General features: G+C 56.4%; 1 protein-coding gene across 1 annotated transcript; it reads right to left on the bottom strand.

The window, feature by feature from the left end:
- Positions 1–18,182: 18,182 nt before the first annotated feature.
- On the bottom strand, positions 18,183–47,343 carry LOC123353469 (adhesion G protein-coupled receptor E5-like). The gene is made up of 19 exons (XM_044994572.1): positions 47,288–47,343; positions 37,228–37,284; positions 35,806–35,943; positions 34,798–34,953; positions 30,949–31,104; positions 28,118–28,252; positions 26,117–26,166; positions 25,182–25,283; positions 24,617–24,788; positions 24,234–24,350; positions 23,777–24,009; positions 23,354–23,518; positions 22,075–22,266; positions 21,559–21,779; positions 21,103–21,169; positions 20,713–20,804; positions 20,135–20,303; positions 19,250–19,339; positions 18,183–18,827 (listed from the first exon to the last, which is right to left on the bottom strand). Exons 1-19 carry the CDS (start codon positions 47,316–47,318, stop codon positions 18,819–18,821), a joined length of 2,352 nt encoding a protein of 783 aa, XP_044850507.1. The 5' UTR covers positions 47,319–47,343; the 3' UTR covers positions 18,183–18,818.
- Positions 47,344–69,934: the final 22,591 nt, after the last annotated feature.

Here is a 69,934-nt window from a genome sequence, read left to right as displayed (position 1 = left end):
GCAGTCAGGGAGCAGGGGGAGGATTGGATGGTTCGGGGCTGGGGCAGTCAGGGAGCAGGGGGAGGGTTGGATGGTTCAGGGTTGGATGGTTCGGGGCAGTCAGGGAGAGAGGGGGGTTTCAGGCAGGGCCGGCTTTAGGCCAATTCCCCCGAATCAGGTCCCGCGCCTAAGAGGGCCCTGTGCCCAGTGAGAATCTCTTCCCTGGCTAGAGGCACCTTTTTAATTTTTACTCACCTGGCGGCGCTCCGGGTCTTTGGCGGCACTTAGGCGGTGGGTCCTTCAGTGCTGCTGAAGACCTGGAGTGAGTGAAGGACCCACTGCCGAAGTGCTGCCGAAGCCTCGGAGCGCCGCCCGGTGAGTACAAGCCCCACGTATTGTTGGGTTTTTTTGGTCATCCCTGCCGGGGCCCTGTCGAAACTGTTCGAATTGGGCCCCGCACTTCCTAAAGCCGGCCCTGGTTACAGGGGAGGAAGTCTGGGCCTCTTTCCAACAGCAAAACACAAGCACATAAAAGCAGCCGTCAGCGGGAAGTGCTATCAGCTGGCCCGGCAGCCTGCACAGCACCCGCCCACTTGCCTGGGCTGTATTGTTAATGCATTTTATTTGGAAGATGCAGCCTGAGCGATTTAAAGGCCCCAAACACGACTGAAAGAGCCGGGAAAGTTGCAAGCTTTCTCTGCTGGGCTTTTCATCTGGGTCACACAGTGCAAACCTGCCTGAGGCACCGCACAAGAGAGATTTATTGAGGAAGTTTGTGCATCTCACAGCTCCAGCTCTTCTAAGCTTGCAGCCGTGGCACGAAAGGATTTGGGAGCAGTTAACAATTCTGTGCGGTTAAGAGATTTTCATTTCTTGGGCCCTGCTACCCAGTGCCACAGGGCCCAACAGGGGAGACTGAGTGAGTAGCCCCGTTTGTCCTCTGCCCAGACCCAATCCCTTCCCTGCTTCTTTCCCTTGTGTTTGTGAGGGTCTCGTTAACATGCCCCTCCCCCAGGCCTTCCCTCCAGAGACACAGTCCTGGCTTCTCCTTCCTCACTTTCCCTTCCCTCCGTCTCTGTGGTTTTTCTCCATGCCCCGTCCCTTGTCTGTACCCCCACCCCATGCACTGGATTAAGCATGTCTCTGCCTCTCTCGTTTATGGGCTCTGTACTGGATGGCAGAGGCAGCGCTATGGTTGTGTTCTCTGCTGGGTCTGTTTGGATCAGACTCTAAAATCAAGCGTCCCCTTTGCTAGCAGTATCCCTCGGCCTGCTCGCAAGGGCTTCTGGCTAAACACTAAAGCCAGGTGCTAGGGCAGAAGCAGCTGCCCATGTACCCTCAATGGCAGGAGCTGTGTGTGGTCCCTTGTCCCCCCCCCACACACTTTGGATTACGGGGTGTGTCTCGGTGTATATTGGGGGTCCTGTTGGGGCGGGGAGTGGTTGGATAAGTGTGGGAGTCCTGGGGGTCTGTCGGGGTGCAGGGGTGTGGATAGGGGTCGGGGCAGTCAGGGGACAGGTAGGAGGTAGGACCCTAGGGGTGCAGTTAGGGTGGGGGGATCTCAAGAGGGGGCAGTCAGGGGACAAGGAGTGGGGAGTGTTGGGGTCCTGAGGGGGGGGCAGGAAGTGGGAGGGAGTGGATGTAATTAGTCATTTGATATGTCAGGTGGCACCTTTTTTTTATGTGTTCGCTCCCCCTGATGTTAGAACCTGGCTACGCCACTAAGGGGTGTCAGAATCGGGCCCATCCCCCACGGGTCCCAGCTCCACTCCTGCCCCTGGACTCGGAGCGCAGCCCGCGGGGATCCCAGCTCTACCGGGGGCCGGAGCCCACCGGCAGCCATGACGGAGCGACACCGGAGTCGCTCCCCCAGATTTACACCCAGGGAACTGAGCTCAGCAATGTGCCCGGGAAGCAGCAGCCCGGGCCGAGCACATGGTGCAGGCGGGCGACGGGGCCGGGGTCAGGGGCTCACCAAGGGGCAGCAGGCGGCGAGCCGGGTCCATGCTGCAGGGCGAAGGAGTCCAGCGAGCGGTGCGCACCGAGCTGTAGCCAGAGGACAGCGCCCCCAAGCCAGGGCTGGCTCCATGGGGGGCGGGGGGCCCCGCTCAGGAAGGCTGGGGCCAGAACCTGGGGGGAGGAGAGCGGGATCGGGGGAGGGAAGGGCTGTGTGTGGGGAGATGGGAGGCGGAGACCTCAGGGGAGGGAGAGCTGTGGGGGTGTCAGAAAAGGGGCCCAGCTGACAGGCAGGTGCGGGCACTATTTTAACCAGGGGCTCCCACTAAATGACAGACCCCGGTCTGGCTGAGCCCCCATTCTAGGGGGGCTCACGGGGGTGGGGCATGGATTCAGTTGGGATGGCGCAGGGGGCTGGATGGGGGGTGTTTGGATATGGAGGGGTGTGGGGCGAGAGGGGAAGGCGGGGTGGGGTGGGTGAGTGGATGGAGGGGCATGTGGCGGATTAAGGGAGGTTGGCTGGGAGGGAGGGGTCCGGTGTATATGGGGATATCTGCATTGGAGACCAACGTGCTGGGCTCCCATCCACTCTGACCAGGGCCGTAGCAACAAAGAACGTGGCCCCCTCCGAACATATGTCTGGGGCCCCTTACAATGCAGAAACTGGAATGCGGTATTTATTTTATACAATATACAGGGTTCATATTATGTATACATAGGCCTACAGTGTACATGTATTCCATATTTACGCAAAGCACTTCTTTCGAGCCTTGTTCTCTGCAAACTGGTTAATCAATGTGTCATAGTCCAGAGATCTGGCAATCTTGTTTTCGATTGAGATAACTGCAAGCACAGAAAGCCTGTCATCTGTCATGGTTGAGCGCAGGATATTCTTGATCAGTTTCATTCTGCTGAAGCTCCTTTCAGCACCGGCAACAGTAACTGGTGTGGTCAGAAGAATTCTGATGCAAATGCAAAGATTCGGATATATCTCCTGAAGGCTGTTCTTGTATATGTACGTTAAAAAATTGTTTGCCGTGACAAGTCCTCTCTCTTTCTCGATGACATAAATAAAACGATTCAATTCCATTATGAGTTCGTTGGCATCAATGTCTCCCATTTTTCTTTCAAAATTTTTGCTGTGATTCTCCAGTTCATTTTCTCTGTGACACTGCTTCAGGCTGTTAGCGTTGTACAGAAATCCAGACAACTTATACCACTCCACGAGTTGGTCAAATCGCGACGAAACAGAAGATATGGCCTGATTAGTGAGAACAAGAAAGAACTGCGATTTGAATTTTTCTTCGGCAGAAAGACGACTCGAATCATCAGCACATTCGTAATCAAACATTCTCTTCTTATGTCGCACCCTGGTTTCTGGAAGCACCTGCTCAATACCCATATGCTCTGCTATTTCACGTGCATTTGTGACCACAGAGTTATATCCTGTATTTCGATAGGCTTCCAAAAACTTCATTGTAACACCGACTTCTGCCTGCAGTACGTCAATTGACACATCTGGTGACTGAATTAATTTGCTGGTTTTATTGATGTGAAATAGTATTTCGTACCACGTGTACACAGTCAGAACAAAAGGCCACGTAGTAACATGCTCTAAAAGCGCACCGGCTTCTGTTGCTGTATTGCCATCTTTCTTTTCGAGCGCATATTCTCGCAAAGATGACAAAGCATTGCACAATTCTTCAAGGTGATAACGCAATGGCTTCACAGCATCAATTCTCGACTCCCAACGAGTGTCCGATAACCCTTTAACAGATATTGGCATATGTTCTTGAAGTATATCCCAACGTGAAGGTGACGAAGAAAAGATAACGTATATTCTGTTAATCAGACCGAAAAAGTCAACGGCATATTTCGATGACTTTGCCGCGTCTGAGATCACAAGATTCCAAGTGTGAGCTCCACATGGTACATACAAGGCATGGTCATTTATTTCTAGCATGCGGGCTTGAACTCCTTTATTCTTTCCTCTCATATTTGCGCCGTTATCATAAGCTTGGCCTCTCATGTCAGCAATGTCTATTCCTAAGTTGTTTGCCTTTTCAAGAAACGCTTCCAATAAGCCCTCGCCAGTCGTATCATGAACATTAAGAAAACCAACAAATGCTTCACGAATATTGACACCATCTTCACCGTTGCATTCAACAAAGCGTAACACCACAGACATCTGTTCTTCATGTGACACGTCGGGAGTACAGTCCCCAAAAATAACTGAATAATATTTTGCTTTTTTAAGCTGCGCTATGTTGGCCTCTTGAATGTTGCTGGCAACAAGTTGAATTAGCTCGTTTTGGATCTGTGGACTGAGGTACTGAACATGTGTCTCTGCCTTCTTAATCCTCTGTAAAAGTTCGCTGAGGACGGTATCATACTTTGCAAGCAATTCAAACAGTCCCAAAAAGTTGCCATTCGAAGGATCGCCGAGCTTTTCATTACTTCCTCGAAATGCCAAGTTTCTTTCGGACAAGAAAATAACGACATCAACCATGCGTTTGACAACATTTCTCCAGAAAGCTCTTTCTTTCAGAAAAGCCTGCAATTCGAGTTGGTCAATAGATGTACGGTTTACTATGCCTGACCGAAGGTCAAACCATTTCACCATACAGTCTTGATGACCTTTGCCAGTTTCATGCTGCTGAAGTCTTTTTGACAGTGCTTTCCAAGCACATGTTCCACGACGTAGCGGTATGTCGCCAGTGCCAAATAATTTACAACAAAAACAAAAAATGGCATCTTTCTGAACTGAGTACATTAACCATGAACGTCTTATTTTCTCGCCATTTGCCATGGTTCGATAGAAATGAGTACTTGTGAACCGCCGTCTTTCCTCGTTAAATGGAAATTCGTAACTTTCATTCTGCTGCGGTGGGCCACGTGCAACAATGTCACACACTTGCCTGTCTGATATTATAGACGGCCAATCTCCTGGATCATCAGTCAATGGTTCAGATTCAGATACTTCTTTCCTGGCAGCAGCTGGAATATCTGTCACAGTTTGTTTGGTAGAACAACTGGCTTCACCTTCAACCTCACTTGAAGCACTTCTGGATACTTCTGGATACGATTCGTCGCTGCTAGCGCTGTCCGTTTCATGTGCCTGTACCTGTACGTTGGATTGCAGCGCAAAATACGTTGACAACTTTGGAATTTTCTCAAGTTCCTTCTCGGCATCTTTTGCTGCCTTTCGTTTACTAGCTCTGCTCTTATACGTTCTCTTAGACATCACAAAGCACGCTTCTGCGTTGGAAACGATAAAAAACTAAACAACTAAATTAATAACATTTATCCACCGACCGCCATTATGAACGCAAATACACATTCTTTGAATGGGTCCAACTAAAATTCGAAACTGACCGACAGACAACTGATGTAGCCAATAGCATTATGATGTATCATAATGACTTCACGATTTTGTCAGTAAAACCAACATGGATTGTGCAATAGCGTCAATAAATGTCACTTACCTAGTTATACCTTACATTTTTTTTTGCCACTTTTAGGGGCCCCCTCCGGTCAGAGGGTACGGAGGGTGCTCGCTACGCCTCTGACTCTGACACACACAGACACTGCTCTAAACTCCCCAGGTCCAGGCCTCCTTCTTTGGACCAGAGACACCCCGACCCCTGGACGCTTCCTCTGAGATGGCCCCAGGAATGACCCAGCAGGGCCCGTACCAGCCCGGCCCCCAGCCCCAAGCTTATCTCCACCCCATGCCGCCACTGCTCCTGTCTGTGCCCCCCCACACCCCACCCCACCCCTGTTGTCACCCCTCGTGCCTCCTGGAACGCAGCCCCAGCACAGTGCGGAGCCCAGATTAGCAGGGCCGGGCAGCCGGGGGCTGCTTTTCCCCTTGGAGCCCAACAGCTGAAGAGCTGCCGACATTCCAGCCCAGCTGGAGCCAGATCCAAAGCCCATCCAAGTCCTGGAAACGGCCCCCCAGTACTGAGGCCCCAGGGCAGATCTGTGCTTGGCTGGGAGCTCATGACCTGCACTCACCCCCACCGTTACCTGTAAATCCCTTCAGCCTTGTGTTGTTAACCTGGGGAACTCCCTGTCACAGGAGAGTGGGGGAAGGCAAGCGCTTCCCAGGGTTCGGAAAGGGTTGCGATATTGATACAGGGCAATGAGGCCATCCAGTGTGATGCTCTTTGTGAGGAGAGAGAGATGGTAAAGAAGGGACTAGAACCCATGAATCCTGATGCCAAGTCCCCCTGCTCTAACCACTAGACCAGGGGTGGGTGAACTTTTTGGCCTGAGGGCCACATTGGGGTGTGAAACTGTATGGAGGGCCAGGTAGGGAAGGCTGTGCCTCCCCAAACAGCCTGGCCCCCACCCCCTATCCGCCCCCTCCCACTTCCTGCCCCCTGACTGCCCCCCTCAGAACTCCTGACCCATCCAACACCCCCTGCCCCTTGTCCTCTGACTGCCCCCTCCCAGGACCCCCTGCCCCTAACCGCTCCCCTGGGACCCCACCCCCTATCCAACCCTGTCTGTTCCCTGTCCTCTGACTGCCCCAACCTCTATCCACACCCCCATCCCCTGACAGGCCCCCCGGGACTCCACCCCCTATGCACCCCCCACTGTTCCCCATCCCCTGTCTCCTCCACCCTGAACCTCCGCCCCCTGTGCTCTGACTGCCCCCTGGAAGTCCATGCCCCTTATACAACCACCATCCCCGCTTCCCGCCCCCTTACCATGCGCTCAGTGCAGCAGAAACTCACAGCCTGCTGCCCAGCCAGAGCCCCTGCTTGGTGGCGTGGCTGCAGGGGATGGGGGACAGCAGGGAGGGGCCGGGGGCTAGCCTCCCTGGGCGGGAGCTCAGGGGCCGGGCAGGAGGGTCCCACAGGCCGGATGTGGCCCACGGGCCGTTGTTTGCCCACCTCTGCACTAGACCCCACTTCCCTCCTCCAGCTAAGACTAGAACCCAGGAGTCCTGACCCCCAGTCTGCTCTCACCCCACAGGATGCCTCCTGCTTGGCAGGGTCGTGCCCTGTGGGATGGGGGTGTTGGTGTCACTAGGCCTAAGTGAACCAAAGTTGTGACTGTAGGCCTGAGTGAACCAAAGTTCTTCCATGCTGGAAACTTTAACCAGCCTAAAATGCTAATAAACAGCAAGCAAAATGTGTAACTGTCAGCTGTCTTAGCTTGCAGTTGCAGGACAGCTTGAAATAGCAAAAAGCGGCAGTAAGACGAGGGAGAAGGGGGAGGAAAGTCTGCATGCGTCTGTGCTGTGAAGGCCATAGATAAACATGCAAATGAGAACAGTTCTAACAAGCTACATTATAGTGTTAAGTGTAACTGTTGCAAGGGGGGAGGGAGAAAGGGGGAAAACAAGGGGGGGTATAAATGCTGGGACCCCGCCTGCGTGCGGGTGTGCAGGATTTGAGAATGCTTTTCTCCCTGGCACCTTTTTTTGAGTTCAAATAAACTTGGTTTGCTTCTCCACCCTGGTGTGTTAATTAGTGCGACGCACACCAGGCAACGAACCCCCACTGTTGCTGTCCTCGGGCCCTCTGGGCCGGCAACAGTTTTGGCATCTCTGGGTGGGCTCGAGGCAAAATTGTGCCTTGCCCGGACTCCTCCAATGACCAGCGGACGACGGTCACAGCCGACGTCCAGCACGCACCGGTGCCTTTACCGGGGGCCTCAGCAGAGACGCGTCAGGCCGACCTTGGAGGACACAACGGTGCAACGCACTCAGATAGTGGAGAAGCTGTTGCAGGCGACGGTGAGGAACCGGTCCTGTGGATAAGGTAGGAACAGTCCAGTGGTGTGGACTTTTGCCTGTTAGGACCTGGGGACGCCCAGTGTCTCCATATCCCTAGAGTTTGGGGCAGGGATAGAGTACGGGGCAGGCAGGGCAGGGTGTATGCCCTTAGAATGCATTCTAGTTTGTATGGAGAGCTCTTGTAAAAATCCCCCATCATATGCCCCAGAGTTGCACTGGGAGGACTGTCCGCGGGGACATCTGTCTCTGTTGGGCTCATGCCATCTAAACTTATTGACTGTGCAGCAAGATAAGATGCATCGTGGTAATAGGAAATAATTGCCTTGGTGTGTGTGTGTGTGTGTGTGTATACCAGTGTGAGTGACTGTTACCGGAAGACGCCCAGAGTACCCTGTGAAGCGAAAGCTCATGACCAGGACTACTCTAACGCAAGCCCGGTAACTAGTGGATCTTTAGGAGATCCGACCCACGGTGGGCTGACTCAGCCTGGCATCGTCCGGCGAGGAAGCCACCTGGGTCTAGGAGTGTGTGAACCCATCTTCCCTCCCCTTTCCTTTCCGTGTGGGCTACTGACAGTCTGATCATCTCACTGGATGCAATCAGAGTAAGCGGCGCCGTCTCCCAGAGACTAGCCGATGCTCTTTGCTGAAGGGAGGTGTAGGAGAGTCGTGGTCATCCTCGTTAGTCTCTCCTATGTGAGAACCCTGTAGGGAGCGATCCTTAGTTTATGAGCCGCTAGCGCGGACAGGGCACCCTCCCTGTGTGAGTGGAAAACGGGTAAGGGACAGTCTAAACATTCCACCTCACCCCCTAAGGGTACCCCAGCATATTACATGTACATACATTATGGTCCTAAAACCTGCAGGTATTTAGAGAATTGGAATCTTCACACGCGTGAAGATCCATCTAAACAATGCCCATTAGAAGGTACCTTCAATCTAGATAAGATCATACATCTCAGAGGAGCTTTTAATCACCAAAAAAAGGCCTCTGACACAGTGTGAGCAATTTGTCTAGGAACGGGTTAATTTGAAATTCAGCTTGGCCCAGAGATAAAGAGAAAGTTGCTCTGTGTTCAAGGTCAAAATCAGCGCAGACTATGCTAAGTACAAAGAAAAACTGCTTTCAGCCCCAGCTGGCTGTGGAAAAATAGAGACAGGCAAACCAAAGGCAATACACGTTACAGAACTGAGATTGCATTTGCAAAGCTTAACTGTTCAGTGAGATCCAACAGTCTTTGCAACCCTGGAGCCGGTGTGGCTTGGTGACACTGGAGAAGCCACAGGCAGCTGACCTGGACTGGAATCTCTGAAAAAAGACACCGCAGGAGATTCCAGAGTGTAAAAGAACAGCCATCCCAAGAGCGGAAGTATGTTGAAAATTCTGGACAAGCTGTATACAGGATAATCTCCCGTCCACCTATTCCCCTTCTCTGAACGTTATGCACAGACATGGCCAGTCTGGACATGTGTGAGTATTAAAGTGGCTTAAGGCTTAGGGCATTCATATTTTTCCTGAGTGATGTGGGAGCATTCCCAACACTCTCCATTGTTGTTTTATTATTTTCAATGAAGCTTTAAAATTTGGTTATATGGTGTGTTTTCTCTATCCTCCCCCAACGTCCTGCAGTGTCAGCCTGATCACCTGACATAAGGGATAAATTGGCAACAGAAATTTGTCACAGTTTGGTGAGCAATTAAGAATGGGGGAGCCCTGCAGAATTTACACCATCTATCTGTTTTACCCTTATTTTATGTTTGCTTTGTTTGGTACTGTTGGTGTTATATGTTAAGGATTGCATGATTAAAGGTGAGCCCTAATAGGATAAGGAAACACTATCTGGTTCTGGTTCTGTTCTGTTTAACCGGTTACTGTTGTTTTTCTGCTCTGTTTATTTGGGCGTTAGGTGTATGGGCGGAACTGAACTTCTCGTTCGTAATTCCTCAGGGTGGAAGCCATTGTGTGCGATGAAGCTCTGAGGTTGTATTGAGATCCTTCTGTCCCGTCCTCTGTAACGGACAGTGTAATAGAAGTGGAAAAATCTGGCTTAGACTGTAATTCTCTCTGCTCTCTGTGTAATTTTCTTTTCTGTTTAAGTGTCAGCAGACAAATGGGTGGGTCTCTGGGTAACCCCCCTAAAGGGGTTTGGATTATATGTTAAGTAAATGGCCTTTACGCAATGGCCATGTATTTTTGCCCAGGTGGCAAGCCTCACAAGGGAGGACTCAGGTAGTCTTGTGAGTAAAAATGTTTTAGGGAAAAGACCAGAAGGGTGGGGGCTAGTTAAGAAGCCCACCCTCCTAGCTAAACTGGTAGTGGAACAAGTTGGTGCCCATGGAAGGGACGGTTCAGCAAGAAAAGCAGGATCGGGCCCAGGCAGGCAGGCAACAGACAGAGAAATTGGAAAACAGGTTGGAAACTTTTGAGGGTGTAGTGGAAGTGTTAGGCCTGAATAAAGATGTAGCACAAAACCAGTTATGCCAACCTGACTGAAGTCAGGCTAACAGAGGTTTCTGGGTAATCCCAGAGTGGAAAATACTGAGAAGCAGCATTGTCTCACAAAGCCCTGGGAAAGAGTGAGATAAGTGAGGGGCTGGTACCAGCTGTGTTGTGTTGGGAACAGTGTTTGAAGAACTGATAAGAAACACAAGCATCCCACAGTTCTGACTCTAACTCCCTGGTTTAGTTTTCGGTGTGTTTTTAACTCCCTTACATTCCTAACTTTTGGCGCTTGTTAAGATATTAACAATTTAATGCTGTAGAGACTAGGCATGCGTATATATTAAAAGGTGTCTAATTTCTAGTTGTTAGACAAAGGGGGGGTGGGTTGCTCAAGTGAATGATCTATGACGTAATAAAACTGTCTATATAGGCTAATACTAAGCTGTAAGGAGAGAGCTGGTTCTCGCTGGAGACGAGCTGCTCTCTATTGATGCGTGCACTTGTCAATAAAGAGCTTTTGATCGGACCTTGCTGGTGTTGCCTGTCTCTCTGCGGTCAGACAACGAACTTCGCTGTCGGGGTTCTAGTCCCTGACAGAAGGAAGGAGTAAGTAAGTATAAGCATGGGGATTTCAAATACTCAGAAGGATATTTGGAATGGTGATTTAAATTGGTAAGTGGCTGTTGAAAGACAAGCAAGTGATTTAAGGGAGAGTGAAAAGTTAACTCTGTAGTTGCTGGAGGGAACAGCAGTTAAACTTTGTAAAAATGTTAGAGGAAAGTTCTTGGTGTCTTTAAAATGTTTGTAAATAAATTCAGGCAAAGAAATTATTAGATTGCAATCATTTGGCTATGAACAATTTCGTTAAATTAGTTAAAAATGTATACAGTGCTATGTAATTAAAATTTTATTAAGGTCTAAGGGCACTATAAGTGGTGATGTTTTCTTTCAGTGTTTAAAAGCAGGAGTTAAAAGTAAAAAGCAAGCCAGAAAGCATCTGTATTAATGCAAATTATCTAACTGATAAGGTAGAAGCCACTGAAACCTGGGCTGCCTATGAAACACATACAAGAAAATATGGGGTAATTCCCCTGTTTTGCCTAAAATCAACAAGGGTATTTGTATATTTTAAGCAATGATTGACTGCCCAGAAGGGGTAGACATCTGTTTTTGTCTTTCAGATAATCAAAGAAAACTAATGCCAGCTGAACAGCATTCAACGTACCATGATTTACTGGCACAGTAAAAATTATGTTTTGTGTTCTATGTTCTGTCTTGTGGTGTTTGTCTCGTGGCCAGAATTGTTGTGTTTAATATTTTCATGGGATGGTCTGGTTTGAAATCAAGCAGAAGGGTTGGATTGGAATGCAGATACTTGTTTTGTTCAACTTAGAATACAAAGTGTTTGGATACATCAGGAAAAATGTAATATATTAAAGTCTAATACATTTCCTTAAGTAAGAGAAAGAAACTTCATTGGCCAAATCTTTTAATTAAAAATTGTTATTAAAATTTGAAAGCAAGGACATGAAATGTTAACCCACTCCCCATATTGTACAGGGGATCCTTCTGGCTACCTCAAATTTCTAGCCAGAGGGCTGGGGATGGTGGAAAGCTATTAAACTAGAGGTTGTATGGAATGAACTCATCAAAGTGGGTGTGCTTGTCCTGGCTTGTTGTTCTAAAGCTCTGTAATAAGGTTATTTTAGTGGAAGGGTATATGTGGCATACATTGAATAATAAGATTAATGTACTGTATAATGGCAATGTGTATGTGTTCATTGTTAACAAAAGGTGTATAAGTAAAAAGTAAAAGTTTCCTTTGTAGGTTAAAAGAAGGGAAAAATGAAGAAGAAGAAAAAAGAGTTAACTGAGAAAAAAATAGCTAACATGCTCAGTCTAAGGATAAGGCGCTGGCCCCATTCAAGGACACTGCTCACAGCTAAGACTTGGCTAACAACCAAGAAAAGGGGGGCTTGAATGTGCCCAAGCAGCTGTAAAGTCTGCAAATCACTGACAGGCACTAATAAAATGTGTTAGGTTTCTTTTTTTCACAGGTAAAGAAGTGCTACCCAAAGACCTTAGCAGCCCTGCCACTCCTTGGAACCAGGAGACTGGATCAATGTAAAAGTCCACCAACGAAAGACTGCTTTGGCTCCATGCTGGAAAGGCCCTTATTGAGTCCTGCTGACTACCGACACCGCTGTGAAGTCCCAAAGACTGACTGCCTGGACCCAGGATTCTCACTTCAAAAAGACCCCTCCACATCAGGAGAATTCTCCTACTGATAATTAGCCTATTCCTTCTTCTAGTTCCACTGTGCCTTCTGGACAGCAGGAGAAAAGGACAAGGTGACGTGCTAGTTAACCTCTCCCTTGTCCACTGACAGACCAACTGTGCCTTTGAACTTTTCTAGAAGAAGCAAAACCATTACAGGGTGATGTGCTGGTAAACCTCTCCCCTGTAGGATGCTGAACCACGACTGTTTCGGGAAAGGAGATGGAACACTCACTCCACTAAAATTGCCAAAGTCCAGGAATTCCTGACTAAAAAGGACATTGAGAACTGACCCTGGTGAAGAAACAAAGAATTATACACTGGCAGAAAAAATTTGTGGGACCCATGCTTGGGAATGTGGTATTAATTGGATTTTGGGGTTTATTCTACAGGCTGCGCCCTGTGTTTTGGATAAATCCTTCAGCATGTATTGCCCTCCCTAATTGGATTTTAAATGACATTGTCCTTATCCAGTTTTCAGATTACTTTTACATACCCAGATTGCTCACAAGGGGCTGCCATTAGATTAGCACAACAAAAAGCCTGGGTTATTTCCTCTGGAAAAAGGGAGAATTAACCAGATCCCTGTGGGCTGGGGCCAATAGTGCAGCAGCCATTTGGAATATTCTTAAAAGCCAAGAATGTGATAAGAAATTGGGCCAACTAGACAAGGCCACTAGCCTTATTTTTGAAGCTCAGCTATCTTAAGTACAGGCTAAAATTGGTGAGTTATATGTCATTTCCACCATTAGTTCTATGACCCAGAAGCTACTGACAGAGATGGTATTAAATATCACTGAGGCTGGGAAGGCATTGCAGTGGGATCTAGTATGTTTAGAAATTCAGGATTTCCTGAATGACCAGCTGATGGCCATTCCGAGTGATCTTGAGCACCAGACTTGGTCCACTGCCCTTACAGACGCATCAGGAGTACCATCTGATCTGTGGTCATGGAGACATACTTGGACACTTTCTGGATGGAAGTGTGAACATTCACAGTGCTCCTTCCAAGCATATGGACCGGTTAGGGTGGGTGTGGCTCCCACATACCAAATCCTGCCGGGTCCATGGGGAGGATGCATATGGGACGAAATTATTCACCGAGACATCTGGGAAATTAAACCACTGGGTATACCTACCTGATTTATAGTCAGTGCCCCGATCCCTTAGTTGTTAAATGAACACAGTCCCCCACCCTAAAATACTCTGTAGTGCTGGGCACCTCTGGCACAACCCAACCCCGCTTTGGACTCCCCATCAATAGACCCCAACCCCTGGTAGCCCCCCAAGTGTACTCTGACCCCCCACCAACAGCTCAAATACACCCCATCTCCTGCACCCCAACCACCCCAGCCCTCTCCCACTCCAGCAGCACAGCGCCCTCTGGTGCCAGGCTGGGGTGTGTATGGGGACAGGGCACTGCCAGGGCATTGGGGGCAGCACCCCAGCAGCACAGCGCCCCCTGGTGCCAGGCTGGGGTGTGTATGGGGACAGGGCACAGACAGGGCATTGGGGGCAGCACCTCAGCAGCACAGCGCCCCCTGGTGCCAGGCTGGGGTGTGTTTGGGGACAGGGCACAGACAGGACACTGGGGGCAGCACCCCAGCAGCACAGCGCCCCCTGGTGCCAGGCTGGGGTGTGTTTGGGGACGGGGCACAACCAGGGTGAAAGCACCGACAAACTAGGGCCCCTCCTCACTCGTGGGCTCCTGCTGTTTTTCTGGGGGAAATGGTTGCCCTGGGCCGGCTGCAACGCAGGCACTCGGAGACCCTGGCGCTGGCTCTGGGTGATGCCTCTATTGTGCTGGAGCGTGGGCCGGCTCCTTCCTCTGGCATCCATGCTCAGCCCGTGTCTGTGCTGCATGGGCAGCTCCTGCCCAGGAGCTGGGGGGCGGGGAAACAGGGCATCCCACAAACGGGCCGGGGGGACGCAGTCTTGGGAAATCAGAGCCATAGATTGGATCTAACTACCCACGCGGAGCAGGATCTAATGTTGTCCAGCATCTTCTACGTTTCTGGTGCAAATGACAGATCGGAAATAAGACGCAAATTTTTAACAGTGTGGGGGATGAAGCTTTGGAACAACTTACCAAGGGCCATGGTGGATTCTCCCTCGCTGGCTATTTTTAGATCAAGGCTGGATGTTTTTCTAGCAGATCTGCTCCAGTTCCCACAGGAATTAAGCCAGGGACGTCCTAGGGCCTGCGTTAAGCAGGCGGTCGGATGGGATGGTCACACTGGTCCCGTCTGGCTTTAGAACGTATGAACGGTGCTAGGTGCTGTACAAACCCGCACCCAGAAATCCAGCCGCCCATCGGCTGTAGATGAAAGGAAGGTGGAGGTTTGTGTCTCCTCGGTGCTGCATGTGGTCGTCACACCTCAGCCCCTCAGAGAATCACCAGCGCAGCTTGCAAACCAGACAATCCTCTAAAATCAGACCCACTGGGCTCTGTTCATTTGCCATCTGCCTCCCAGTCAGTTTCCAGCCCAAATTAGGTCCTGCACAAAGCATCATGGGGGGGAAGTGCTGCACTTATCCCACTGGTCAGAACCTCTTCCAGGATGTGGGAGACCCAGGTTCTAATCTCCACTCTGCCTGATGCAGCACAGGGCTCCCAAGCAAGCCCCTTATGGGATATTCAGAGCTGGGGTGTTCTCACCCGCTCCTCTTGGAGCTGCTCTGCTCTGTAGAAATACTTAAATCCACATTGGGGGAGGGGGACTGGACCCAAGCTAGCAAGTAATTCTCAATCGCAGCCCAGTTTCCCAGAATGCACTGGGACAAACTCCAGCAGCCAGGATGAGGCAGGTGGGAAAGGATGTTGTGTGGACACCAGCCTGTGTGTTGTTAGTGGGTCAGCTGAGAGAGTCACAGCCAGGGCACAAGGGCTGGACACAGAGTCTCCTGCAGAGCAATGGGGTTAGGCAGCTGCAGTGTATTGTGCTTGCACATCTATAGTTGCACAGCGCCCTTGGAGCCCAGTGTGGTTGCACTGGTAGCATATTGCATTTGCACACTTGTACTTTCAGTGTGGTGTGCTTGCACTGCTGTCATTATACTTGTGAGCTTGTCAGGTTGTTGTACAATTGCACTTTCAGCATAAAGGTGCTTGCAGTTGCACCGTTGCATTTGTAGCGTATGGTGCTCGCATGGTTGCGCTTGTAGTATAGTGCACTTGCATAGCTGTGCAATTTTCCTTGCAGTGTTGTTGTGCACAGTGGTAGTTGCACAGATGCACTTGGAGCATTGCATGCTTGTACGGGTTTAGATGCACCATTGTCCCATTGCACTTCCAGGATTGTGCTAGACCTTGACAGTTGTCCAGTTGTCCTTGCAGCGGATTGTGTTTGCACAGCTGTAGCTACAGCAAGCTTGCATGGTTGTCATCACACAATTGCATTTGTGGCATCGTGTTTATACAGTTGTACTTAACCTAGAAGTACAACCTGTTCCCTCAAACCCACGTACCCCCACAGTGGGCCAGGCCAGTTCCTCTTTCTTATAGAGCCAATGGGTGCCGTGGTGTGGGGAGGTGGGGCAGGCTGCAAATAGCAGCATTGATAAGGCCGGCACCAGCTGAGGAAGTTGCACCCAGAGCGAGAGAACAACACAGAGGGAGCAAGTGAGCAAGAGCCTGACACCATCAGCCTGAACCATGTCGGTGCCTCCGTGGGGCCTGCAACAGCCAGGGCAAATGGGAAATAATCACCAAGGATTGATACTAATCAGATATTATACGTCACCAAGCAAACAGCTCCCCCTAGAGGCCAGGTGGGTCAGGCTCTCTCTGCTCTCGGTGGGAGCTGATCATTAACAGCGCCAGGAGATCAAATGAGACAAATCCCAAAATCAGGAGCTCGGCCCCCAAATTGGGAGATTTTAGTAAAAAAAAAGATGAGATTGTGGAGTGGGGGTTTGTCTGTTGCTATGAATGAAATAACTTGCAGTGGATGTGTGGAGGGGAAGCTCAGGTAGGAGGAGGGAGGTTATTTTACTCTGTATCTGGCACTGGTCTGAGTGCCGCTTAACTAGCGGTCCAGTTTTGGTGTCCCCACTTCCAGACAGATGCTGATAAATTGGAGCGAGGCCAGAAGGCCCGTGAGGATTCGCAAACCTGCCCTGTAGGACAGACTCCAGGAGCTCAATTGGATTAGCAGAGAGACAGGGAAGGAGTGACTTGGTCAGTCTGTGGCAGGGATTCTCAGACCTTTGTACTGGTGACCCCTTTCCCATACCAAGCTTCTGAATGCGACCCCCCCCCCCCTTATAAATTACAAACACGTTTTTATATATTTAACACCATTATAAATGCTGGAGGCAAAGTGGGGTTTTGGGTGGAGGCTGATAGCATGTGACCCCCCCATGTAATAATCTTGTGACCCCCTGAGGGGTCCTGACCCTCAGTTTGAGAATCCCTGGTCTATGGGGACTTTGATAATGGGCTCTCCAGTCTAGCAGCCTGTCATAGGTCTCACCCCTAGTCTGAACTTTAGGGTACAGATGTGGGGACCTGCATGAACACCTCTAAGCTTAACTACCAGCTTAGATCTGGTCTCGCTGCCACCATCCAGATTTCTGAGTTATCTGGAAAACTCTCTTCTCCCCAAAACCTTCCCCTCCCTGGGTAGCCTTGAGAGACTCCTCCACCAATTCCCTGGTGAGTCCAGATCCAATTCCCTTGGATCTAAAAAACAGGGGGAAAAATCAATCAGGTTCTTAAAAAGAAGGCTTTTAATTAAAGAAAAGAAAGGTAAAAGAAAAAAACCTCTGGGAGACAGCATATAGCTGATTTCACAGACAACAGATTTAAAACACATGATGTTCCCCTGGACAAAAACCTTAATACACACAAGAATACCCAGTTTGATAATTCCCCTAATTGCAGAAAGACAAGTTACAAAAGAAAATAAACATAAACCTATTTATTCCTTTCTAAAACCTGATAAGAGGCTGGTTCCTTGATCTTTTCCACAGCTGAAAATGAAACTGCCTCTAAACAAAGGAAACTTTCCTCCTTCCTTTTGAAACATCTTGTCCCCCCATTGGTTCCTCTGGTCAGGTGTCAGCTAGGCTAGGTGAACTTCTTAACCCTTTACAAGTAAAAGAGGCATTAACCCTTAACTATCTGTTTATGACACAGCCAAAGGGCTGGAAGCGAGACCGTCACAATGGAAATCGGCAGGGAGGGTAAATTAACCCCGGAACAGCTTCCCCGGGGGCGTGGTGGATTCTCAGCCCTGGCCCTTTCTAAATGGAGCCGGGATGTTCTGCTCTCAATGGAGCAGGAGTTAATCCAGGGAGGGTGGGGCCTGTTCTGTAGCTGGCTGGACTCAGAGTATCACGGTGGGCCCAGCTGCCCTTAGAACGTGTCATCTAGAGCAGGGCTAGGCAACCTATGGCACGTGTGCCGAAGGCGGCGCGCGAGCTGGTTTTCAGTGGCACTCGCACTGCCTGGGTCCTGGCCACCGGTCCGGGGGGGGGCGGGGGGCGGGGGCGGAGGGGTTCTGCATTTTATTTAATTTTAAATGAAGCTTCTTAAACATTTTAAAAACCTTATTTACTTTACATACAACAATAGTTTAGTTATATATTATAGACTTATAGAAAGAGACCTTCTAAGAATGTTACAATGTATTACTGGCGTGCAAAATCTTAAATTAGAGTGAATAAATGAAGACTCGGCACAGCACTTCTGAAAGGTTGCCGACCCCTGAGCTAGAGGGTTAGAGCAGCGGGGGCTGGGAGTCAGGACTCCTGGGTTCTCTCCAGCCACCTCACACGTGGCTCCTCGAAGCAGCTGTTTTTGTCACAAAACTCAATATTTTAATAACTTTAAAAAGATCATTTTAAAAAACAGTGTCACCAGTGAGACACAGACAGCTGAGCCCTGGGGGCCGCCGCAGACTGGGGCCGCTTGCCTCCTTCAGCTCAGGCCGTGTCGTACCGTCATCGAAGCCAAGGGCAGTGGCTGATGCTGCTGTCCCTGGGGGGAGGGGCGGGGTCCTCTGGGGGGTGGGTTCATCTCCACTGCCCGCGCTCAGCCTGGCCCAGCATCGTACCGCAGGCGGGGCCAGGGACCCGTTCGTACCGAAGGGAAAGGCGCCCCCTGTGGCCAGAGTACGTCGCGTCGGAGCTGAGCGGCTGCCCTGCTGCCCGTCGCTATTGCTTGTGATGCTGGCAGCGCACAGGCCTGGGGCTGGTGAGTGCCCAGCGGGTGGGCGCAGCTGGGCAGCGTAACGGTTCCACTGGGCAGCCGTTGAAGCATCTGCATGCGGCGAGTCCAGGTGCGTGGTGGGTCTCTGCTCACGGGCAGGGCCAGGCCGGGGGCAGGGGGCCGGGTTTTCTCATGTGCAAAGCTGCGGTGTCCAGAAATGGGCTGAGCGCAAGAGAGCTACAACCCTGACTCCTGCGACAGCTAGAGCCCCTGATGGAAGGGGGGGGGGGTGTTAGAGCAGGACTCAACTCCCCATTGTCCCCTCTCCCCAGGCTGCCTCATGGGGAGTCATAATGACAAATGGGGTCCTGGCTCTCAGCCCCACTCAGAGCAGGGGCAGACCCAGGGGTCCTGGCTCCTAGATCCCCCACCCCCTTCCAGAGCTGGGGACAGACCCCAGGGCTCCCAGCCCCTCTCTGGCTTTTAATTCCTTTTCAGCCCAGCTCTGCCTCATTTCTCTTCTTAACCTCCCCACAACACAGGCAGGAGGCAGTGAGCACTTGCTGGGTGGGGTTTGGCCATGGGGGCCGGAGCAGGAGGGGAGGGGAGGGGGACTGGGGGCAGAAGGGCTGCAGGGCAGAAGGCTCCTGCACTGTTGTGGAGCTCGGCCCGGCCCGCCCCCACCCCCTTACCCGCGTGGTGGTCGAGCTGGTGAACTCGGAGGACTTGGCCGGTCCTTTGAGGCCGCTGCAGCTCAGCCACCTGCGGTACTCGTCCCTCACCTGGCAGGAGAGATGAGAGGGCTGGTCACCCCACGGCGCAGGGGAGCTCATGGGGGTGGGGCCTCAGCTGTAGGGAGACAAGGGGCCAGAACTGGCCGGGCAGGGGGAAGCTCTCAGCTATGCCAGCCCCAGCCCCTCCCAGCAGAGGGCACTGGGGGGAGCTCCCAGTGGGGGGCGCTGTGGGGCAGGAGCGCTGGCTGGTGGGGGGTGTGACGAAGTGGGAATGTTCTTAATGTTTTCTCTGAATAGTCTGTGGGTGCCTCAGTTTCCCCTATGCATTTCCCAAGTCTCTAGGTGGTGGGATAAGGTGTGTGATTGGTGCAGAGCCCGAGAGGGCCAGTGTGATGGTGTCTGCACAGAGAATGGCCGACACCCTCTCTCCTGGCAACTGATGGCCTGGGGCCTCCCCTGCAAAGTGCCAACTGAAGGTGTTGGAGAACAGAGATCAGGTGCCCTCCTGGCCCAGAAAGAGACAAAGGCCAGAGGAGGGGCTGGGGAGTTTCAGTTTGGAGCTGGCTGGGAAAACGGGGGGAGCCCCAGGGCTGGGGTCTAGGCTACCTGCCCCCCAAGATGGACTTGACTGAGGGGTCCTGTTCTCTGTACCTACAAGCTCTGTGTTGGCCTGCGAGCCTGTCAGCTAATCAACCGTCTGTTTCACTGGGTGGCTGAGAGTCACGGTGAATCGCAGGAAGTGGGAGGTGCGGGGCCCTGACTCCCCCACACTCTGTGACAGGGGGGAGCCCCCAGTGAGGGGGCTGTGGGCCCAGAGTTGAGCACCAGCTGGGGGGGACTGGCCTGTTTCTTGAGCAGACAGTGCAGCAGGAAGATGAAGAGCCCCTGCAGGCTGTTGAGGATGGTGAAGATGTAGGAGGCGACCAGGCTGCGCTGGTTGAACTGGAACATGCCGAAGATCCAGGTGGTGCCCAGGACGCAGAGCTGGGCGATGGCCGTGATGGTGAGCACCCTGCGGGGGAGGGGAACCAGTCACATGGCCCCGCCCCTCCACCACGGCCCAGCTCCCCTCCCCCCCTTGGGGCCCCTCCCCTCAGCCTCAGGTCCCCTCCCCTCCCTCCTCAGGGCCCCACCCCTTGAGGGTTTGCCCCACCGCCCCGTCTCTCCTAGGGCCCCACCCCTGGTGTCAGAAATCGCCCCCGCATGTGACTGACGTCTCCTGCACACAGCCCCAACGCCCCAGACTCTGCCCCCCAGCCAGTCGGCAGTGGGGGAAAATGTCACTCATCTGTGGCCCCCTCCCCCCACTCATGGGGGGGTGACATCTCACTACTCATATGCCCCCCCAGCTCCCCCTCCCCCGACGGGGGGCAGCAGGGCATTGCCAGGGTCTCTGCTGCCCCGGGGGCCGCGCCCGCTACCTGAGCTTCTTCAGCTGGCTCATGTCGGGGTTGATGTCAGCGAATTTCAGCGACAGCTTCCAGACGGTGACCACGAAGATCACGGCGTTGACCTGCCGGGGGCAGGGGAGAGGCGGGTTGGGAGGGGGGCACCTGTGTCCCGGGGGTGGGGGCTATGGGATCTGCCAGCTGTGCAACCCCTGGGCCAGGGCACCCCACTCCCCATAGTGACACTGCTCTATCCCTGGAGGCTGGGGACTTGGGGTGGGGGGGGGCAGTGAGGGGCCCAGCTGCCCCGGAGCGGGGGCTGGGTGGCTGGGGAAAGAAGCGAGGGCAGCTGCCAGCCAGGCCCTCAGGGGCCGGCCAGGGGGCCAGGCGCTGGCAGGGGGCTGGGCTGGTGGAGGGAGTTACCGCGATGATGATGCAGACGGGCGCCAGGAAGCTCCAAATGAATTGCTTCTCCAGCGAGAGCCAGCAGCTGTGGGGGGAGGGGCAGACACGGGTCAGTCACTCACCTGCCAGCAGGGGGCACTGCAGGGTGGGGTCTGCCCCCCCCCCCCACTGGCAGAGTGGGGGATGGAGACTTGCCAGTCCCCTCCCCCCCTTCATGCCCGGGAGCTTCGCTGTGTTGTACAAGTGTCCCGGGCTGGAGCCTTGGCCCAAGCAGCAGGAAGGTGCCCCCCTCCCTCACGCTGGGCTCACCCCCCCCCCATGGGGTCCCACCCTCCCCTCCCCTGGTGGGCCCGGATGGCAGCGGCCGCCCGGCTGAGCCGCTCCTGCCCCCGTGTGCTGCCTGGGCACGGGGCCCTGTTCCCCTCGAGCCCCTGGCCGCGAGCACTGGGCCTGCCCCCCGGGCCGGTGACTCACTGGCGCGCCGTGCCGTAGCCCTGGCTGTAGGTGGCGGCCGAGACGCCCACGATGAGGGCCGGCACGCCGTAGCCCAGCAGGAACATGTAGCGGCGCCTGAGGCCGTGGGGGGTGAAGACCTGAACCACCAGCAGGTAGAGCTCGGCGCCCTCCAGGCACATCCAGCAGAAGGCGGCCAGGAAGAAATAGTGCAGGAGCCCGGCCACCACGCCGCACACCACCTGCAGCCAACGGGACGTGGGACGTCAGGGCCGGGCTCCCGGCTCCTCCAGCCCCAGCCCCGGGCAGCAGGGGGCGCAGTGGGGAGCGGAGCAGGAGCACTGGCTGGGGGGGAGCTCCCAGGAGGGGGCGCTGTGGGGATCAGCCCCGAGGCTGGCTGGGGGAGGAGCTGCCAGCAGGGGGTGCTGTGTGGAGGGGGGCCCGAGGCTGGTGGGGGGAGTGGGGCCCAAGGCTGGCGGCGGGGGAGCACTGTGAGGAGCAGGGCCCGAGGCTGGCGGGGGCTGGGGGGCCGGGTACCCCGTTGCCGGTGCTGGAGGTGCCGGTGAGTAAGACGGTGTAGGCGATGAAGAGCGCCAGGCAGAGGTGCAGGTGGATGGTGGTGCGGGGGCCCTTGAGGGCGCGGCAGAAGAGGAAGGTGACGATGGCCAGCAGCAGGCACAGCAGCGAGATCACCAGCCCCACCTTGGTGATGACGTCCAGGGTCCAGTCCTGTGCCGGGGGTGGGTGGGGTGAGGGGGTTAGTCAGGGTCCCCCCCCCCAAGGCAGCAGCCAGGCCGGGCGTTAGGGGACAGCCGGACTAGCCTGTCGGCCTCGCTCTGCGCTGCGGCTGGGAGAGCCCCCTAGTGGCGACACCGGGCAGCCTGCGGGAACCAGAGTCTGGCTGGGTCCAGCCGCCCAGATGGATTCGATGCTGCCCAGCCTGCTCCCCCCCCCGCCCCCCGAGGGGCTGACCCACAGCCCCAGGGCCATGGGAAGCCGAGGGGGCTCTAGGGTCACCACCAACCAAGGGGGAGTCCCTGGCACTGATCCCTGCAGGACGGAGGCGCCAGAAAGTGCGAGGGGCCGGGGCTGTTCCCCTGTAGCAGAGAGCAGAGCGCCCCCGCCTGGCGGGAGGAAGCCCCTGCCCAGCAGGGAGCTGCTTTTAGACCAGACGGATGCGCTTGTGGCTACGGTGCGGCAGCCAGGGCTGGGTCTGACTTTTTTGCCGCCCCAAGAAAACAAACAAACAAACAAACAAAAAAACAGGGAGGAGGCAGCCGGGAGGCAAAGCAAATAAAATAAAATAAAATAAAAATAGGGCAGGTGTGGCACCCTAATAGGGTGACCAGACAGCTAATGTGAAAAATCAGGATGGGGGTGGGGGGTAATAGGAGCCTATATAAGGGAAAGACCCAAAACTCGGGACTGTCCCTATAAAATCGGGACAGCTGGTCACCCTGCGCCCTAGGATTGGAGGGAAGCCGCCCCTTAGAATCTGCAGCCCCAAGCACAAGCTTCCTCGGCTGGTGCCTGAGCTGGCCCTGGCTGCAGCTCAGAACTCCTGGGTTCTACCAGCTCTGGGAATGGGGTGAGCAGGCAGGCAGACATGTTGGCTGCTGCTACCTGGGGAGTCTCCCTGTGCTCGGTGGGGATGGGGAAGCTGTTTGTGCCCCTGATCAGATCCAGGGCCCTGCCTGCTGGTGGGGAATGGGTTTACTCCAGGGGGAATCTGGAGTGACTCCTGCTCCTCTGGGGAGGATTGAGGGGAAGAGCAGAACGAGCCCAGCCCAGAGGCCCCAGCGAGGGCCGCGCCTACCTCCAGCTCGTAGAAGGCCATGAGCACGGCGAAGCTGGTCAGGTGGTTGCACTGGCAGCGGGTGATGGTGGCGTTCAACTTCTCCAGGGTGCAGCCGTCGGTGGCCCAGTGCCTGCTGCCAGGCTCCCAGTAGGCGCAGAGGAGACGCAGGTCGGTTTTCTTCTCCTGGGTACAGAGAGACGCTTGGTGCATGGGGGGCAGGAGCAGGGTGGGGGGCTGGCTGGGGCCAAATGGGGGGCAGGACTCCCCAGGCTCCAGGAGGCAGGTGAGGAGGTACGAGGGAATGGGCTGGGGGCACAGAGCATCAGTTTGTCCCTGTGTGGGAGGCGGATTCGCCTGCTGCCGAGTGTGAGGGGGGGTTACTAGAGATGGGCCCAGGCTCTGCCCCCCAGTGCCCCAGGCTCTCCTCCCCCAGGGGCTCACCGGCACCGGGTGGCTGAAGCGGATGCTGACGGAGAGGCCAAGTGCCTGGGGGTTCGGGTCACTGATGAAGGCCGACACCACTGGAGAGAGCACACGGTAGCTGGGCCGCCCTGGCTCCTGCGCCCACTTCCCCGTCCGGCCGATCTTGTCCCACTCGGGCGCCTCCACCCGCCCAGCACCGTCCAGGATGGGGCTCATCCCCTGGTATGTCAGCAGCCCAGCCAACATGAAGCCTGCTAGGGACAGAGGGGACGGATGAAATGGGGGCAGGAGGCATCCTGGGGCAGACTGTTGCCAAGGGGTGCTGTGCTGCTGGGGGTGCTACCCCCAATGCCCTGGCCGTGCCCCATCCCCCTACACACCCCAGCCTGGCACCAGGGGGCGCTGTGCTGCTGCTCCCAGTGCCCTGGCCGTGCCCATCGCTATACACACCCCAGCACAGGTGATGACCACATACCTTCATTTTTCTGCCCTGGGGCTCCAGCCCACTTTAAGTCCATCTGCGTCTTGCTCTGCTGCAGCGTCACGGTCTCCTGGCTCTGGTTCCTAGCCCGCCTGACCACCAGCCCCAGCTCTGCAACCACAATGCCAGCCAGGGCTCACACCAGAGAACATGGAGAGGAAGCTGTAGCTAGGCAAGGTGCTTTCCTGGCTGTGGGGGGAGCTCGCAGCTACTCCAGTCCCAGCCTCTCCCAGCAGGGGTGCTGTGGGGAGCAGGGCGGGAGCACTGGCTGTGGGGGGAGCTCCCATCTCCCAGCAGGGGGCACTGTGGGGAGTGGGGCAGGAGTGAAGGCTGCGGGTGATGAAAGCCCAACTGGGGTCATGTGGCCAGGTGCTGACCTGTGCCGGTGGGGGATGTGATGCTGATCCTATCACGCAGGGCCAGGGCCAGTGTTCTCAGCAGCTTCTCCACTATGGCCATCAGCTCCGTCGCGATCCGGTGTCTCCACTCCACGCTCTTGTTCTGGTGCCCGACTGGATTTATCTGCTTCTCCAGAATCTCCAAGAAGCCCTGGCCAAGCAAACATGGGGGATGTTGGTGTCACAGTGCCTGAGCCCCTGCCGTGCCCCCCATTCCCAGATTGCTAGTCCTCCACTGCCTTCCCACAATCCCCCTGAAAGGAAAGACAAGTTCTCCTGCCATTGACATCGCTGCCTGGGAGGTCAGACTAGATGATCACAATGGTCCTGTCTAGCCTAGGAACCTAGGAGAGTCAGCTTCTTGGGCACAGAGCCCACTGTGGAGGCAGGCATGGGAATTTCTGGGCAGTGCTGCTGTTTATTTATCTCCGGGTCCAGACACTGCATCCCTATAGATCGCCCTGAGACTACATCTGAGTAGGAGCAGCGATTCCTCCCCCTAACGGGAAAAAACCCAGCAAGGCCCCGAACTCTGGCTTGGCACCTGCAGCTTCCCCTCAGTATTCTGTGATTTCATCTGCTTCCGCTCCTCCAGCATCACCTTGCAGAGACGTCCCACCTGTGCCTGGAAGCTGCTCAGGAAGTTCTGCAAAACAACCCCCAGGCCTGGCTCAGGAAAAGAGATCACAGAATCACAGCTCACCTCCCTCCGTCCCTAGAGGATCCTTCGGCTCAGAAGCCAGGCATCAGAGGGAGTATGGGCAATGTCCCGTCTGGCCCTTAGGGGGTGCACGGCATTTGCAAGGTGTCATGGAGTGTGGGGGAGTCAGGGCCCTGCACCCCCCACTGCCTGCAATTCACCGTGACTCTCAGCCAACCAGTACAAGGGAAGGTTTATTAGACGAGAGGAACAGTCCCAAGCAGGGCTTGTAGGTACAACCAGGACCCCTCAGCCAGGTCCCTCTGGGGGGCAAGGAGCTTAGATCCCAGACTCGGGGTTCCCTGCCTCTTCCCAGGCAGCCCAAAACTGGAAACCCCTCCAGCCGACTCACTCCCCCTCCCCCAGCTCCTCCTCTCTCTTTGTTCAGTTTCCTGGGCAAAGGTGTCTCCTGGCCCCACCCTCCTCCTGGCTCAGGGCTCAGGGACCCTCTCACCTAAAGTCACCCCCTGCTCTCCCATCCCCCATGCGGACAGCCCCAGTAACACTAGACAATCCGCCCCTGGGGGACGGCGGTTGCAAGCTGAAGCGTGTTGCCGCAGCCTGATGCTGCTGATCCTGGAGGGTGAGAATCACCCCGGGGGCAAAGGCCTGGGCCGTGGCTGGACTGCAGGGGCTCCAGGGACTGGCCACTGGCTCTTTGCCAAGGGGCGAGTTTGGCCCCAGAATCCTCATTGGGCGAGATCAGTGAAAAGCAACGTGGCACATAAAGGGGAATCGGGGTCTAGTCCCTCCCCCCCCGGGGTCTGTGCCCCCCTCACCTTGGCTCCGGCAGAGCTGTCATCACCCAGCAGTGGGGAGCAGGTGAGCTCTGGGGATGGAAAGGGAGGAGGAGTGAGAGATGGGTGGGGGGAAATGCGGGGTCTGGCTGGGTAGGTGCAGGACTCATTCCCTCCAGCAGCGGGCAGTAGGGACACACCCAGCCCATGTCAGTGATGTGGGTGTAATAGCTCCTCTCCCAGCAGGGGGAGCAGTGACCCCCCCCCCACACACACACACTCAGCCCCACACATGTGTGCAGCCCCTTCTCCCCATCCTCTGCCCACAAGCTGGTCTCTGTGAAAGGATCTCTCCCCCCTCCCCATCCTAGGGGGACTGAACCGCAGTGGGGTGGGGGTGGGGGCTGTGGAATCATCCCAGCCGTATCTCCCCTCAGCCCTCTCCCCCCAGCTGTGGGTGGTTCTGGGGTGTGTTGGAGGTGGGGGGTGAATCCAGCAGGGAGCCCCTAGTGGCCCCTAGGCACAGACTGCGCCCCCTGCTGCCTCTTCCCAGGGCAGAGAATCCAGCCGTGCAGCAGGAATACAGGCACTGCTGGGGGGAGACGCCCGGCCCCTGGCTGCCCTGCTCACCCCTCCCCGGCCTGGCCCTGCTCCGCTCCCAGAGCCAGACCTGGGCTTGCTGGTGCCTGTGGCGCTGAGACAGACAGGCTGGACTGGGGGAGGGGAAGGCCTGGAGGCTGAGTTCCCCTGGCCAGGGCTGAGACCCAGAGGGACCCCGTCCATGGGGGGCAGGGGGCTGGCGCAACATCCCAGACCAGTTCCCAGCTCTCTGCCCCCTCGGGCAAGACCTCTGCCTGTGTAATCCCAGGCCCTGCCCAGCCCCCCAGGTGCCCCCTCCGTGCCTACTGCGGCAAGACCCACCTTGGCACAGGGTCGTGTTCCTGTTGGAGGGGCGAGGTTAAGGGGGGACCCGATCAGCCAGGGGAAAGTGACTCAGGCTGCATGCAAGGCACTAGCTAGAAGGAAGCTCGCCTGGGAGGGGACAGTTGGGGCTTCTCTACAGCCCGAGGGCTGGGCCCAGTGGTGGGGGCCTGAGGCGAGGGGGCTAGGAGCCCCAGAGGAAGGGTTTCGCTAGCAGGCAGAGGAGAGAGGGGTCTGACTTTGAAAGGCTCTCCCTTAGCTCCAGCAGCTGAGCTTTCAGCAGACAGGTCCTGGGTTTGATTCCTGCTAATGACCCAAGCTGGTTCCTTTGTGATGTTGGCTCCTTCCCCAGCCTTAGCCACTGCTGAGGGTTTGGTTAATGGGATTCCAGAAACTAAGGGGCTCTTTTTGAGCCCTAGCTGTATTAAAGGTTGATCCAACACAGAGTCCTCGGCTCCGTCTCAGCCCAGTTTGCTTTGCAAAGACCTGACTTTCCCCCACCTCAGAGCTCTGCTACAAAAGAGCATCTTGGGCTCTGATTGCAGCTGTAGGTTTAGGGGGATGCTGCAGCATCTAATGACATCCCCAGTGCCCTACACTCCTGCCTCAGTGGAATTAGGCAGCCTGGCAAGAGACATGGCGACCTTCAGTCCCCAGGCTCAGTTTCCAATTCGTAAGACAGGCTGGGAGTCAGAACAGACACTTTGCCCGGGTGTGGTGCAGAGAAAGAGCGAGACCTCAGGGCAACCTGGTTAGTTTCCCCATCCAGGCATGCGGGTTAGTGTCAGAGATCCTGGGTCAGCTCAGTGACGGTGCATTAACAGCATCGCCAACACCAAGCAATCACTAAAACATGAGCCAGGCTGCAAAAAGATTGGTTTAAAAATCCATTTTGGCTTCGTTTTGTTTGACTCTGGTTTGGGAGCTGTCGGTCACCCCAGTGTAACGTTTGGCAGTTTTTCCTTTGCCACTTGGGCCAGGCCCTAATTTTGATTTTAGCCCAAAGCAGAATCACGTGACTCCGGGAGGTGGGGCTTTAAGGCAACACCACAGGTCAGCAACACTGCAGAAAAGCCAGAAGCATCACGCCTTTGCCACGACTGTTTCCAGTTCCCATTGTACCTGTGCAGATCTTAGCCGTATCCTTTTGACTCTTCCCAAATCCCCAACTGCATTTACACATGTAACTCCCTGGCATGTTGATGCAGTTCCCGTGGGGCTCACAGATTGTGGCGTTTCGCTGGCACTCGTCAATGTCTGCAAGAACAGAGAAAGCGCTGGGTCAGGCTGATCTAGGAGCTGGACCTTGGGCACTGGGGTGACGCTGTTGGGGGATAATCCAGGCGTCCGACATGCACCGTGCTCTGGGGAGATGGGGCTGGTTAGAGCCAGGAGTTCAGTGACTGGGTCAGCGAACGGGAGCAAGTGGCTATTGTCCAGAATGAGCCGCTCCAGCTGGGAAGGGAAAAGCAGCCCTGCCAGGACACGCACCTGCTGCTTGCTAAAGCTCCCAAGCGGATCTGGCGATGCCCAGTGCCGCAATATCAGTGCAGACGGCAATGTCTGAATGAGCCGTTCGCCCCTGGAGGGGACAAGTGGGGAGCTGCTTTGGAGGAAGGGGATAGAGAATAACATGAGGGCTGGTCTAATGCCTGGATATCACTCAATGAGGTGACCTCCTCTGCACCCCACGAGCTGCCCTGGGCACCCCCTTGTACACAGGACAGTGCAGAACCAGAGGGGTTCAGAGACAGGCAATGGGAATGATCAGGGGCTGGAAAAACCCTCTGCGGAGAGAGATTGAAAAGACTGGGACTGTCACCTTAGAGTGAACGTAAGAGGGGACGTGTTAAGAGTCTATAAATGCCTGACGGGGACAGAGAAGGGAGATGGGGAGCTTCTGTTCTCCCCACCTCATAACACGAGAGCCAGGGCCAGTCAGGGAAGTGAGAAGAGGGGAAATTCGGAACCGAGCCAAGGAAAGGCTGTTTCACGCAATGTGTGATTAGCCGGTGGAACTCCCCACCACAGGAGTCACTGAGGCCAAAATTTAGCAAGATTCCAGGAGCGACTGGACATTCCTATGGATGATGAGAATAGCCAGAGGGACCATAGTTAAAGGGCACAAATGTTTGGGAAGAGAGAGAAAACCCCCTGCTGTGGGTCTTCAATCCAGCTGAGTATTAGAGACCAGGACGTGAGGGCAGATTATCCCCCGGCTGCCAGTGCAGGGCTCTTCCACTGTCCTCTGCAGCATCTGGCTTTGGCCCGTTGGAGCCTGGATACCAGGCTAGATGGGCCTCAGCTCTGATCCCGTCTGTACTGTGCAAGTGCCAGCGTTACTTGTGTCTCAGCCTGGCCAGTGCTACGGTTTTCCCTCTTCAGAGGCTGAGCTGCTCCCGGGGCAGACTGAACCTGTCAGAACCTACCGGCTGCATCCTGCCCAGTGCTGCCTCCTCCGCCCCACGACCCTGCGACACTCGCGGGTTCTCCTGACAGCACCAAGGCAGCTCCGCGTTTCCAGAACCTGCTTTATTCCGGAACCGACATACAATCGGGTTCTGCCCCCGAAGGCTTCCAAGAGTCCATGGGGGATGGGAACGGAGCTTTCAGTGTCCTTATCCATCCCGTCCTGGTCAGGGGCGGCTCTAGAAATTACACCGCCCCAAGCAGGGCGGCGCAGGTCCCGCGGCCGAGGCAGAAGTGTCTGCGGCGGGTGTGCTGGTCCCACGGCTCCGGTGGAGCATCCGCAGGCATGCCTGCGGGAGCTCAAGCGGAGCCGCGGGAAGAGGGGACCCTCCGCAGTCATGCCTGCGGCAGGTCCGCTCCTCCCGGGGCTCCGGTGTACCTCCTGCAGACATGACTGCGGAAGGTCCGCCGGAGCCAAATGCCGCCCTGCCAGGACAATGCCGCCCCACGCGCCTGCTTGGCGCACTGGGGTCTGGAGCCGGCCCTGGTCCTGGTGCGATTGGGATGTTTATAGTGGGTAGCGCCGCAGCCAGGGCCCCGTGGTGCCAGGCGCTGTACACACATCCAGCCACAGCACAGCCGCTGCTCCAAAGCGCTTTCCCCAGCTCCGATGCTCTGTCTGCTGGAGAAGGGGGGCCATGTGCTGCATAAGGGGTTTGCTCCATGGGTCTGTTTATTCCCCATCCAAGTGCCGGGCAAAGGGGTGAGCCCGGCCCCATGCTCTGTGGGAGCAGGCATGGGCAGGGCCAATCAGAGGGGGGCCAGGAGGCCATTTGGCCTGGGCTGCAATTTCAAAGGGGGCCTCAAATTTAGACACTTGTTAATTTTTTGTCTTTTGATAAGTTTTGCAAATTGTTTTTATGCACGTCCCTATTGGACCTCAATGTGACCCACACTCTCAGCTTAGAGCTGCAAATTTAAGCGAATAAGAAGTGTGATTTTGGTAAGAAATATTTTTTTGTTAACTGATATAGATTTTGTCATATTAAAGAGTTAAAAGTATTGTCAGCTGGCCTGCATCAGTGGCTTCAGGTGAAGGCACCTTCAACGTGTTGAAGCAGGGAAAGAACTCTGTTTAACTATGGGACAAGAGTGTTTGAATGGGCTCCCCATGCTTAATGTCAGCTGTGACACTGCACGACAGTGAGATTTTTCCTCAATAATTAGTACGTTTGCACAGAAAAAGGCTAGAAAAGCATTTGTTAAATAAAACAATATTCAAATTATGTCTCACTCTTTTTTTGGTGCTTTGTTTTCATGTGTCGTCATTTTGTATGTTTATTATGGCTGGGAGCCTCAACAGCTGGAAGTGGCCTGCGCCTCTCTGGACCTCTGAGAGGGCCTGGGCGAGGGTCACGTCTCATCACAGCCTGGCTGAGGCCTCAGGCCACTGCCAAAGCCGGCAGCAGCCCGGGTGCAGCCCCTTGCTGGGAATGAGCACGTGGGGTGAGGGTCTCAGGTGGTGGGGGCAGGGGAGAGCTCACCCTGGCAGCTCTTCTCACTCGCATTTATGAACTTGGCTTTCCCAGCGCTGGGCTCGTAGCCATCGATGCAGCTGCAGGAGTAACTCCCAGGCACATTGGTGCAGTTTGCGTGGGGTCCGCAATCTGGCGGGTTCAGGCCCTGACACTCGTCAATATCTGCAACACAAGAGGGGATGTTCTGTACAGTCCTGCCAGGGAGACATTCCTGTATCACCCACCTGTACTGAGCTGGGTGACAGGACCCAGGCAACAGGGCTCCTGGGAGCTTAACAATCACAGGCCTGATTCTCTGCTACGCTCAGGCCACACTAGGCTGCTCTGGCACAGGGCCGGCTCCAGGGACCAGCTAAAGAAGCAGGTGCTTGGGGTGGCCAATACCAAGGGGCGGCCCTTCGGCCACTATTGGGACGGCACGTCGGGGTCTTCGGCGGCAATTCTGCAGCAAGTCCCTCTCTGCAGCTTTTTTTTTTTTGGTGCCGCTTGGGGCAGCAGAAAACCTGGAGCCAGCCCTGCTCTGGCAGTGGAACGACCACTCGATAATATGGTGTTAGCATCACAAGCTCTCACTTTACATCTGCAAGGGGCTTTCCTGGACCTGCTTGCTGGCTAGGGGGTTTGGGTGACAAGCATGTGTGACGTTATTGATATAAATTGGGACCATATAGAACATGGGTTGCGACCAAGGTACTGTAGTGGCACCAAATCTTAGGTAAAGGGGGTCATATAAGGTGTCTAAGACCAGATTATGGGGTGCTGGTTATAATTATGCTGTCTGTATGTCTGTATCATTTTTAGTTGAAGTTATGAATGTTGGCTCTGTGCTGTCTGTATTTCAAGTTGGTGATGTGCTTCTGGGGGAAGCATCCCAGACAAGCTGGTGTTAGCTCTGCTTAGCCTGCTTGATGGCCCATTAAGGATCATCAGCTACACAATTGACCCATGGAGAGAAGGCAGACACGCCTTGTGACTCAGCAAGGTATGTAGAGACTTGTCCATGTGACTGCAGACTCCATTTTGCTGGGATTTTCCACAGTAAGAACAAAGAGATTCTTACACCTGGAAAAGCCTATATAAGGCTGATGCATCATCTCCATCTTGTCTTCAATCCTGCTTCTTACCTCTGGAGAGACTTTGCTACAAACTGAAGCTCTACACAAGGGACTGAGGACCCATCCCAGCGGGGGATGTTCCAGAGACTTGATTTGAACCTGCAGTTTATGCCATCGCTGCTGCAAGCCTGAACTAAGAACTTTGCCATTACTGTATGTAATCGATTCCATTTAACCAATTCTACCTCTCATCTCTACCTATTTCCCTTTGTAAATAAACCTTTAGATTTTAGATTCTAAAGGATTGGCAACAGCGTGATTTGTGGGTAAGATCTGATGTGTATATTGACCTGGGTCTGGGGCTTGGTCCTTTGGGATCGAGAGAACCTTTTCCTTTTATTGGTGTGTTGGTTTTCATAACCATTTATCCCCAGGACGAGTGCACTGGTGGTGATACTGGGAGACTGGAGTGTCTAAGGAAATTGCTTGTGTGACTTGTGGTTAGTCAGTGGGGTGAGACCAAAGTCCTTTTTGTCTGTCGGGTTTGGTTTGCCTTAGAGATGGAAAAACCCCAGCCTAGGGCTGTGACTGCCCTGTTTAAGCAATTGGTCCTGATTTGGCACTCTCAGTTGGGTCCCGCCAGAACCGCATTGTCACAGCGTGTGATCTGGGGGTTTCAGCAGTGTGTCTGCCAAAGAGCCAGCCTAGAGCAAAGTGGGGTTAGTTGTGCCCGTCTGCCTTCAGGAGCAGCCTGCTTTGTCTCTCTCTGTTTGGGTCCTCGTGTGCTAGGGTTCTGGATTCTAAGAAATAACCCTGTGCTGAGCTGCAGCCTGCCAGCGAGAGGATGTGACGCTTTGTTTCTAACTGTGTGCGTGTGCTGTGAACATAACAGAGGGAAGGGGACCTTCAGACCCCAGAACAGCCACTGTGGCCTCTATGGGCCAAGCCCCAATGGGGCCAAGATTTGGGGAGATTTAGGAGTCCATGGTTGAAGCTGAGTTGCCCAAGGGGTGGGAACACTGGGACTTGGCAGAAATCCCCCTCAGGTTCCAATCACAGAGGAACACACAGGCATTGCCAGCCTGGGTCAGCCCCGAGGCCCATCTACCCCGGTATCCCGTCTGCGACAGGTGCTACAGAGGAAGGTGTCAGAGTCCCGCAGCAGCAGCTGGGGGATAATCTGCCCCCATGCAGGGCTCCTCCTGATCTCTAATAGTCAGAGGTTGGCTTAAGCCCTGAAGTGGGAGCTTTTCCCTCCCTCCCAGAATTATTGTCCATTAACTAGCACAGCTCCAGGCATTGTCATTCCCCATAGAACCAGCCAGTCCCTCTTTAAACCTCGCCACATTCACAGCCCCCTGGCCGCGGTAGCAGTGAGTTCCAGAGGCTACTGCTGCCCCGGGTGGAGGAGTATTTCCTTGTATCTGCTTTGAATTTGCCCCTTTTCAATTCAATTCTCTCCACACACTGCCCCTTGCTCATTGGTCTTTCTAAAGCTCGTGATTTTCTAAGCTAAGCTGATTTTTGTTTAATGCCTGGGATTGTCGTCATGAGCTCAGCCATGCACTTAAGACCCACTGGAGCCGAGTTAAGTGCGTCGCTGGGCAGGGCTGGAGCTAAGCATGTGCTTTGCTGGCTCAGGGAGCACAGACAGGGACCACGCAAAGCAATTTAGCAGCTGGCAGCTTCCAGCACCCCCCGGTGGAGACACCAGCATGTGGGTATCCCCTGCCAGGGGACTGGCATTGGGGCATGCGCCAGCTTCACCAGCGCAAAGGGGTCTCTGAATCCACTGCACTGCGAGCCCAGAGAGACCTCTCGGTCTGTGCCCTGGGCAAACTCCCTGCCCTGGGGGAGCGACGCGGAGCTGCCCAGCCCGTGTGTCCCTGGGCCAAGCTGCTGGGAGCCAGGGGGTCTGAGGGAAGCCTGGGGCTGGGCTGGCAATGCCAGTCCCAGCACATCCCCCTCACAGTGCTGCCCACGCAGGTGTGGGAATTTGGCAGATGGGTATGTTAGAAGCTGAGTTGTTTAGGCTTCAAGGATGCTGACCTTGGGCTGGTTCTCATCTGCCAAGTAGGCAGTAAACAGGATAATAAATCAGAAAGTTGTACAGGATGATAATTACCCTATGAAGTTATAGCTGTGCCTGTGTGTATTTTATTAACCAATTAGCAATTGCTTGATTGCTTGCCATAATTGTATATAAGAGCATGCTGGAGAGAAATAAGTGACTTTGCTACCAATCACATTGATTGCTGGGTTCTGTCCGTGCCCGCCTGAGAGGCACTGCAACGCAACACGCAGGGACCCTGGGGCAGTGGGAGGGTCCCTCGAACTAGCAGCTGCGCCCCCTAGAGGCCAGAGCGGAGCATGGCTGCCTGCCCCCAGCGAAGCTCAAGCAATAGGGGCGAATTCAAGAACGCTTTAGCCCAATTCCCAGAGCCGTTCCCGGGGCCCCTTCCCAGGCTCAGTGGGGCACTAGCAGCCCAGATGCTGCGTGCTGGGGCCAGCGAGGGTCCCCTCCCTCCTCCCCAGCGCATCTCTGCAGCACAAGGAGTTTGCTCCATGGGTCTGTTTCTAACCCCGAGAGTTTATTCCCCATCCAAGCGCCGGGCACAGGGGTGAGCCCAGCCCCATGTGCTGTAGGACCAGGTGAGGGTCACGTCTCATCACAGCCTCGCTGTCAGCCTCAGGCCACTGCCAAAGCCGGCTGCAGCCCCGGTGCAGCGCCAGGCCTGGAAGGAGCATTTGTGTGTGTGTGAGGGGGGGTCTCAGCAGGTGGGGCCAGGGGAGAGCTCACCCCGGCAGCTGTTCTCACTCGCGTGCGTGAAGTTGGCTTTCCCAGAGCTGGGCTCGTAGCCATCGATGCAGTGGCAGTAGTAACTCCCAGGCGTGTTGTTGCAGTTTGCGTTGCATCCACAGTCTGGCGGGCTCGGCCCCAGACACTCGTTAATATCTGTAATGCAAGAGGGGACGCTCTGTACAGTCCTGGCAGGGTAGGGTGACCAGACAGCAGGTGTGAAAAATCAGGACAGGGGGTGGGGGGGTAATAGGACCCTATATAAGAAAAAGAGCCAAAAATCAAGACTGTCCCTATAAAAATCGGAATATCTGCCCCCCCTATGGCAGGGAGACGTTCCCTGTATCCCACTCCCTCCCGACCCCCTGCACTGAGCCGGGTGATGGACCCAGGCAACCTGGGCCCTGAGCGGTTAGTGATTAAGGCCTTGATCCTCAGTTACCCATTTCTGCTGCTGGAATGTCAGAAACAACCCCCCCCCCCCAAGCCTCCTGTCCCAGGTACCGGGGGTTCGGCCCCACAAACACCCAGATCCCCCACGTGAGGGGAGGGTGGGGACACTCCCTCTGGGGCTCCAGGCTCCCTGTGTGTTTGACGGGGGGGGGGGGGTGACCAGCTGCCCCACCTCTGTCTCCTCCCTCCTTGGATTCCTGCGGGGGGGGCGGGGGATAGGCAGGGCTGACCGATTCTGCTGTTGTGGGGCCCCTCTGCCCCTGCAAACCCAGGGGCTGGTTAGGGCCCAGGCTGGGATTCAGACGGGTCAGTGTGATGGGCCCCCCCACCCTGTGCCCATTCACAGAGCCCAACACTCCTGGCTCCAGCTGCTCACTCTGGAGGCCCCGGTTTGATCCCCAGGAGGGCGGCCCTCACCCGAGCTGCTGGCCCCCCTCATTCCCCAGCTGGGCTGAGCACCCCCAACAGGCCCGGGAGTCAGTGGAGTCGGCTGCTCCGGCCCTTAATGCCCTGCTCTGTCCCAGCCCCCCCAGGACAACGTGGGAGCCCCGTTACCGTCACAGGTCTCCGTTGGGTCGGTGAAGAAGCGATTCCCCCTTGGCTGGTATCCATCCAGGCAGGTGCAGTGGGTGCTGTTCACACACTTGGTGTTTGCTGGGCACAGCATATGGCTGTTGCAGTCCCCAGTGGTACCTGCAGGGGCGGGAACAGCTGGGCAGGGTCAGCCAGTGCAGAGCAGCTCCCCGCCACCCCACCACCACACACAGAGGGATCGACTCCTTTCACACGCCCCATTCGCTGATTTTCATCCCTGGGCGTCTGGCAAACAGCTCCGACGCCATCCACCGCCTGGCCACAAGCTGCCCTCGGCTGCACAGGAGGCCTTGGCTCCCCGGGGTGCCCCAGGCCAGGGCGGCCCAGAGGATTCGGGGGCCTGGGGCAATGCAATTTTGGGGGCCCCTTCCATAAAAAAATTGCAGTATTGTAGAATACTGTATTCTCGTGGGGCCTGGGGCAAATTGCCCCACTTGCCCCCCGCTGGGCGGACCTGCCTCAGGCAGACAGGCAGAGCCGCCAGAGCTGGGCATCGGTTCAAGTGAAACGTTGCGATCTCACCCAATTTTTCTCCTTTTTATTGCTGTCGTCGTTACTCTCATTAGTGTCAATTTCAAACCGAAACCTCGTTTCAAACCAGAAAACGGGAATTGTTCATTTTGAAAATTGTCCCCCCCGCCCCGCGAATCAGCATTTTCTGGCAAAAAATGGTTCCTTGGGAAATTCCTGCCCGGCTCTGCTCTGGATTGACTGAGAGCGGAATCGGGCGCAAGGCTAGTTTGGATCCTGAGCTGCCTCCCATGACCCAGATTGTGACCTGCCTACGGGGGCTCCTGGATCCTTGAGCTGCCCGGTGTTTGGGCTCCGCTGGGATCCGTCCCTCTGACCAGCGTGAGGGGGAGGATCCCAGCGCAGCTCAGCCGGCTACAGGGCTTGGGGTTTGCAGCAGAGCTGGTCTTGGGGTGCGGAGTCCGGATCCCAAACACCCCCCAGCTGGGCACATGAGTCCCAGGTTTCAGTTCAGCCTGATTTTAGAGGGGGGGGGCACCAACAAATGCCACTTCTAACGTCTGAGCCATCAGGGGTTTGATTCAGGCTGGTCAATAACCCGGCCCTTGGCTACAAAGGGGACCTGCCCCTCACTCCAGCCCCCAGCGTAGAGCCCTGGGCCCCAGGGTCTATTCTCTGCTGGCCACGGGGCTGGGAAGGGAAGGGGAGGGCTACACAGGGGCCTTCTCCTCTCCCCTGCACGCACCCACCGTGCTCTGTAAACCCACCCCAAGACGCCCACACCAAGGGGCTGCTCCCGGCTCCCCAGACCCCTGACTCTGCTCTCCTCCCACCAGGGAAAGGGACCGGAGCGGGCGGAGGCCAGGCAGCCGGGAGCGATGGGCAAGGTTAGCCAGGAGGAGTCGGCCTTACCTTGTACGCCAGGAGTCTGGGCCACGGTGCCCCACAGGCACAGGGCAATGCAGAGCCCTGGAAGGCAGAGACAGGGTGAGGCCCCATGGGCAGATGGTAACCTCCACTCAGCTGCACACACCCCCAGCCGCCCCAGTCCTGCCAATCCTGGGCCAATGGCCAGTCAGGGCCCTGCCAATGGTGGAATTAAAAATGCAGAAACCTGGTGCACTGGGAAATCAGCCCCAGCTGGGATCCCTGGTCATATTTTTAACTGGTTTCAGTTGGGAACTGGGCTTTTGGCCACGGCAACTGAGTCTTCTATTGTGTGTATTAGCAACAAAGACCAGGAGCCCCCATTGTCAGGGAGGATGGGGAAACTGAGGCACAGTGAGGGGTAATGACTTACCCAAGGTCACCCAGTGCGTCCATGCAATAGCCAAACCCACTTGGAAAGGGGAAGCACCGAGGGGGGGATGGGGCACAACACGGGCTGCTGTTGATCTGCTTTTCACTCAGGTGTCGCCCCAGATCCGCCCCCTCCTGCTGGTGTTTATTTGTAGCCTGTTGCTCTGAGTCATTAACCACACGTGGGTGCGAAGAACCGGATGCTAAAGGACCCGGGGCCGAGTGCCCGAGGTGCTGTGCAAAGGGGAAGCCCAGCGGGCTGGGGAACCCCATTGTGCTTTCCTAGGACGGGAGCTAGAAAGCGGGCGCGGCTTTGAAATGCAGCTCCGGCCGATCTCCCCCGGGGAGACTCCATGGAGGACGAGGGAGCTGGGGAGGTGACGGCATCACAGGTCCCCTGGGAGCGAAGGCCGAGCCATTAATTCAGAGAGTCTAAGGCCAGGACGTGAGCAGGCTGATCCGGCCTCTCGCACTGCACGGGCCAGAGAATGACCCAGGGATTCCTGCATCCAGCCCGTAGCTGGGGATGGAGCTAGCGCAGAGCTTGAGAGGGGACAGCCCGTCTGTGCGACTCCACGTGGTGGAGAAGCTGCCGCGTCCCAGGGCAGTTGGCCCTGAGGGTGACGTCCCCTCCCTGTTAAAACACGAGCCGTCGTCCTGCCCGGAGAGGGGACGTGTTGGCTATTTGGGCTCTTTATAACAGGGGCGGCAGCAGCAGGGCCTGTTCCCAGGCAGCCCCAGCCTTGCTGGGACACCCCCCACCCCACCCAGGGCGAAGGGCTTTGCCCCTTGGAGGCCTTTCCTCTGAGATGGGCCATTGGTGCGGGGGCAGAGCTAGGAATAGAACCCAGGAGTCCTGATGCCTACCCCAGCTCTAACCACTAGACCCCACTCCCCTCTCCTCTGAGCTGGGGATAGAACCCAGGAGTCCTGACTTCAAGTCCCCGCTGTAACCTCTAGCCCCCACTCCCCTCATCCCAGAGCTGGGACAGAACCCAGGAGTCCTGATGCGCAGCTTGGAAGCAGGGCCAAACTCATTTCATACGATGCCTGTCAGCAATTTTTAGTCTCCACCATCGTGGGCTAGACTGGAGCAGAGGGGACCTGATCCCCAAGGCCAGTCCAGCCCCCCAACACCTTCCCCTGCCCCCATCGAACCTTTGTGTCCACAGAGCGGCACTGAACAGCCTCAGCCACTAGGGGGCGCCACAGCCCCACATCAACGCCACAACCCCAGGGTCCATGCTGGGCTGGGTCTGGTCCCTCAACTGTCCCCCGAGTCCCCATAGTGCCTGAGCAGGATAATTACCACACGCCAGGCACACGCATCGCACACGCTAGTGCTCACGTGCACACACACTCCGGCATGCACACAAACGTGCAGATGTGTGCTCACGTCTGTGAACAAGTACCGATGTACATACCGGTGCGCCCACACCCACGCACGGGCACACACGTGTGCCGCACACATGCACGGGCACAGAGGTACAGACATGTACGTTCACACACACCAGCAGTCTGCTGCAGCATCAGATACAGGGACAAGGAGCCCCCAGGACCCTCCCTGCTGCTCAAACACCAGCCAGGCCGGAATGGAGGGAGAATCCTTCAAACCTTCCCGACGGCGATGAGCTGCCGTGGCTCTGCCCAGAGAGGAGTGATCGTGGGGCCCTGCCCCCTCTACCCCCCCTGCCCCACGACATGGCCAGAATCCCCCATGCAAACCCCCCCCCCCCCAGCCCCAGTGCAACCCTCTTAGCAGGGAATCAATCCTCTCTCCCGCCCCACTCCCCACAGTGCCCCCTGCTGGCAGAGACTGGATCTGGAGCAGTCGGGAGCTCCCCCCACAGCTGGCGCTCCAGCCCTGCTCCCCACAGCGCCCCCTGCTGGGTCAGCCCAGGACTGCAATAATAACACTCCAGCCCTTCAACCAGGGCTTGCTGCTGCTGCCCCTGGGGTCCCGTGTTGCCGGCAGGAGCCGGGGTATCACGCGCCCCCCCAGGCTGCCCCCTCAGACGGCAACGGCCGGGCGGTGACCACTACCAGTGAGCGCCGTCCCCTCCCACCACGCCGGGAAACCGTGAATCATGGAACAACCTCGGCCAAGAGCTGACGCAGGCACTCGAGAGACCCGAACTCCCTCACCCCCTGGATTCCAACATGACCCCCCTCGACCCCTGCATCCAACCTGCCTCCCCTTGACTCTGGATTCCCACCTGAACCCCCAAACTAGCCCCCCTTCTCTCTGGGTCCCACATGGCCCCCCAGACCTCCGGATTCCCACCTACCCCCTGGGCATGCGCCCCCCCCGACCCAATGGGGACTCATCCCATCTCCTGTGCTCCCAGGTACAATCCAGCGCCCCCCTTCCAGGTCTGCCACCACCACAGACACACCCCAGCTCCCCTGACGTTTTAAGGCCCCATTGCGGGGAGGCGGGTGATGAGCCATGTGCCCCTCCCCCGGAACGTCTCAGGCTCATGTCTCAGCCGGAGGCGGGCGCACAGAATAACTGTCCCTGTGTCCCATCCGGCCCCTCCAGGCCTTGGCCAGCAGCTGCCTCCCAATGGCCAAGAACATTTTCCCGGGGGGCAGAAGGGATGAAAAGGAACATTAAGGGGGGCAGGGTGTCAGGAGGCCTTAAAGAGACAGTGCGCAGCTAGCCAGGGCCCCTCCCTCCGCACCCCCCCAATAGCCCCAATCCTTCCCCTCGGCAGCCACAGCAGAGACACCCCTGGCTGTTCGGGGTGGGGGGATCTGAGCATGGAAAGTTTGGGAGTGGGCTGGGGATCAGGATTGGGCCCTTGCTGAGTAGAGGGGGCGAGGCAGGTGAACGACAGAGGAGCTGGGTGAGGGGCAGAGACCCAGAGGCCAGGAGACGCACCCAGATCTGGCTGCAGGTCTGCACGGAGTCACCCCAGGGCGGGATCTGACCCACAGCTTAGGTACAGGAGAGGCCACACTAACTCCTGGGGTGCCTGGGAGGACAGGGGGGGAGCAGCACCCAGACCAGACCTTTCACCCCCAAGGGAACCATGGCACTTGGCATCATCAGCCTGGGGGGTGCAGGGTGGGGGGCACAGTCTCCTCTCACTGCCCCCAGGAGTCACCCCATTGTAAACCAGGACCAGTTACCGCCACCTGAACAGACACTCTTAGTTCTCCTATCCCAGGTGGGGGTGTAAATTTGGAGTAACCCTGCTGTGAAACGGTGTAAGGAAGGGATGTACCCTCCCCGCAACCTGCACGGACTGTCAGACACCCCCCGACACAGCCTCATTGGTACCATCCCAGCCCCGAGGACGTCCCGCCCCTGAGGTCAGTCTGGGGGGGTGGAATCAGAGCTGCCCCCCACCTCTGGGGCGCTGGAGGAACAGAGGCTGGCGCTGAGAAATGGTCCCGGGACAAACGGGTGATTCTCCCCCTGACGCAATGGAAAGGGCCCGACTCCCGCAGCCGCAGCCCCAGACAAAGTGCAGACAGTCCCCGTCTCTGCCCTCCCCCACGCCGGACAGACGTGCGCTCGCCCTGGGGCGCTGGATCAGAGCCACCGCAACCCAAAAATTACCCAGAAGTCCAACAACCCAAAAGTCTCTGTCCCTGGACAGTGCAGTTCAAAAGTTTATCTGCAGAGTGTTACCTCCCAGCCTGGGGCAGGGGTGTGGTGCAGTGGTGTTAAGAGGCACCTTACGTGGTCCGAGGCCGACTGCCCCAGTTTGTGCAGCACCCGGCGCATGGGGCCCCGCATCTCAGTCGGGGTCTGTAGCTGCTACCATAATACACCTAATGCACGAGAGGAAGTGACCTGACCCAGTCTCAGTAAAAAGGCCAAAGATGGGCTGCACCTAGAGACCCAACAACCAGGGCTGAAGCAGAGGGGTGGGGGTGACAGGAGGAGATGGGAAGGGGCAGTAGTTTGCTAGGCCAATGGAGCGAGGCTGTCACCCCAGCTGGGGGGCTGCCCCACGGAGCGAGACCGTGGGATCTGGGGGAAGTGCCAAGGCCGGCTCTGTTGTGAAAACATCCGGGGGGTAACTAGGGGTTTTATCGGTTCCCTTTTCACAAGGCCACTTATCTCCTGGCTACTTCCCCCCACTTCTCTAAAGGGCAGGACTCAAGCGGTGTCGAAAGCCCTGAGCCGTTAGGGGCGGCAGTGGGGCCAGTTGCTAACAGGGCTCGCTGAGGTCATCCCAGCTACAAGTGCTGAGCACAGAGCCTGTCCCACTAGGGAGCCTGGCCCTGCGGCAGCTGTTGTGAGGGACCCGGGTGCTAGTGCCCGGGTGTGCAAGGACACCCAGGGGCTGGGGATTGGTGCAAGGGACCTGGGTGCTAGTGTCCAGGTGTGCGAGGACACCCAGAGTCCTGGCTCTCCCCCACCCAACACCTCTCAAAGCAGACATTTTTCTTGGAATCAACCCCTGACGTTCCGGGCAAGGCCCCAGCGGGTGTAAACCGGCCCAGCCCTAGCGACCTCAATGGAAGGAGGCCAATTCACACCAGCCGGGCTCTGGCCCCACTGTGCTTTCCTCTGCCCTGGGGAGTTTCCAGGAATCGCTGTCACCTCAGCATCTCGCTGCTACTGAGTAACCCTGCGGGGACCCAGAGAACTGCCCCCCCCCCCAATGACACTGTATCTGCATTTCTGCCCAGCCCCCGCATCTCACAACTGTACCAGAACGACGGCCCCTGGCAAAGAGGAGACAGGCCAAGGAGGAATCTGCCGACAGATCCCGGCAGCTCAGTTCCCACCCAGGCCCGTAGCTCAGGACGCTGGTGAGACTAGACACGTTCGCTCCGTCAGTTCTCGCGTTACAGCCCTGCCAGCCAAGGGGTGATGGGGAGAGATGCTGCCAGGCCAAGGCCGACACCCGGACACGAGCGCTGCCGGCCCCTCCCTGACGGCGCGTTGGCGGCACTTCGGCCCCATCCAGCCCTAACGCGCCTCATGGGCATTCACAGCCTGCACGGCCCCACTGCTGAGAAAGAGCTGCCACCAGCCCCATTTTACAGCTGGGGAAACTGAGGCACTGAGCGACAAATCACCCACTGTCTCAGAGCAAATGGCAGCTGGGAAGAGAACCCAGGAGTCCTGGCTCCCAGCTCCCTGCTGCTTTATGAAACCAGGAAATCAAATACAAAAAACAAAGCCACTGATCAAACAAATGGCTGACACCAATCCTACTGTCACAGACACAAGCCACAGATTGTATTTCTTAGCCAGACTGCTCCGACACCAAGGCCCCATTGTACCAAGCTTGGCACCTACAAGCCTTGGCACTGAGAGCCAATGGCCCAAACAGACAAGGCAAGTGAAGGACCATTTGCCCCATTTCATTTCTGTGGAAACTGAGGCACGGAGCAATTCAGTGCCAGAGCTGAGAATTGAAGCTGGATTTTCTCTCTGCCATTGTAGCCCCTGAACCACTCGGGCACCTGTGCCACAGAGATGCTGCCAGCTGGGCTGTGCCACACAGATCTAAGGCAGCATCAAAGATAACAGCAGCTACAGGAGCTCAAACTACCCCTGGATCCAATCCTGAGCCCATCGCACCAGCAGGACAGCACCTGCCTCCAACGGGAGCTGAGTTGGAACACGCAGTGCAGGATCCAGCCCCCAGCTGGGGACCCATGTGCTAAACTTGGGCACCTAAAATCTGGCAACTAAATCCACATCAAGGCCCCTAAAATAGCTGGCCTGGCTGGCTGGTTATGCCCAGATTCTGCAAGGTCTGAGAATGCTCGTTATTAAGTGAATTACGGTAGCAACTATCAGGCCTGACCAAAATTGAGGCCCTATTGTGCCAGAGGCTGCACAGACCCACAGCGAGAGACAGCCCCTGTCCCAAAGGGCTCCCAGTCTCAACTGACAAAATGCAAGTGGGGAAACTGAGGCACGGAGCAGGGAAGCGAGTTGCCAAATCAGTGGAAAGAACCCAGGTGTTCTGACTCCCACCCTGACACTCTGTCGACTAGACAGCGCTGCCTGCCTACAAATCGCAGCCCCTTTGTAAGTCAGGCTTCCCATTTCAGGAGCCTAAATCTGGATTGAAAAGCAGATTCCTCAAAGCTCTGGGAAGGTGGGTGGGCACAGACCCAGGGCAGCACTGATGTCTCCCTCTCCCTCCCTCCTTCCCCAGAGGGCAGCTGGACTGGCAGGGCCAAGCAGGGCAAGGAATGCTCCATTTTATTAATCACTTGGCACAACATGGACAGAAATATTTCTGAAAACAAGGCTTCTATGCTGGCATCACAGGCATGGCACCTTCCCCACCCCCCCAGGGCATAGAATGCACGGAGGGGTGGGGCACTGAGCACCCAACAGGATCCAGCCCTTTGTTCAGCCAACCACTTAGACTAGAACTCACAACCAACACCCCTCCCCCAGCTGTGGGGATAGAACCCAAGAGTCCGGGCCCTCCAGGCTCCATTGCTCTAGCCACTAGACCCCACTCCCCTCCCACTGCTGGGATAGAACCCAGGAGTCCTAGGTTTGCTTCTAGCCCTGAAGGCATCTAAAGCCAGGCAAATGCTCCTTTAAGTGAAAGGCATAAGAACGGCCCTACTGGGTCAGACCAAAGGACCATCCAGCCCAGTATCCTGTCTGCCGACAGTGGCCAATGCCAGGTGCCCCAGAGGGAATGAACAGAACAGGGAATCACCAAGTGATCCATCCCCTGTCGCCCATTCCCAGCTTCTGGCAAACAGAGACTAGGGACACAATCCCTGTCCATCCTGGCTAACAGCCATTGATGGACCTGTCCTCCATGAATGTATCTAGTTCTCTTTTGAAGCCTGTTATGGTCTTGGCCTTCCCCACATCCTCTGGCAAGGAGTTCCACTGTGCGTTGTGTGAAGTAATACTTCCTTTTGTTCGATTGAAACCTGGTGCCTATTTATTTAATTTGGTGACCCCTAGTTCTTGTGTTATGAGAAGTAGTAAACACATCCATATCTACTTTCTCTACACCCGTCATGATTTTATAGACCTCAATCATATCTCCCCTTAGCAGGGCCGGCTCCAGACCCCAGCGCGCCAAGCATGCGCGTGAGGCGGCATTTTCCCGGGAGGGCGGCCGGCAGGTCTGGCGGACCTTTCGCAGTCATGCCTGCGGGAGGTCCACTGGAGCCCCGGGAGCAGCGGACCTCCTGCAGGCATGACTGCAGAGGGTGCACTCCTCCCGTGGCTCCAGTGGGCCTCCCGCAGGCATGACTGCGGACGGTTCACTAGTCCCGCGGCTTGGGTGGGCCTCCCGCAGGCATGACTGCGGGTGCTCCACCAGAGCCGCAGGACCAGCGAACCCTCCGCAGCTGCAGGAGGTCCACTGGACCAGCGAACCCTCCGCAGTCATGCCTGCGGGAGGTCCGCTGCACCTCCTACAGGCATGACTGCTTGGGGCGGCCAAATTCCTAGAGCCGCCCCTGCCCCTTAGCCATCTCTTTTCCAGGCTGAAAAGTCCCAGTCTTATTAATCTCTCCTCATACGGAAGCTGAAGACTTCAAAGATCCCTAGGCAAAGGACCCTGATCCACATTCCAACCTGCCCCCTCCCCATCCAGCCTCCTCTGAATCCTGGGACACCAGGCACCCAGCTCCTGATGCTGCAGCTCCCAGCTCCGGGGTGGATCCCATGCTCCGGCACCACCCACAGCCCAAAGGGGATGTGACTGTGGATGCATCAGTGGCCAGTGGGGGTGGGGAAGGTGACCCTGGAACTTCCCCTGCCCCCAAAGATCAGATCAAGTTTGAATGAAGCTTGGAGGGGGAGTTGACTGGACCTAGGATGACCCATGACCAGAATGGCTGGGAAGGGGCAGAGCCAGGACACATGCAGATAATTGCATCCAGCCTTCTACACTGTCATTAACCACTGTGGTAAAGTACCTGCTTCTCCTCAGCTGGCTCAGTCCCTTTTTGCCTTGGAGACACAGGCTTGGGCAAAGTAAAATCCTTCCCAGTCACACAGGGTCTGGCTGATCCTCCTCTCAGTCAGTCCCTTGCTGTTTTTCTCCCCTTCTGAGGACAGAGTGCAGTCTTCCTTGCTAGAAGAGGGCAGAGCCTTGCTGCACCTATGTTTTGTAGTTGTAGCTGCTACCACCCTTACTCTCCCCACCCCCTCCCCTTTCCCTGCCAGGGAGGGTTTAAAAAGGTCACCAGCAATTGGGGCCAGCTGAACCAAATTAGTTCCCTGGTAACCCCTGTTCCAGCTGAACCTAATTTCTCATGGCTCTCTCTCCTCAATGGATAGGGAGAAGCCTTTTAACCCCCCTGGGACTAATTCCTATCCCTCCCTTTGTAGCCATTTGGCCTGGGTTTGCCACACCACCCAAGACTCGTCTGAGGGTTCGGAGGGGTAGCCCACAGACATCACCAGCACCAGGGCCGGCTCCAGACCCCAGCGCGCCAAGCGCGCGCGTGGGGCGGCATTTTGCTGGCAGGGTGGCAGGCGGCTCCGGCGGACCTTCCGCAGTCATGACTGCAGAGGCACATCTGCAAGAGGACACCAGGAGCCACAGGACCAGCGCCCTGCAGCGGCATGCCGCCCTGCTTGGGGCGGTCAAATTCTTAGAGCTGCCCCTGACCAGCACCCCCTTCCCCCCCGCTCTGATAGTGCCTCATACCCAACGATTCCCCGCTGGGGGAAATGCAAAGCCCGATCACCCTAAAAGGGTCCCCAAAAGGCTTTCAAACCTGGTCCCTGGGCCTCTCCATCCCTGGTGTAAAGTCCACCCTGGACAGCACAGTTTACAAACCCCGGGGAATCAGTTTATAAACACTGCTTCTGCAGCCTGAGGGAACAGGGTCTAGTAGTTAGAGCAGAGTGGGGGGGCAAGGCTGGTTGTCAGGACACCTGGGTTCTGTTCCCAGCAGGGAGAGGGGAGTGGGGTCTGGTGGGTTAGAGCAGAGGGGGTTGGGAGCCAGGACTCCTGGGTTCACTTCCCAGCACCAGAACCATCTTGTCAGGAGCCTGGAGAAATTACCTGGCCTCTCTGTCAAAGAAGGATCATCTCTCTCTGGAGTACAAGCCAGGATGGGACAAACCTGTGACCCGCCCCCCATAACCCGCTGCTCCCCAGAGTGTCAGAGAGGAGCCCAGCCCAGCCGGACAAATAGCACAATCCTCTAGTGCCCGGGACAGCCCAGCAGATCCCTGCCCCGCCAGAGACAAGGGTCCTGGTCCCATTCACACCAGCACGGGAGCCAGGAGTCACTCCCCTGGAGTCACACAAGGGGAAAGTTGTGGGAGCAGAATCGGGCCCAGTTGCCCCAGATTTCCGGGGGGGGGGGAATCAGCCCCCGGCGGCGCTGGCTGGGCCCGATCCTGCCCTCACTCGGTCACAACGCTGTAAAGGCAGCGGGTCTAAATGAGCGTCACTCCCCGGGAGTCCGGGCAGCAAAACACACCAGCCGGGGACCCGCCCTGGGGATTCACACCACAGTAAGTGGCGCCAGAATCGGGCCCATCCCCCATGGGCCCCAGCTCCGCTCCTGCCCCTGGACTCGGATCGCAGCCCGTGGGGATCCCAGCTCGACCGGGGGCTGGAGCCCGCCGGCAGCCACGGCGGAGCGACACCGGAGTCGCTCCCCCAGATTTACACCCGGGGAACCGAGCTCCGCAACGCGCGCGGGGAGCAGCTGGTGCAGCCGGGCGGCGGGGCCGGGGTCGGGGGCTCACCGAGGGGCAGCAGGCGGCGAGCCGGGTTCATGCTGCGGGGCGAGGGAGTCCAGCGAGCGGCGCGCACCGAGCTGCAGCCAGAGGGCAGCGCCCCCGAGCCAGGGCCGGCTCCATGGTGGGGGGCGGGAGCCCCCGCCCAGGAAGGGTGGGACCAGGGCAGGAGGGAGGAGAGCAGGATCGGGGGAGGGGAGGGGAGGGCCGTGTGTGGGGAGATGGGAGGGGGGACCTCAGGGGAGCCATCGGGGTGTCAGAAAAGGGGCCCAGCTGACAGGCAGGCGCGGGCACTATTTTAACCAGGGGCTCCCACAAAGTGACAGACCCCGGTCTGGGCTGAGCCCCCATCCCAGGGGGGCTCGCGGGGGCGGGGCATGGATTCGGTTCCCGTTTACACAGCTGCCCCCGACCAGGCAGCCACATGGGGCAATTGGGGCGTCCCGGGGGCTGCTACAGCGGGTGTCTGCCCAAGTCCCGAGGTGCAGAGTGGGGGACAGAAGGAGCCCCCCTTCCTGGGGTTAGCGATGGGGGAGACCAGGGGGAGAGGTGCCTGGGGAACACCTGAAGACGGGATGGCACAGGGGGCTGGATGGGGGGGGGTCTGGATAGATTGATGGAGGGGGAAGGTGTGGGGCTGGAGGGAGGTGGGGAAGGTGGGGCGGGGTGGGTGTGTGGCGGATTGAGGGAGGTTGGCTGGGAGGGAGGGGTCCGGTGTATATGGGGATATCTGCCTTGGAGACCAACGTGCTGGGCTCCCATCCACTCTGACACACACAGACACTGCTCTAAACTCCCCAGGCCCAGGCCTCCTTCTTTGGACCAGAGACACCCCTGCCCCTGGACGCTTCCCCTGAGATGGCCCCAGGAATGACCCAGCAGGGCCAGTACCAGCCCGGCCCCCAGCCCCAAGCTTATCTCCACCCCATGCTGCCACTGCTCCTGTCTGTGCCCCCCCTACACCCCTGTTGTCCCCCCTCGTGCCTCCTGGAACACAGCCCCAGCACGGTGCGGAGCCCAGATTAGCAGGGCCGGGCAGCCGGGGGCTGCTTTTCCCCTTGGAGCCCAACAGCTGAGGAGCTGCCGACATTCCAGCCCAGCTGGGGCCAGATCCAAGTCCTGGGGCAGATCTGTGTTTGGCTGGGAGCTCACGACCTGCACTCACCCCCACCATTACCTGTAAATCCCTTCAGCCTTGTGTTGTTAACCGGGGGAACTCCCTGCCACAGGAGAGTGGGGGACGGCAAGAGCTTCCCAGGGTTCGGAAAGGGCTGCGATATTGATACAGGACAATGAGGCCATCCAGTGTGATGCTCTTCGTGAGGAGAGAGAGATGGTAAAGAAGGGACCAGAACCCACGAGTCCTGATGCCAAGTCCCCCTGCTCTAAGCACTAGACCAGGGGTGGGCAAACTTTTTGGCCCGAGGGCAACATCATGGTGTGAAATTGTATGGAGGGCCGGGTAGGGAAGGCCGTGCCTCCCCAAACAGCCTGGCCCCCACTCCCTATCCGCCCCCTCCCACTTCCCGCCCCCTGACTGCCCCCCTCAGAACTCCAGACCCATCCAACACCCCCTGCCCCTTGTCCCCTGACTGCCCCCTCCCAGCACTCCCCGCCTCTAACCACCATCCCCAGGACCATACCCCCATCCAACCCTGCCTGTTCCCTTACCGCCCCCCAAACCTCCGTCCCATCCATCCATCCATCCATCCATCCGCCCCCTGTCCTCTGACTGTCTCCGTAACCCCCTGCCCCTTATCCAACCTCCCTCCCCACACCCTGCCCCCTTACCATGCTGCTCAGAGCAGCAGGAGCTTGTACCCCCCACCCGGCCAGAGCCAGCGGAGCTGCCTGCTTGGCAGCATCACTGTGGGGGAAGGGGGACAGCAGGTGAGGGGCTGGGGACTAGCCTCCCCGGGCGGGAGCTCAGGGGCCGGGCAGGAGGGTCCCGCAGGCCGGATGTGGTTGTTTGCCCACTTCTGCACTAGACCCCACTTCCCTCCTCCAGCTGAAACTAGAACCCAGGAGCAGGGCCGCCCAGAGGATTCAGGGGGCCTGGGGTCTTTGGCAGCGGGCGGGGGGAGCCCTGCTTCAGCGGTAATTCAGCAGTGGGGGGGTACTTCCGCTCCAGGACCTGCTGCCGAAGTTCCCCGAAGACCCGCGGTGGGGGACCCCCACCACCGAATTACCGCTGAAGACCTGGCACTTCGGCGGAAGGACCTCCGCCACCAAAGACCCGGAGCGGAAGAAGCTCCGGGGGCCCAGTCCCCGTGAGAATTTTCCAGGGCCCCCGGAGCGAGTGAAGGACCCCACTCCAGAGGCCCCAAAAAACTCTCGTGGGGGCCCCTGCTGGGCCCGGGGCCTGGGGCAAATTGCCCCACTTGCCCCCCCTCTGGGCGGCCCTGCCGAGGAGTACTGTCCCCCAGCCTGTTCCCACCCCACAGGCTGCCTCTTGCTTGGCAGGGTCGTGCCCTGTGGGATGTGGGGGGCAGTTCAGGTCAGACCACAGGGGACCCATGGCTGGAGCCCGGGGGATTGTGTCACTGCCGGGATATCCTGGCCACCCCTTGAGCAGGCACCGGAGACCTCATGGAAACATTGCCCCAGCAGAAACAGGAACCAGCGTGAGATCAGCTGGCGGGATGGGGGTGGGGGGAATGTCCCGCTGTGGGCAGGGCCGACTTTAGGTTTTTTGCTGCCCCAAGCAAAAAAAATTTTGGCTGCCCTCCCACCCCAGCCCTGGGCTCCCCCCACACCCCCGTGCTGCCCCAGCACTGGGCTCTGCCCCCTCCCCCACCCGCACCCCCTGCCATCCCAACCCTGGGCTCTGCCCCCCACCTGCACCCCCTGCCGCCCAAACTCTGGGCTCTCCCCCCCACCCCACCCGCACTCCCTGCTGCTCCAGCCCTGGGCTTCCCCCCCCCAGTGCTGACTCGACCCACTTCCCCCCTCGCCTCCAGCCAGTCCAGCGCTGGCAGGGTCGGGGAGAGCAGCGGGGCTCCCAGGCCGCGCCTCAGCCCAGGGTCCCTCCAGCCGGGGTTCCCGCCTCCAGGACTGGCCGGGACCCGGGACGGCAGAGCTGGGGAACCGCCCGGCAGAGGGTTGAGGAGCCGGGGCAGGGCAGCCCCAGAGGGAGCAGAGCCCGGAGAGCGGGACGCAGGCCCTGCACGGCAGCACCCTGGGCACTGGTCCCCACTAGGACCCCGCTGCTGCTGCTGCTTTTCGCCGCCCTGCCGCAGTCCCTGGGTGGCTCGGGCTGCTTCGCCCAGCCCCGACTGCGGTGCTGGGGGGCGGCCGCCATGCAGCACCTGCAGGCAGCTCTGTGCACCCTGGGGGGCGGCCCCTAGCCTGAGTTTCCCACGCTCGGAGCCCGCCCGGCCGTAAGGTGCAGGTGCTGCTCCTCGACGCAAACTGCAGCGGCCCCAGGGGAAACCCCCATGCAGGACGCGCTGCTGCTGCCAGGGGCAGCTCTAGGCTTTTGCCGCCACAAGCGCAAAAAAAAAAAGGCTGGTTGGACGTGCTGCCCCTGAAAATGTGCCGCCCCAAGCACCTGCTTGGTTTGCTGGTGCCTGGAGCCGGCCCTGGCTGTGGGGCGCCGGGCTGGGATAGCAGGGGCCTGTGAGACAGGACTGAGGGACATCAGCAAAGTTGGGGGACAGGGCTGGAATAGCGGGGGCTGCGGGTCACAGTCCCCTGCCCTAAAATACTCTGTAGTGCTGGGCAGCTCTGGCACAACCCAACCCTCCTTTGGACCCCCCATCAATAGACCCCAACCCCTTGTACCCCCCAAGTGTACTCTGACCCCCCCACCAACAGCTCAAATACACCCCATCTCGTGTGCCCCCCCAGCCCTCTCCCCACAGTATTGGGGGTCAGGCCCCAGCAGCAGGGCTCTCCCCAGCGTGAGGTTAGAGGCCGGGTGCCCGGAGCCCTGTACAGTCGGGGGCAGGTTTCCCCAGCTGGTTTCCCCGGCTGGCCTGGATTCCGGGGGGGTGGGGGTGGGAATTGGCCCTGACCCTGCTGCTCCGGAACCAGGCAATTGAACCACAAACCAGCCCGGCCCCAGGGGTTCATGCTTCACTGGAGCGAGAGAGGCTGAGAGCAATGAGAGACGAGCGCCAAACGCTGAGATGGGCCCCAGTGACTAGAGAGGAGTGGGATTGTGACCAGGACATTGGGGGCAGCACCCCAGCAGCACAGCGCCCCCTGGTGCCAGGCTGGGGTGTGTATGAGGGCAGGGCACAGCCAGCGCAGTGGGGGCAACACCCCAGCAGCACAGCGCCCCCTGGTGCCAGGCTGGGGTGTGTATGGGGGCAGGGCACAGTCAGGACCCTGGGGGCAGCACCCCCAGCAGCACAGCGCCCCCTAGTGCCAGGCTGGGGTGTGTATGGGGACAGGGCACAGCCAGGACATTGGGGGCAGCACCCCAGCAGCACAGCGCCCCCTGGTGCCAGGCTGGGGTGTGTATGGGGGCAGGGCACAGCCAGGGCATTGGCGCCAGGCTGAGGATGCAGCTGGACATGTGCCCTGGCTCTCCTGGGATATCAGCTGCGTCGGCGACGGCTCCCGAGCTGAGCAATGGGCAGGAAAATCAGGAGCAGGAGAAGTGAAAGCGCCAACAAACCAGGGCCCCTCCTCACTCGTGGGCTCCTGCTGTTGTTCTGGGGGAAGTGGCTGCCCTGGGCCGGCCGCGGTGCAGGTACTCGGACACCCTGGCGCTGGCTCTGGGCGATGGCACTGTTGTGCTGGCGCGTGGGCCTCTGACGTTATGAGTCTAATATAATATTTAATTGGAAGGTGGCAGGGCCAGAAAGAGTTAATTAACTCACAGACTGACCTGACCCATGGCCAAACTTTAAAGACAGGTTAGGACGATATATAAATGAATAGAGCTTTGAAATGCAGCCTGTATTGTTAGAGGTAGAAGGGGAGATGTTTGCTCAGGTCTTGTGATGTAAGCAAACAAGTCTTGTCTATTGCTATAGCTTTGAGTCAAAGGTCAAAAAAGGAGTATTAACATTTAGGAATTGTCACGGAGTCCCCGGGCGATGCTCTGGAACTGCTCCCCACAAAGCCAGTCAGGACTTTGGGGAGCCTTCACCTTCCTGGGTCTCTCCTTGGAGCATTCAGCATCCTCTGCCCCTCCGTGCACTTCCCACAGTGAGTCCACTCTGGCGGGGTCCTGGGGAAGCCAGAGGGTCCTGCACCCCCACTTCGCAGGCCGACCTGACTCTCAGCCAGCCAGTAAAACAGAGGTTTATTAGATGACAGGAACACGGTCTAAAACAGAGCTTGTAGGTACAGAGAACGGGACCCCTCAGCTGGGTCCATCCTGGGGGGCAGCGAGCCAAACAACCCCGTCTGCCCTCACTTCCTGTCCCCAGCCAGCCCCAAAATGAAACCCCCTCCAGCCCCTCCTCTTTGGCGAGATGCAGGGATCGCTCCAGCCCTGTCTGCTCCTTGGTGCGGATGGAAGGGAAGAGTTTGTTTTATTAAATAAACTGGGCGCCTAGTCCCCACCCTGCACTTCCATAGCGTGTGAACAATAACACAGCACAGCCCAGGCCGAGAGGCCAAAAGTAGCCAGTGCTGCACATTTAGTGTTTGCTTTATCTGGGGGAAGATCTGTACTACATGGGCTGGGGGTTAGTCATGATTTCTCTGTTTTTTGAGTCCTTATCACTACAGGCAGCTGTGACAGTTTCAACGTACAGGGCACCAGAGTGCATCCCTGACAGACTCAAATGGGGCCAGTTCAGATCCAGGTAACTTCACGGATTATTTATCTTTAATACCGTACATGTAGAAACGCCAATCATGGACCAGCTCTGGGGGAGGAGTGGGGTCTAGTTGTTCTGCCTCACAGCCCCCTCCTGCCCTAACCACTAGACCGCACTCCCCTCCCAGCACTGGGAATGGAACCCAGGAGTCCTGATTCCCAGCTCCCCCTGCTCTAACTACTAGACCCCACTCCCCTCCCAGCACTGGGAATGGAACCCAGGAGTCCTGATTCCCAGCTCCCCCTGCTCTAACTACTAGACCCCACTCCCCTCCCAGCACTGGGAATGGAACCCAGGAGTCCTGATTCCCAGCTCCCTCCTGGTCTAACCACTGGACCCTGCTCCCTTCCCTGAGCCCCACAAAGAGGTTAAGGGAAAACTCAATCGCAGTGTAGAAGTACCTCCATGAGGAACAAAATATTGACCATGTGCTCGTCACTCTAGCAAAGCTGGAAGTTGAAGCTGGACACACTCAGACTGGAAATAAGGGGCACGTTTTTCACAGTGCGGGGAACGAAGCCTTGGAACAACGTACCAAGGGCCATGGTGGATTCTCCCTCGCTGGCTATTTTAAAATCAAGGCTGGATGTTTTTCTAGCAGATCTGCTCCAGTTCCCACAGAAATTAAGCCGGGGACGTCTTAGGGCCTGCGTTATGCAGGCGGTCAGATGGGATGCGATGGTTACACTGGACCTGTCTGGACCTTGGGGGAGGGGGAGCCGTACAAACGGTGCTAGGTGCTGTACAAACCCACACCCAGAAATCCAGCCACCCATCGGCTGTAGATGAAAGGAAGGTGGAGGTTTGTGTCTCCTTGGTGCTGCATGTGGTCGTCACACCTCAGCCCCTCAGAGAATCACCAGCACAGCTTGCAAACCAGGCAATCTTCTCAAATCCGAACCACTGGGCTCTGTTCATTTGCCATCTGCCTCCCAGTCAGTTTCCAGCCCAAATTGGGTCCTGCTCAAAGCATCATGGGTGGTGCCCCACTTATCCCAGTGGTCAGAGCCTCTTTCAGGATGTGGGAGACCCAGGCTCTAATCTCCACTGTGCATGGGCACCAACTTATATGGGCTCTTGGAGCTAAAGCCCCGGGAATATTCATATTCAGGGGCTCTGCTCCACCAATATTTGGAGCTAGATTTTTCCCCCTCCCCGGAGCTTCCCTGCCTGAATGTAAAGAGAGCGCACAGCGCGTCTCTCTCTCCTTTGCTGCTGCTGCCGTAGCCTAAGGGTTGCAGCATTAGCATAAGAGGAATGCTAACTGCTGCTGAAGCACTCAGGAAGGGGAGGGGAGTGGAGGGGGCCTCCCCTTCCCTCCCCTCCCCTCTCCTGCCCCTACCTGGAGGAGACACAAACGGGCCAGGAGACAGACATCACTCACCTTAGCAGCTCCTGGGGCTTCCGTGAGTGTTTGACCCTATGATTTTTTATTATGTTTGAGTGTTTGACCCTATGATCCCCCCCTGCCCCAGCCCCAGTCCCAGCCCCTACTCCTACCCCCAGTGAGACACAGTAGGCTGCACAGGGGAGGCAGGAAGCCACATGTGAAGGCAATTCCCCCTCCCCCAGCACCCACCAACCCACCCGCCACAGGAGGGATGGGAGAGGGAGGCTTCCTAGACCTGAGCAGCAGGGGCTTTGGTGAATTTTATGACACCCTGCTCCCCCGTCCCATAGCCAGCCACCACCCTGCCTACCCCACTTCTGCCCCATGCTGGGCAAGGGGCAGCCCCATCCACAGTGAAGTTATGGTGAGGGGCAGCAACATGGAAGGCCACCTGTGCCCCCCCCAGTACCCATCATAGGGGAGGGGAGTGAGCTTTCTGGACCTGAGAGGGGCTCTAGGAGCATGTGCAGAGTGTGTGTGCCGTGGGGGGCAGGAGGGGTCCCTCCCCTGGAGCTTGCTGCTGCCAGTGGTGGTGATGGGGAGTCCTCTCTGGACCTAGCCCTGGGGCAGCCTGTCTGCACCCCAAGTTCCTCATCCTCAGCCCTGCCTCACCCCAAAGCCTGCACCCCCAGCACCGAGCACGCTCCTGCACTGTGAACCCCTCATCCCCAGCCCCACCCCAGAATCCTCACCTGAGGGGAAAAACATGCAACTTAAATTTGGTGGTCAGTTTGGAGTATCATTGTATTTAGCACAATATTTGATTATTTTACACCCTTCAAAGTATGTAACTGGTCGTATACAGGTGTTTTCTCTGAATACTGTCTGTGTGCCTCAGTTTCCCCAATGCATTTCTTAAGGCTCTAGATGGTGGGATAAGGGGGTGTGATTGTTGTAAAGCCCTAGAGGGCCAGTGTGATGCCGTCTGCACAGAGAATGGCTGCAACCCTGCCTCCAGGCAACTGATGGCCTGGGCCACTCTCCTGCAAGGTGCCAACTGAAGGTGTTGGAGAACAAAGAGATCAGGTGGCCTCCTAATGCCTGGAAAAGAGACAAAGGCCAGAGGAGGGAGTGTCAGTGCCTGTGCAGACTTCCGGGAAGCGCATGGTGTGGAAGGGGATGCTGGGATGCTTTGGAACAACTCCATACAAAGCCAGTCAGGACTCTGGGGGAGCCTCCTCTCTGAGCATACTGTCTCCAGGGCAAGAAGCTTACACTTTCCTGGGTCTGACCTCAGAGCATTCAGCAAGCCCTTCCACACCATGCACTTTCCGCAGCGAGTCTGCCCAGGCAGGTCCTGGGGCAACCAGAGGTCCCTGCACCCCAACTCCGCAGTCAGATGTGACTCTCAGCCAGACAGTAAAACAGAAGGTTTATTAGATGACAGGGATACAGTCTAAAACAGAGCTTGTAGGTACAGAAAACAGGACCCCTCAGTCAGGTCCATCTTGGGGGGTGGGGAGCCCAGACCCAAGTTCTGGGCCTCTCCCGATTTCCCCAGCCAGCTCCAAACTGACACTCCCTCATCTGGCCTTTGTGTCTCTTCCGGACAAGGAGGCCACCTGATCTCTTTGTCCCCAACACCGTCAGTTGGCACTTTGCAGGGGAAACTGAGGCACCCACACAGTATTCAGAGAAAACATTAAGAACATTCCCACTTTGTCACAACAGGTGCAACAAAATTTAATACCGTATATTAGGTATTAATAGGCAAGTGCTGCTTCTGACTTTCCACTTTTAATTGACCCTTGTAATCTTGTGGTGCTGACGCGTTGTAGCTTCATTTTATATCAGCTTACAGGGTGAGAGCGGGGGGGAGGGACCACCATTTTGGGCCCCACCAAAAATTATACGAACCTGCCGCCTATGCCACTGTGCCTGATGCAGCACAGGGCTCCCAAGCAAGCCCCTTATGGGATATTCAGAGCTGGGCTGTTCTCACTCGCTCCTCTTGGAGCTGATCTGCTCTGTAGAAATACTTAAATCTGCATTGGGGGAGGGGGACTGGACCCAAGCGAGCAAGTAATTCTCAATTGCAGCCCAGCGTTTCCCAGAATGCACTGGGACAAACTCCAGCAGCCAGGACGAGGCAGGTGGGAAAGGATGTTGTGTGGACACCAGCCTGCGTGTTGTTAGTGGGTCAGCTGAGAGAGTCACAGTCGGGGCACAAGGGCTGGACACAAACGAGTCTCCTGCAGAGCAATGGGCTTAGGCAGCTGCAGTGTATTGTGCTTGCACATCTATAGTTGCACAGTGCCCTTGGAGCCTAGTGTGGTTGCACTGGTAGCATATTGTGTTTGCACACTTGTACTTACCGTGTGGTGTGCTTGCACCGCTGTCATTATGCTTGTGGCACCTTAGAGACTAACAAATTTATTTGAGCATAAGCTTTCGTGGGCTACAGCCAGTGATGAGCTGACAAAATATTAACAACCGGTTCCCTCCTCCTCACCTCACGAGGGGGTCGTGCCCCCCCAGGGGGTCGTGCCCCATCCAACCCCCCATGTTTTTGGACACCCCCCCGGACCCCTGACCCACCCACCCCCTTCCCTGTCCCCTGACTGCCCTTTGCAGCCCCATCCAACCCCTCCTCTCATTCTTGATGGCCCCCTGGGACCCCTGCCCCGTCCAACCACCCCTTCTCTCTGTCCCTGACTGCCCCCACCACCTCATCCAACCCCTGCTCTTACTGATTGCCCCCCGGGACCCTTGCCCCCATTCAATCCCCCTGTTCCCTTCCCTCTGACCGCCCTGACCCCTATCCACCCCTCCACAACCCACCGAACACCCGCCCCCTGTCCCCTTACCACACTGCCCAGGGCCGGAGCCGGGGCCGCTCTGCCCGGCCGGGCCGTCACCAGGGCCGGAGCCGCAGTCACACCCGCGGGAGCCGACTCCCCGGGCCGGGCCGGGCCAGCACCGGGGCCGGAGCCAGAGCCGCAGCCGCAGGGCCCGACTCCCCGGGCCGGGCCGACACTGGGGCCGGAGCCGGAGGCGCAGCCGCGGGGCCCCTCTCCCCAGGCCGGGCCGACACCGGGGCCGGAGCCGCAGCCGCGGGGCCCGACTCCCCAGGCTGGGCTGACACCGGGGCCGGCGCCGGAGCCGCAGCCGCGGGGCCCAACTCCCCGGGCCGGGCCGGCACCGGGGCCAGAGCCGCAGCCGCGGGGCCCGACTGCCCGGGCCGGGCCGGCACCAGGGCCAGAGCCGCAGCCGCGGGGCCCGACTCCCCGGGCCGGGCCGGCACCGGGACCGGAGCCGCAGCCACAGGGCCCGACTCCCCGGGCCGGGCCGGCACCGGGACCGGAGCCGGAGCCGCAGCTGCGGGGCCCGACTCCCTGGGCCGGGCCGGTGCCGGAGCCGCAGCCGCGGGGCCCGAGCTGGGCCGGGTCCGAGCCGCGCAGGTGGGACCAGCCCAAGCCGGGGGTGCTTGGCTGGGACAGGGCTGGGGCGCTCGGCCAGGGCCAGGAGGAGCCGTCCCGCCCCCTCCCCCACACGCCCGGCTTACCTGCCTGCTCCTTTTTTCAGGCTTCCCGCAAACATTTGATTCACGGGAAGCAGGAGAAGGGGAGGAGAAGGAGGGCGGAGCGTTCAGGGGAGAGGGTGAGGTGAGCTGGGGCCGGGGCCGGGCAGACAGCTGCCCGAGCCTTTGTTAAATTTAAAAGCTTTTTAGAATCGGTTGTCCTGGAACAACCGGTTCTAAAAAGGCTTCTAAATTTAACAACCGGTTCGCGCGAACCGCTGCGAACCGGCTGGAGCTCACCACTGGCTACAGCCCACTTCTTTGGATGCATGGAATGGAACATGGATTGAGGAGATATATATACACATACAGAGAGCATGAAAAGGTGGGAGTTGTCTTACCAACTCTGAGAGGCCAATTAAGTAAGGAAAAAAACTTTTGAAGTGATAATCAAGATAGCCCAGTACAGACAGTTTGATAAGAGGTGTGAGAATACTTACAAGGGGAGATAGATTCAATGTTTGTAATGGCTCAGCCATTCCCAGCTCTCTAACACCACATTCTACAGGCCATTATCCTCTGATCCCACGGAGGATTACCAAAAGAAACTATACCATCTGCTAAAAAAACTCCCTGACAAAGGACAGGAACAGATCTGTACAGGCACATGCCTAGAACCTCGACCAGGGGTATTCTATTTGCTACCCAAGATCCATAAACCTGGAAATCCTGGACGCCCCATCATCTCAAGCATTGGCACCCTAACATCAGGATTGTCTGGCTATGTGGACTCTTTCCTCAGGCCCTATGCTACCAGCACTCCCAGCTATCTTCGAGACACCACTGACTTCCTGAGGAAACTACAACCCATTGGCGATCTTCCAGAAAACACCATCCTGGCCACTATGGATGTAGAAGCCCTCTTCACCAATATTCCACACAAAGATGGACTACAAGCCATCAGGAACACTATCCCTGATAATGTCACAGCTAACCTGGTGGCTGAACTTTTGACTTTGTCCTCACCCACAACTATTTCACATTTGGGGACAATATATACCTTCAAGTCAGCGGCACTGCTATGGGTACCCACATGGCCCCACAGTATGCCAACATTTTTATGGCTGACTTAGAACAACGCTTCCTTAGTTCTCGTCCCCTAACACCCCTCCTCTATTTGTGCTACACTGATGACATCTTCATCATCTGGACCCAAGGAAAAGAAGCCCTTGAGGAATTCCACCATGATTTCAATAATTTCCATCCCACCATTAACCTCAGCCTAGATCAATCCACACAAGCGGTCCATTTCCTGGACACTACTGTGCTAATAAGCGATGGTCACATAAATACCACCCTATACCGGAAACCTACTGACCGCTATACTTACCTACATGCCTCCAGCTTCCATCCAGGACACACCACACGATCCATTGTCTACAGCCAAGATCTAAGATACAACCGCATTTGCTCCAACCCCTCAGACAGAGACAAACACCTACAAGATCTTTATCAAACATTCTTAAAACTACAATACCCACCTGCTGAAGTGAAAAAACAGATTGACAGAGCCAGATGAGTACCCAGAAGTCACCTCCTACAAGACAGGCCCAACAAAGAAAATAACAGAACACCATTAGCTGTCACCTTCAGCCCCCAACTAAAACCTCTCCAGCGCATCATCAAAGATCTACAACCTAACCTGAAAGATGATCCCTCACTCTCACAGATCTTGGGGAACAGACCTGTCCTCACTTACAGACAACCCCCCAACCTGAAGCAAATACTCACCAGCAACCACACATCACTGAACAAAAACACTAACCCAGGAATCTACCCTTGCAACAAAACCCGATGCCAACTCTGTCCACATTCAAGTGACATCATTGTCTGTTACAGCTGTCTCCCTGCTGCTTTCCTTTTTTGTTTTCCTCTCTGTGTGTCCGCCCCTCCCGGCCATGGGCTAACAAAAGTCATAGCCTGGCCCTGCTCATTGGAATGGCCTTTGCAGACTAACCGGAGCCATTGCTCTGCTCAGGGGGGTGGGCTTTTGGCTCCTTTGTTCAGACCTGGGCTCGGTGTAGAGGTGCACTGCCCAGGTGTGCAAGACCTTATATGGCCACATAGCTGAGCATGTGAGTCATGCCTGTGGCTTAGAGCTTGCCCGGACACGTCTGTGCTCACCTGAAGTCTTCTCTCCTCCCCTGTAAGAAGGGGAACCTATCAAAGTTACTGGCGGGAAACTGCCTAAGTTTGCCTTTATAACCAGACATTTTCTAATCAGACCTCAGAGAAAGATTCCTGCATTGCTGCCTGGTCTGATCAGCCAGGGGTTCTGGGGGTTCCTTTCTCCGCTCTCGTTTATTTTTGAGCGTACCCCCATTTTTAAACTCCCCTCCCACGAACAACGAATTTTGCCTGGAGATCTCCTGATTATTGTGAACGAATTGAGTCCTCTCTGCATCCTCTGATGCTGCTGCTGTGCCTGCTTCTGCCTTTGCTGCTGTCCTGGGGATTGGTAAGAACTCCCTCTTGCAACCCCCCCGTCCTAGCTGCTGGCTTTCTTTCCCCGGCAGACAGACCCAAGTTAACTCCTTGGTCTGTATCTGTAATCTGCTTCTAGCTTGCAGCCGCCCCACTGCTGCAGCCACCACTGGGCACACACCACTCTGCCCTCTGAAACTACCCTTAGCATAAGGTGCACCCATTAGGTTAGGTTTAGCCTTTAGTGTAAATAAATTGTAATTTCATTTTGCATAGCTGTGGTTAAATTAGGTTTAGCATTGTACTCTGTAAATTAGGCTTAGAGAATTGTTGCATTGTGTTTTGTTACTTGCTAATTTGTGTAGTCTTGGTTAAGTTAGATCATAGATAAGATTTTGCTGTGTTCTGTATAATTGTGATTAAGTCTGTCTTCCCACTGTTAGCCCCCCCCCCCCCCGGCTGTCCCAGCCACGTACAGTCTGTTTGTTCTTTGTGTCTCCCTGAGTTTAAATCTCCCTCTGCAGCGCCTCTGTCTTTGCTCTCTGCTCCACCACGTGCTTCTCTTCCCTCATCCCAATCTAGCATAAAACCCCATTGGTTACTTTTTCCTCTCTGATACACCTCACATTCTACATTTACACCACCGTGACACATTTTTACCTAAAATTGTTTGTTATTTAATATATTTTTCCATAACTGTTAGTTGGTTGTATGCTGCTGTGACACACCCTTTACATAGAAATTGTTAACTACCTGTTATATCATATATTTCTGTGTTAATTGGGTACCCACTGTATTGTGTCCTACTGTATTGTACCCCACCATTGAAACCCCCTTACTGTTCACCAAAAGAAACCCCTCCCCAATTGTCTACCTTAACAAACCCCATACCCCCCACTATTGAATTTTCTCTGTTTTTGCATTTGCTTAATAAAGTTTATTTTGCACCCCACCAGTGCAGTAATTGTCCCCCAAGATCCCCTACCTGCTGGCAGGGACAATCATCATAGGACCTAATCACATCAGCCATACCATCAGGAGCTCATTCACCTGAACATCTACCAATGTGATATATGCCATTGTTGGTGTCATTAGGCATGACTCTAGGTAACTCAGGAGGGTGGAAAACCAGTGTCAATGAAGCTCTTCTGTAGTAGGCCTGAATGAACTAAAGTCACTCCATGTCTGACCAAAGCACTTCCATGTTTATGTTTGAACTTTAATCGACCTAACAGGCCAGCAACAGAGAATGGTTATTAGTTGCAACACCTGCACCAGAAGGTAATAATGAGGCCTGCTATAATGAGGCCTGCTTGCTCCTGGCTAAGGGGCAAAATAACAGATCAAAGAGAGCAGGACAAGATAACAATTCACAGAAGAGTTACTAACAAGCTAAATTGTTTTTTGCCAAGTATGACTTAACTGCTTAATGTAATTGCTATTGCAAAGTGTATCTGCTGCATGGGAATGAAAGGTGGGGGGAGAGAGGGGGAGTGGGGGGGGGAATAGAAGAGGCTTAGTTAAAGTTATGTATAAAAAAGAGAAAAGGGGCTTGTAGCTGTGTGCTTGATCTGAGACGTGTCTGTGTCTCCGAGCACCGCTTTGAGATCTCAGATAAACTTTGTCTGCTTCTCCACCTTGGTGTGTTTATTGGAGCGAAGCACACCGGGCAACGAACCACTGTTGCTGCCTCGGGCACTCTGTGCCGGCAACACCATCATGTCCCAGCAATGCCCCTCTGCCATGTACATTGGCCAAACTGGACAGTCTCTATGCAAAAGAATGAATGGACACAGGTCTGACATCAGGAATCATAACACTCAAAAACCAGTAGGAGAACACTTTAACCTTTCTGGTCATTCAATGACAGACCTGCGGGTGGCAATTTTGCAACAGAAAAGCTTCAAAAACAGACTCCAATGAGAAACTGCTGAGCTGGAATTGATATGCAAACTAGATACAATCACCTTCCGTTTAAATAGAGACTAGGAATGGCTGAGCCATTACAAACATTGAATCTATCTCCCCTTGTAAGTATTCTCACACCTCTTATCAAACTGTCTGTACTGGGCTATCTTGATTATCACTTCAAAAGTTTTTTTCCTTACTTAATTGGCCTCTCAGAGTTGGTAAGACAACTCCGACCTTTTCACGCTCTCTGTATGTGTATATATATATCTCCTCAATTCATGTTCCATTCCATGCATCCGAAGAAGTGGGCTGTAGCCCACGAAAGCTTATGCTCAAATAAATTTGTTATTCTCTAAGGTGCCACAAGTACTCCTCGTTCTTTTTGCAGATACAGACTAACACAGCTGCTACACTGAAACCTGTCATTATGCTTGTGAGTTTGTCAGGTTGTTGTACAATTGCACTTTCAGCAGAAAGGTGCTTGCATGCTTGCAGTTGCACCATTGCATTTGCAGCATACGGTGCTTGCATTGTTGCACTTATAGTATACAGCTGTGCAACTTTCCTTGCAGTGTCATGTTGCACAGTGGTAGTTACAGTTACACTGGGAGCATTGCATGCTCGTACGGTTTTAGCTGCACAATTGTCCCATTGCACTTGCAGCATTGTGCTTTTGTACAGTTGTAGTGGAGCTGTTGCATCTATAGTGTAGCATTTGTACAGCTGCACCATTGTACTTGCTGCATTGTGTGCTTGCCTGGCGGCTCCGGTGGACCTCCTGCAGGCATGCCTGCGGAGGGTCCGCTGGTCCCGCGGCTTTGGTGGAGCATCCACAGGCGTGCCTGCGGGAGGTCCACTGGAGCCGCAGGACCAGCGGACCCTCTGCAGGCACGTCTGCAGGAGGTCCACCGGAGACGCAGGACCGGCAACCGCCAGAGTGCCCCCTGCGGCGTGCCGCCCTACTTGGGGCGGCGCAATTCCTAGAGCCGCCCCGGTTGTAGTTGTGGTGTAGTGTACTTCCCTGGTTCTAGTTGCCCTTGCAGCCGCTTGTGCCTGCAAGGTTGTAGTTACGTGGTGGTTGCACTAGACCTTGACAGTTGTCCAGTTGTACCTGCAGCAGATTGTGTTTGCACAGCTGTAGCTACAGCAGCTTACACGGTTGTTGTCACACAATTGCATTTGTGGCATCGTGTGTTTATACAGTTGTACTTAACCTAGAAGTACAACCTGTTCCCTCAAACCCACGTACCCCCACAGTGGCCCAGGCCAGTTCCTCTTTCTCATGGCGCCAATGGGTGCCACGGTGGGGGGAGGTGGGGCACAAGCGGGGCAGGCTGGAAATAGCAGCATTGAGAAGGCCGGCACTGGCTGAGGAAGTTGCATCCAGAGCGAGAGAACAAGACAGAGGGAGCGAGTGAGCGAGAGCCTGACACCATCAGCCTGAACCACGTCGGTGCCTCCGTGGGGCCTGCAACAGCCAGGGCTAATGGAAAATAATCGCCAAGGCTTGATACTAATCAGATATTATATGTCACCAAGCAAACAGCTCCCCCTAGAGGCCAGGTGGGTCAGGCTCTCTCTGCTCTCGGTGGGAGCTGATCATTAACAGCGCCAGGAGATCAAGTGAGACAAACCCCAAAATCAGGAGCTCGGCCCCCAAATTGGGAGATTTTAGTAAAAAAACCGATGAGATTGTGGTGTGGGGGTTTGTCTGTTGCTATGAATGAAATAACTTGCAGTGGATGCGTGAAGAAGGGAAGCTCAGGTAGGAGTAGGGAGATTATTTTACTCTGTATCTGGCACTGGTCTGAGTGCCGCTTAACTAGTGTCCAGTTCTGCTGTCCCCACTTCCAGACAGATGCTGATAAATTGGAGAGAGGCCAGACGGCCCGTGAGGATTCACAAACCTGCCCTGCAGTGACAGACTCCAGGAGCTCAGTGGGCAGGGCCGGCTCCAGGTTTTCTCCCGCCCCAAGCGGAAAAAAAAAAAAAAGCTGTGGCAGCGCGATCACGCTGCTCCACTCTTCAGCGGCAATTCGGCAGCGGGTCCTTCGTTCTGACAGGGACTGAGGGACCCGCCGCTGAAGACCTGGACGTGCCGCCCCAATAGCAGCCGGAGAGCTGCCCCTTGGTATTGGCCGCCCCAAGCACCTGCTTCTTTAGCTAGAGGCTTCTTTTGCCTAGAGCCGCCCCTGTCAATGAGATTAACAAAGAGACAGGGTGTGACGAAGTGAGGGATTTTCTTTTTTTTTCATGGTTTTCCATTGGTTTGCATGCAGAGGGAGTGGGCCGCAGCGTCCCTGGGTGTTACTGGTTTAACAAGGGGAGGGGAGAAGGAGTTTGTTGTTACAGAGGACCAGAGAGGGAACTTGGGACCCCTGCCAATGGCCTGAAGGAGGGACACCCTAACGACTGGTGACCTGATGACCCGGAGACCCAGCTCAGGAGTCACAGCCAGTGGGAGGACAATGGGCTGCGAAGAGAGGACCCCATGACCAAACCAGCTGGTTCCAGCCAGAGGAGGTCGGAGAAGAGAGGAGGCCCAGGCGACTCTGTTTACCTGGAAAGAAGACAATGGACAGAGGTTGGGCCAGTAGCGTAGCTAGCGGGGTGCAGGGGAAGCAGCCGCTTCCCCTCAGCACATTTTCAAAAAGCAGCGCCTGCCAGGCCAATGCTGGCGGCGGCATGGCCGGAGAAGCCATGGTGGGGGCAGGCCCGGCAGGACGAGCAAGGGGGCCAGCTCCTTGGCCATCGTGCCCCACACTCAGCGTGGCCCCAACATTGCCGCACCCACCTCCTGCGGTGGCTCAGGGCTTGGCGGCCAAATGCTCCCCGCCCCTTGCTAATGCGGTGGGCCGGGAGAGGCGGGGGCGGGCGAAAAGGCCTCTGTGCCTTTAAGGCCACCTGGCTGGCGAGCCCTGTGTGGAGCGCACTGAACGCCAGGAGCAGGCCAGGGACAGGCAGCGGCACAGGACAGAAAGTGAGCGGTGGGGGTCCGGTGCCTTGCACTGGGGGGGGTGGTCCGGGCGAGGGGCTCCCCAGGGCTGGGCCCGCAGGGCAGGGACGCAGGCCGTGCTGTCTGGACGGGGGGCCCTGGCGCAGCGCAGGAGCCTGGATCCCGGGGTGGGGGGGACGGGACCCCATGGATGGGGCCAGGCGGTGCAGCCCGGCGGGTGACACCTGCAGAGCGCACTGGGCAGGAGATACTCTCCCGGGACCGTGGGGGGACGGGGGTATCCGCATCCCCAGGAAGCCTGCAGGAGTCCTGAGCCAGGCCCCGGGGTTAATCTATTTAAAGGACCTGGGGCTCCCGCTGCTTCTACCGCCCCGGCCTTTAAATAGCCGCCAGAGCCCTGGAGTAGTGGCAGTGGGGCTCCGGGGGCTATTTAAAGGGCCAGGATGGTAGAAGCAGCGGGAGTCCTGGATTTTTAAAATAGCCCTCAGAGCCCCGCAGCCCTACCCCAGGACTCCAGCAGTGGGGCTCTGGTGGCAATTTAATGGGCCTGGGGCCGGGCCACCCCAGTACAGCAAACTGGTTCTTGTGCTACGCTGCACCAGGGCGTACTGGCTTACTTTCACCTTGGAGGGAGGGTAAATTAACCCTGGAACAGCTTCCCCGGGGGCGTGGTGGATTCTCAGCCCTGGCCCTTTCCAAATGGAGCCGGGACGTTCTGCTCTCAATGGAGCAGGAGTGAATCCAGGGAGGGCGGGGGCCTGTTCTGCAGCTGGTTGGTGTGACATTATTGATATAATCTGGGACCATATAAAACATGGTTGCACCAAGGTCCTGTAGTGGCAACACATCTTATGTAAAAGCAGCAAAGAGTCCTGTGGCACCTTATAGACTAACAGACGTTTTGGAGCGTGAGCTTTCGTGGGTGAATACCCACTTCGTCGGATGCAGGGGGTCATATAAGGTATCTAAGACCAGGTTATGGGTTGCTGGTTATGATTATGCTGTCTGTGTGCATGTGTCATTTTTTAGTTAAAGTTATGAATATTGGCTCTGTACTGTCTGTATTTCAAAGTTATGCTGTGCTTCTGGGGGACATCCCAGACAAGTTGGTGTTAGCTCTGCCTAGCCTGCTTGATGGCCCATTAGCTAGACAGTTGACCCATGGAGAGAAGGCAAACACGCCTTGTAACTCAGCAAAGTGCAGGGACTTGTCCATGTGACTCCAGACTCCATTTTACTGTAATTTTCCACAGTAAGAACAAAGAGGTTCTTACACCTGGAAAAAACTATAAAAGGCTGATGCCTCATCTCCATCGTGTCTTCAAACCTGCTTCTTACCTCTGGAGGGACTCTGCTACAAATGGAAGCTCTACACAAAGGACTGAAGACCCATCCCAGCGGGGGATGTACTCCAGAGACTTGATTGAACCTGCAGTTATTCTATCACAGCTACAAGCCTGAACTAAGAACTTTGCCATTACTATATGTAATTGATTCCATTTAACCAATTCTAGCTCTCATCTCTATCTTTTTCCTTTTATGAATAAACCTTTAGATTTTAGATTCTAAAGGACTGTCAATGGCGTGATTTGTGGGTAAGATCTGATTTGTATATTGACCTGGGTCTGGGGCTTGATTCTTTGGGATCAGGAGAGCCTTTTTCCTTTATTGGGGTGTTGGTTTTCATAACCATTCATCCCCAGAACAAGCGGCACTGGTGGTGATACTGGGAGACTGGAGTGTCTAAGGGAATTGCTTGTGTGACTTGTGGTTAGCCAGTGGGGACATAGGCGGCAGGTTTGTATAATTTTTGGTGGGGCCCAAAATGGTGGTGCCCCCCCGCTCCCGCCCTGTAAGCCGATATAAAATGAAGCTACAACGCGTCAGCGCCACAAGATTACAAGGGTCAATTAAAAGTGGAAAGTCAGAAGCAGCACTTGCCTACTTCAATATACGGTATTATATTTTGTTGCATCTGTTGTGATGAAGTGGGAATGTTCTTAATATTTTCTCTGAATACTGTGTGGGTGCCTCAGTTTCCCCTGCAAGATGCCAACTGAAGGTGTTGGGGACAAAGAGATCAGGTGGCCTCCTTGTCCAGAAGAGACACAGAGGCCAGAGGAGGGAGTGTCAGTTTGGAGCTGGCTGGGGAAATTGGGAGAGACCCAGAACTTGGTTCTGGGCTCCCCACCCCCCAAGATGGACCTGACAGAGGGTTCTGTTTTCTGTACCAACAAGCTCTGTTTAAACTGTGTTCCCGTCATCTAATAAACCTTCTGTTTTACTGTCTGGCTGAGAGTCACATCTGACTGCAGAGTTGGGGTGCAGCGACCTCTGGTTGCCCCAGGACCAGCCTGGGCAGACTCACTTTGGAAAGTGCATGACGTGGAAGGGCATGCTGAATGCTCCGAGGTCAGACCCAGGAAGGTGTAAGCTTCTTGCCCTGGAGACAGTATGCTCCGAGAGAGGAGGCTCCCCCAGAGTCCTGACTGGCTTTGTATGGAGATGTTCCAAAGCATCACAGCATCCCCTTCCACACCGTGCACTTCCCAGAAGTCTGCACAGGCACTGACACTCCCTCCTCCGGCCTTTGTCTCTTTTCCAGGCATTAGGAGGCCACCTGATCTCTCTGTTCTCCAACACCTTCAGTTGGCACCTTGCAGGGGAAACTGATTTGGGAGAAATGAAGTAAAAGCTGCCCAAACCGAGCTTGAGCACTCCTGAATTTTGAGGTGTTCAAATCTGGAAGGCAGGTGCTGGGGGTGGGAGAGGGCTGTGGGCTCCATGGGGGAGCATGGCAGCAACTGTCTGGAGCTGGATGGAGCCAGATACGCTGATCTGAGTGGCACAGTAAGCAGTTTGGGGGTTGGAGAAGAGGTAGGGAGTTCCGGGGGGCAGTCAAGGGACAAGGAGCAGGGGGAGTTGGATGGGGCAGAGGTTCGAAGGGGCAGTCAGGGGACAGGCAGCAATTGGATAGGCATGGGAGTCTAAGAGGTTTATCAGGGGACAGGTAGGGGGTGCGGTCCTGGGGGGGGGAAGTTGGGTGGGGTCTCAGGAGGGGGCAGTTGGGGACAAGGAGAAGGGAGGCTTAGATAGGGGCTGAGGTCCCAAGGGGCAGTTAGGGGCAGGGGTCTCGGGAGGGGGTAATTGGGGAACAAGGACCAGTGGGGCTTAGATAGGGGGTGGAGGTTCTGGGGGGCAGTTGGGGCAGGGGTCTGGGGAGGGGGCAATCAGCGGACAGAGGCTGGGATTCAAAGGGCTCTGGGCTGCTGGCAGCCGCGGGGATCCCAGAGCCCTTTGAATCCCAGCCCCGGCTGGGAGTCAGAGGACTCTGGGCTGCCTGCAACCGCAGGGAGCCCAGAGCCTTTTAAATCCCAGCCGGGGCCGGGAATCAGAGGGCTCTGGGCTGCCCGCTGCGGCGGGGAGCCCAGAACCCTTTAAATCTCAGCCGCTGCTGGGATTTAAAGGGCTCTGGGCTGCCTGCAACCGCGGGGAGCCCGCAGCCCTTAAAAACTCAGCCGCGGCAGGGATTTAAAGGGCTCTGGGCTGCCTGCAACCGGGGGGAGCTGAGACCCTTTTAAATCCCAGCCGCGGCCGGGAAGCAGAGGGCTCTGCGCTGCCCGCTGCGGCGGGGAGCCCAGAGCCCTTTAAATCTCAGCCGCGGCTGGGATTTAAAGGGCTCTGGGCTGCCTGCACCCGCGGGGAGCACAGAGCTTTTAAAATCCCAGCCGCGGCCGGGAATCAGAGGGCTCTGGGCCCCCCGCCGCAGCAGGCAGCCCAGAGCCCTCTGATTCCCGGCCGCGGCTGGGATTTAAAAGGCTCTGGGCTGCCCGCCGCGGCGGGGAGCCCAGAGCCCTCTGATTCCCGGCCGCGGCTCGGATTTAAAAGGCTCTGGGCTCCCCGCGGTTGCAGGCAGCCCAGAGCCCTTTAAATCCCAGCCGCGGCCGGGAATCAGAGGGCTCTGGGCTGCCTGCTGCAGCGGGAAGCCCAGAGCCCTCTGATTCCCGGCCGCGGCTGGGATTTAAAAGGCTCTGGGCTGCCCGCCGCGTCGGTGTGCCCAGAGCCCTCTGAGTCCCGGCCGCGGCTCGGATTTCAAAGGCTCTGGGCTCCCCGTGGTTGCAGGCAGCCCAGAGCCCTTTAAATCCCAGCCGCGGCCGGGACAAAGAGGGCTCGGGGGTGCCTGCGGCGGCGGGGAGCCCAGAGCCCTCTGATTCCCGGCCGCGGCTGGGATTTTAAAAGCTCTGTGCTCCCCGCGGTTGCAGGCAGCCCAGAGCCCTCTGATTCCCGGCCGCGGCTGGGATTTAAAAGGCTCTGGGCTGCCCGCCGCAGCAGACAGCCCAGAGCCCTCTGATTCCCGGCCGCGGCTGGGATTTAAAAGGCTCTGCGCTCCCCGCGGTTGCAGGCAGCCCAGAGCCCTCTGATTCCCGGCGGCGGCTGGGATTCAAAGGGCTCTGGGCAGCCCTGGCGGCGGCGGCGGCGGCAGCGGCGGGGGGGCGCTCCAAGCAGGGGAGAAAAAACATTGGTGGGGCAGAGCCCCTGCTTGGGATTTATTCATGGGGCTAAAGCCCCAGAGCCCCATATAAGTCGGCGCCTATGAGTGGGGAGAAACCAAAGTCCTCTTTGTCTGGCTGGTTTGGTTTGCCTTAGTGGTGGAAAACCCCCAGCCTTGGGCTGT

Source organism: Mauremys mutica, chromosome 20 (genome assembly GCF_020497125.1).
Source record: "Mauremys mutica isolate MM-2020 ecotype Southern chromosome 20, ASM2049712v1, whole genome shotgun sequence".
Taxonomy (NCBI): Eukaryota; Metazoa; Chordata; order Testudines; family Geoemydidae; genus Mauremys; species Mauremys mutica.
This window is presented reverse-complemented; position numbering and strand designations above follow the sequence as displayed.

Excerpts from the sequence above, each read along its gene's own strand:
- LOC123353469 (XM_044994572.1), bottom strand. The coding sequence starts at position 47,318 with ATGAACCCGGCTCGCCGCCTGCTGCCCCTCG. Across the intron at positions 35,944-37,227 it reads CCAGACTCCTGGCGTACAAG|GTACCACTGGGGACTGCAAC; the intron begins GTAAGGCCGACT and ends CCGCCCCTGCAG. Across the intron at positions 24,010-24,233 it reads CCCAGGGCAGAAAAATGAAG|GCTTCATGTTGGCTGGGCTG; the intron begins GTATGTGGTCAT and ends TGTCCCTAGCAG.